The sequence below is a fragment of the Cryptomeria japonica genome, chromosome 1 (assembly GCF_030272615.1).
Source record: "Cryptomeria japonica chromosome 1, Sugi_1.0, whole genome shotgun sequence".
Classification (NCBI taxonomy): domain Eukaryota; kingdom Viridiplantae; phylum Streptophyta; class Pinopsida; order Cupressales; family Cupressaceae; genus Cryptomeria; species Cryptomeria japonica.
This window is the reverse complement of record NC_081405.1, coordinates 36,294,612-36,366,700: the sequence shown is the minus strand read 5'-3', so window position 1 is coordinate 36,366,700 and position 72,089 is coordinate 36,294,612.

The window sequence follows — 72,089 nt, the reverse complement described above, 5'->3', positions numbered from 1 at the left end:
TTAACGGCATGGGAACTAATAGAGATAACAACATAAAATCTTACTTTAAAACTTTCCAATCTAAGATGAGAGCTAGGGAAAGGATTCCTCTGAGCATAGTTGAGAAATATGCCAAGAAAATTTGTTTGTTCATTAAAAGAGATGAAACCTAGATGGAAGTAGTAAGCCCTGGAACTATTTGAGTTACTGAGATGGGTTATGAGGATGATCTACACGTTCTGGAAACATATGCAAAAGCACTACTTGGAGCACCTAGAGAACCATCAAAGGAAATATTTGGAAGTGCTAAAACCATAGCTGGTAGAGTGTCAATGGAGAAAAATAAGAAGAAAAGAGACAAATTTATTAGGGATGCATCTAACAAAGCACAAGGAATCAAAGAGAATGTCATGAACCTTAGTGGCATATCGGCTAGTGAGCTTGAAGGACTTCAACTGGAGGCACATAATTCACCGGTTGACACATCTTCTAACAGTGACAGTGGGAAGGCCTCTGAGTTCAAAAGAGTGGAAAGGAAAAGGAAAGCCTCATCGGTACCTTCTCCTACTCTGAAGAAAAAAGAATTAAGGAAGAAACATCAGGCGATTAGGGAACCCAAGAAGAATCTTACTCCAAAGAGAAAACAGACACTAGTTACTCCTTCATTGAATGATTTACTGAATGAAATAACAAAGGAAGGCAATCTATCTAATATGAATAAATGGTATACTTCTTCAAATGATACTGACATAAACACTATTGAAGAAAGCATTATTCTTCATTTAGACATTTATAAGAAAGTTTTGATTGAAGTTGTTGATGAGCTACCAAATGATCTCTACATGAGACTAGAAGCTAAAAATCTATCAGTGATGGAATTAGATAAGAAGCTGAAAGTTGAATCACGCTTGGTTGTTCATCTAGTTAACTCCAAAGAAGAAATTGATGAACTTATTTTAGAGGCTAACCGATCAGTATTTGCTAGTGGACACCGGCAAGTGAGCTTGATGGCTGGGTGAGTGAAGGAAATTGTAGATGAAATAGCGGATAATTGGGACATTCTTTGTAGAGAAAGAAAAACAAGAGGAAATGAATAGACCTAAGAATACATTTAAGGTTTATCAGAAAGACAAAGGTAAAGGAAAAGGAATAATTGGAGTTCCAAACATTAAGATTACTGACAATCTTCCACCGCCACCTTTGGATACTGCATTGGTACACTCAAAAGATCCATCGGTTATTGACACTAAAGGAATAAGACACGATGATACTAATCCTAAGTCAGAGATACTTTCTACAATGAATGTGGATACTCAAGAGGTAAACATAGTTGTGGATAAGGAAACCTCTAAAGTTAAAGTAGACAATGTTGACAATAGCAACATAGCAGAGGAACCAATACAAACTATTGAAACTGAGACATCAACACAAACAGAGCAACCAACACAAACTGAAAAACCTGCTGAAGATAAAGGTACTAGCACAGGGCCACCGGAGACTGAGAATCTGACAGTAGAACTTTTAGAGAAATAAATAGAGGCAGAGGTACACAAAGAGACTAAGAAACCGGCAATCACAGAGACATTGCAACAGTCTCAGAAACCTTTACAGGTTGAGATGCAAACATAGACTGATCCACCAGAAGAAAATGCAAGCAAATGGGACACATCTGAAGGAAGCAAAGAGATAATAAAAATGATTGGTCAAATATCCAACACATCTACAGGTGAATTTAGATTTACCAATGTTATAGAGGTACTTTTGGATTCAATTAAGAAGATAACGGATTGCAATGCATTGGCCTACAAGGCAATTAACAACACTTTACCTATTCTTAAGTTGATTGCACCAAATCACAACACAAATCACATTAAGGATTTTTTAGGTAAATTGGACACATTGTCCAGATTTATTGATGATAATGTAATAACTATTGATAAGGTGAATGAGGACACAATTAAGGAGAGAGTTGAAAAAGAGAAAAACACATTCTTTGAAGACATTATAAATTAATGTACAGATCATGTAAATACATTATTACCAATACTTAACTCTACGATTTTGGAGTACAAGGAGCTAGATAGGGAAACATGCAAACCTCACCTTTTGACAGAGGACATAGATGAGAAGATTAGGAAAACACAGAAAGAAATTGATGACATAGCAGATAATATAATTGGTTCATCTGGACATATATCAGTTTTTGAGTAGGAAATGGCAAGTTTTGAGGAGAAGTTAGAGAAAGTTGAGAAAGAAAGGCAAGGATAAGGTCAAATACCTAGGAGCTTAAAAATAAACTAGGTCCTAAGTTAGACAATCTTATCACTCAAAGAACTGAAATATCTAGGGATTTAATTCAGGGAGAGAGATCACCAGAAGATCACATGCATTATCTCCTTGGCATGATCCAATAGACTGAGGCAACTTTGAATGATAGCAAAAGGTTTATGCAGAGCCTAAATTTAGTTGTGGCGGATATTTTTCAGATTGTAACCAACCGGTTACAGACTTTGAGGTGAAATTTTTGAAATCGTTTGACTATTTTTGACAACCTTTGTCATTGATGGCAAAGGGAGAGTAGTGGAGAGAAAAATACATGTATAGAGAAGATCACTTGCTCAGGGGGAGCACATCCTTTTGGAATCTTTTTGGACTTCAATTTTTGGAAACAGTTTTTGGATTTTTCTCATGAGTGTTGTCATCAATGCCAAAGGGAGAGATTGTTGGAATTCTACACTCTTATGAGAATAGTTGATGTTGTCATTGATGGCAACCAACCGACAAACACTGGCACTGGCATTAGATTTCTACATACACCGGTAGGCACTTCACTGACATCGGCAACAATGCATACCGGCACTCAGTCCGACATTGAATAAACTTTTGTTTATTGTATTTTAACGTAAATATCTTTTGTAAGCTGACATGGTACATTGTAATAGACTCATATATGTATGAGATCTTATAGGTCACTTTTATAGATAGAAAGGTATGGATGGATGAGAAGTATAAGGGAAGTTTTGCATAAGGTGATATAGTTGACAACGAAGGTTTTGGTTATTGTCTGAGCTTAAACCGGTACTAAACCTAGCATGAGAGATGTTGTTTTGAGTAGTACATTGTATTGGATTTTAATAATTCATTTTGTAGTCACTGTGACTCCTATTTTGTGATTGAGTAGTGAGCTCTAGGCAGTTAGCCTCCCTACATGTGCAAGCCCCTCATTGTAAGTAGTATTTATTCATTGACCAATGAGTAAATATTGTGGGTCACAAATCCCACTGAGGTTTTTCCCACACTGGGTTTCCTCATTAAATATCTTGTGTTATGGTGTGTTCTCTATGTTGTCTTTGTTATTCTTATTTGCCGCATTAATTCTTATTTACCGGTACACTATTTTGGGATGCAAAGTTATTAATAAGTTTAAATATTCTGCTAACCGGTTAGACACTGATTCACCCCCTCCTTTTAATGTCTTTGGGTTTGTCATTGAATCTAACACTCTCCACCCTCTCTCTCTGTTGTGTCATATCAGAATACAACTGCCCAAACCTTGTAGGGACCAACATCTGACGTGCCACATCCCTCTCCCCCCATAGTCATGTGGCAACTACCTCTGCCTTCTGTACTTAGCCCCATAGCCCCTCTAGCTCATCATCCTACTAGTAGAGAACATCCTATAAAGCACCAATTGCGGTCCCTGACCATGCCTCCTCTACCATCTGCTCAGACTCCTCCCTATCCCTCGTCTAATCATCTACCTCCATCCTCGCAGTATGGAGGATGTTTCTCAAGTCTTCTATCTCCCACCAAAACCAACCCACCTCTACCTCCTGGACCTCTCTATCTGTAGCTCATCCTTGAGTGAGTGTAGTCTTTCCCAGGTGGCATCTCTCTATTGCTGGAGTCTATCAAAATCATCCTATGACTCCTCCCCTAGCCTCTGACATTGCACCCTATACGTATGCCTCTGGAATGTCCATCGGTATGACCTCCTCTCCCCCACCATCCCCTCCCTTAGCTTCCTCGCCTGCTGGTAGTGCTCATTTCTTTCCCTATCCTACCTAAGGCTTTCTCCTCCATACCACCCTAACCCTCCTTTGTTGTCTGGCCGCACCCCTCCCTGTTGCAACCACAACCCTCTCACCAGGTCCATCATCCTCTCCGTTGACTACCTCATCTACTGTCGACTACAACTTGTCATCCTCCAAAACCCCAGGAATAGTAAGGCACACTAGAAAATGTCCCTCCCACCAGCTCCTGTATCCTCCAGTGGTCCCGAGATCCTCTCCTACTCTAAGCCGCTCTTCCCAAACTAAATATGGTTCCATTTGGAAATTGGTCCTGCCCTCCAATGGACTCACTGTCAAGCCCCAAAACCTCTCCTCTTGTGTTGTCCAAGGATACAATGGTATGGCTCCCACTATGTCCTGGACTAGGCCAAACTGGCTCGCTACTCTATAAGGGGTGTAATACTCGATAATATACATAGACCTACCAAACAACCACATCTCCACTCTAGCCCAGTGTAGCTGCCAGTCCCCCCTCCATATCTCACTGTCCAAAAATGGCCGCCATGTGAACTACAAGATCTCATAAAAAATTCAGCGCTAAAACCATATTGATCCTATTCGGGTATAATGTAGCAAGCCCCTGTACCTGTTTATATATTGTTGTTGATCCTGCCTATCTTGTACACCTAGTGGTCATGTAACTACTATATGCTCCCAAGCCCAGATAAGCCGGCATACTTCTTGTACACCTCGAGATACATATCATGTTAAAACTGAACCAACATCATGGCTCCCCAGGCATACTCCACACAATCATGAACCATGTAATAAACATAATTGCTCCATCCAACAGAAAATCCATGTCCTCCAAGATCAGGTATAATCGGTCTGCTAAAAAATTCACAAATCACAAGTACTAGATGAGGAATATGTCAGATACCCATCTCCCTACATAAATGTATCCTACTCCTATCCAACATTAGCAGGGCCTCGTACTCGCAAACTTCCCGTAGGTAAAAATCTACCATATCTAAGCGGTACTCTGGGATGACGCCGCAAACAGGGATCTTCAAAATCCTCCATACATCTAGTAGAGTCACCGTTGCCTCACCAGTAGGTAGGTGGAAGGTGTTATACCTACTATCCCACCTCTCCACTAAAGCTATCATCATCATCATGTGGGCTCGAATCCTTGGCCACCTACCGACAAAATGCAACCCCACAACAGCTAGGATCTCTAACTCATCTGACTGCAACCGTAAACATTATATCATAGTCGCTGGCCAATGTTGCCTCGATGCCAACAGTCCCAAATATGCCTGCATCTAACAATCCAATTCATCATCTAATTTCCTCAGGGCCTATCCTACACCCTGATGCACCTATACCTTACCCCAAGCCAAAAATTCTAAGACTATTTTTCCATCCCTTTCTTCCCTAGCGCACGCACTGATTTACTCAGCGCTTGCGCCCAACCCATGGTGCTCATGCCATTCTACAAGCACACACGCTAACAAACCTCCACATGGGACCCTAGACCAAACTAGCACGAGCGCACATGTCATGCTACCTTTTTCTTCCTCCCCAAGCTAATCCTAATCTACCCTAGCATAAGAACCCGCACTACAATTCCCCTTTTCCCTCCCTGATCTAACCCTAACTATTCCCCACTGCGAGCACCCGTACCAAATGCAAGTGCTCATGCCAAACCCCCTTGCTTTCCCCACTGACTCGTAAGTGCTTGCACTACTCGCTAGTGCTCATGCTACTGTATAGGCCCACATGTTGAAACAACGTTCAGCATGACTGCCTCGCTAGACCTTTTACCCTAATCTAAGCCCTAATTCTAGCCTAAATCTAAACAATCACAAAGGAGGATAGTCGTACATACCGATGGTCCATAGCCCTCGGGTCTCTTTTACCATCGGATCCTCTCGGCGTGGTGCTCATATGTGGGAATGTGATACATCTCTTCTTGTCTTCTTCTAAGTTCTAGGTTGCTCCAATGCTTGTGTGTAACAATGACCCTTCATTGGGCCCTTTGTGGCTTATATGGACCCCCCTTGTGGGCCCATTCCCTTCATGCTCTCCCTCCTATCTCCTCTTCTATTTTTCTCAATCCGCTCTATCTTTCTTTCTCATTCATTTGTCACCCCTTCTTCTTTCTTCTTCTTTTCACGAATTTTCCATCAATTTTCTAAAAAAATTCTGAAAAAAATCTCGAGGGGGCATACACCACCACTGTTTTACGTTGGGGCATCTTTTTTCTTCTATCTTTTACCCATCGCCAAATTTGCCGCTGCATAAAAGAGGGGAAAAATGTAGACACTTAAATTAATTATTTTAATTAATTTATTTAAATTCCTCACATAATTAATTTATTAATTATGCCAATTCCTATTCCTTCTCAATATTAATTAAATATAATTAATGTTGTCACTTTAGTCTATTAATTGATTTATTTGATAAATCAATCTACCAATATTCTTCTAAAAAGCCCTAAAATTAATTCTCTCCAAATTCCTCCTTATAATTAATTAATTTCAATTAATTAATTAATCTAGGTGATTCCTACAAATCACATTTTTACTAATCCATCATTAACCTAATGAATTCTTCTAGAAGCCCCCTAATCTCACTTATCATTATTCTTCTAATTGTTAATTCCCTCCACTCATTCTCTCTCCTAGTCAAATCCTCCTACAAATCTCATTTCCCCTAATCCCACCTAATCATTCTTCTAATCCCTCTCCTAATGAGTTGCTAGTGGCTAATCCCCATGATTAGCCACAAAGTCAACTTCATGTCTCTTCCATCCAACCACCTTCCTTAAATCCCCTTTTCCTAGGTGAATGTGAGATTTTAAAAATCTCACATTCCTCTAGATATCCCTTCCTCCAAGTAATTTTTAATTCTTTCTTATTCCTCTAATCCCTATGACCATCCTTTTTGAAGAATTTTTAATTCCTCATCCCTATCTCTCAAGGAATATTTTATTCCTTTCTCTTCCCTAGGTACATTGGGAAGTCTTCCCAATGAGCCTTGAGGAGTGTGGAGACAAGAAATTCCTTTAAGGCATATCTCTTGGTCTCCACACTTGTCTTGTCACCTCCTCTTGGGTTATATGTGGGCTCACATGGAATCCTAACCCTCCATCTTGGATCAATCTTAGCCCTCCATTTCTTCTCCTCTTCTACTATAAATTGAGGACTCCACTCCCTTATTGGACATCTCCAAGTTAGCTAAGTTTATGCTATCAAATTGAGTTTGAGAAATCATCTATAGAACTCAAACTCTACTCAATTTTCCACTCATCCATCACTTAGTTGAAATCCCTCATCCATTCCATCTAATCATCTTGTGCACAATCTTGGAGAGCCATCCACATTCAAGAAAGGAGCCAATACAATCAAGTCAAGGAGGGGTGCATCTTTGGCTTCATCAAAGGCTCAATCCGAAGGAGAAGGTATAAATTTGCAAGGTATAAATAGTTGTTTTGTGTTTTATGTGTTTGAATGCTTTATTTGCATACAAACCATCTAATCACACCTTGCTGGTTTCCCCCCTCTTCATCATGCATATGTTTTTAGTGCATTCATTATTTTTTTGGATATCTTGAAGAGTGGGTGGGACACTCACCTAGGATTTTTGAAGACCATTTTTGCTAATTTAAGTACTTGTAAAGTCTTTGGTAGATATCTTTGTATATAAGTTTTGGACAACTCCCTATCTTTGTCATTACTATCAAAGGGGGAGAGTAAAGGTGAAAAATGTATGGTAGAAAAGTGCAATTTACAAAGCATGTTATAGGTTTAGAATTCTTTGTCTAAGGAGGAGCCTTAGAAATTTTGATCTGGTGTACAGGTTTCAACACTTAGTCATTTTTCACGAGTGTTGCCATCAATTCCAAAGGTGGAGATTGTTGGAAATTGACACTCATCCGATGGACATCAATGCTTTATTAATGGTTTAGGGTTGTCACTGATGACAACTATTCTTGAGATTCCTATCTGGTAATCATGGATCTTGATATCGGGAAGTGGATGTGAACTGGTAGCCAGTTAACTGGTATTTTGGGTTGAGTAGATAATTTTTTGGTCTAGAAGCTTTCCGGTGATTGCGGTGTTATGAATCATGTATGGGATGATTGGGCCAACATAGAGACATCATTTTATCATCGATTTGGTGATCCACATTTGTTTTTGGTGATCCAGTCAAGCCAACTCATGATTACATGTTACATCAACAGGCTGACTTGATAAATGATCTTTTTGTGATTGTGGATATATAAGACCGATGCAGAAGATCTTTTCAATGTGTGCTATGATTGATATGCGAGTGAGTGGTGATCGATAATCCTTTGTAGTGCAGTTTCACATGTACATTCTTTATCTGGTAGTTAACTAAGATGGGAAACAAATCAGAGTAGCAGAGGTGATACAGTTAGAGATTTGGCATTTAACCAAAACTCATCCAAGCATTGTTAGATGCTATTTTGGAGTTCTTTCAATGTATTTCATCACTATAATTGTTCAGTAAGGTAATGAGCCTTCCGGGGTTGTAGCCCTTATTTTAATTGAGCAGTGATCTCTAGGTAGTGTTTCTGAATGCTTGTGAATTCCCCCTCATGTAATATTGTTTTTCTACTAGCCATAGTGGAATAATATTGTGGGTTCAAATCCCACTGTGGTTTTTCCCATTTGGGTTTCCACGTAAAACTCTTGGTGTTATGTTTTTGTGGTTGGTTGTTTTGAGTTTTTGCATTTTAGTTTCATGCTTATGCTTTTGATGGTTTAAAGTTAAATCCAAAAATTTGTTAACTGGTATAACACTGATTCACCCCCCTCTCACTGTTCCTTGATTCCAACATTACATGCATTCGATTGAATTGTTTATGGATTACTCTTTCTCATGTAGCAGAATAAAAATAAATCGGTAGATAATTTGGAGGATTACCCTCTTCACATGGAAGAATCTCATGTTGAGTGACAAGGATATTAATTTGTGTTACAAAAATAATCCCCAATCTCTTCATGATAAAATAGTTCCCTATGGATGGTCTAATGGTGTCTAATTATAAAGTGAGTTGCATTGTGAGAGATTACTTCTATTAATAAAACTTAGAAGTTCTCAAAAATCATTATGGAGGGTAATGTTTCCAATAATTGTTTTAAATACAAAAAAAAATTCATGATACTCAAATTCAATGGCCAGCCAACATTAATTCTCTTGCTATATATTTTCTCAAATTGATTTTTGTTCAACAAACACTAAATATATGAGGTGCCTGTTGGCATTGACAAAACCGGTTAATCCAAAGAACCAGTATATTTGCTAAAATTTATCATTAATGTCTAACACTGACCGATGGAGTGGTGTATCTTAGTAGCAAAGGTGGTGACTTGTAATCAACACGGAAGCAGCATAATAGACAAGTGATCAAGGTTCAATCAACTCAAGGGAAGAAATAATAAGTTAATCGGTTTGTTACTCAAGAAGATCAGTGTTGAGGTCAGATCTTCAAGTTGGTCATTTTGATGATGATGAAGTCACAAAAGTGACTTAGGAAAGAAGGCTTGAGGTTGTATGCAAATCAAAACCTCATTGGAAAACAAGAGAAGAGACTTGATAGAAGAACTACAAACTGACATCAAGGGATGAACTGGCAATGAAGAGCATAATGGTATATCGATAGACCGGTTAAGAAGAAGGAAGATAGGTGTTTGCCTAAAATCTCAGAGTGATGATTGGTTATTCAGTTGCGGTGGCAAAAGGTAAGTTGGTGAGCTTGTGTCTACGCCAAACTAAAGGTTGGTGAAGTCAACTTCAGTCATCATGCAATTAGGCCATGATTACTTGTGGATTTTTTGGTTCACATTTAAAAGACTGAACTCGACTTAGAAGTCACTATTTTTTGGGATGCGGTGGTAGAATTGGTTGAGTAGTTGGCCAGATTTCTACAGGGCGCGCAGAGAAACAGTGGGAGATTTTTTAATTTGAAATCCTCTATAATCTATGATTGATTTGATTGAGGAAATACCTAAAGGTAATGGCAGAAGGTGTATAAAGTATTTTTGAGTTCATTCAAAAATTCTTGATCGTAAAATTTACAGAGAACATATCCTAGAGAAGGTGATCCAAAGTGCAGAGTAGAGTGAGAGGAAGTGCTAAAATATTTAGCAGAGAAGAGAGTGTATGAGGTAGACTGGCAAAGTGCAGAGCCAAGGGTCAGAGGACCAGCAGAGTGAAGAGCTAAGAATCAGAGAACCGACAAAGTGCAGAGCTGAAGATTTAAGCAGAAAACTGGTGTTGTACAGAGCAAACACAACTAGTGTAGATAGAGTATGATTTTCATTATGATCCGATCAAGCTATCAGTAGCTACTCTAATAGATCATATTTTTGTTTCTTTCTAACCATTGCAACTCAAATCCCTTAACCAGGTGGACTTTAATAGGTCCCTTTGTAAAATCCCTTAATAGAGTGACATCTTAATTGATGTTCCTAAGTCCTTTAACTAGGCTATTTTTAACAAGGTAAAGGCACTGACAGACCTTAAATAAAATCCCTTAACTAGGTGGCACCTAACAATGTCTTTGTAATCTCCTAATAGGGATGGCTCTTAACCGGGTGTACTCCAGAAGAGTACAAATTTTGTGAGTTCCTACTCACAATGTGGTTTTCTCCCATTTGGGTTTCCATGAGATAAATCTTTGTGTCACTGTGTATCTTTTCATGCATGCATATTCTTTTGCAGTAACTATTTGTATTGATGAATATTAAGTTAAGTGCAGACTTGAGTTAAAAGTTTGGATAGTATAAAACTGGTAAAGTGTTGATTCACCCCTCCCCTCTTAGCACCGGTTGGGACTAACAGTACCAGTTGTTAGTCCCAACCAATGCTGAGAGGGGAGGGGTGAATCAACACTTTACTAGTTTTAAAAAATTAAAACCTTTTAACTCAAGTCTGCACTAACTTAATATTCATCAATACACATAGTTATTGCAGAAGAACATACATGCATGAAAAGATACATAGTAACACCAAGATTTATCTCATGGAAACTCAAATGGGAGAAAACCATAGTGTGAGTAGAAACTCACAAAATTTGCACTCTTTTGGAGTACACCCAATGAGGAGCCATCCCTATTAGGAGATTACAAAGACATTGTTAGGTGCCACCCGGTTAAGGGATTTTATTTAAGGCCTGTTAGTGCCTTTACGCTATTAGAGGTAGCCTTGTTAAAGGACTTAGGATCATCAATTAAGATGTCACCCGATTAAGGGATTTTATAAAGGGACCTATTAAAGTCCTCCCGGTTAAGGGATTTTGAGTTGCAATGGTTAGAAAGCAACAAGAAGTTTATCTGTTGGAATAGCTACTGATAGCCTGATCAGATCACAATGAAAATCATAATCTATCTGCATCGGTTGTGTTTGCTCTGCACTACACCAGTTCTCTACTTATACCCTTGGATCTGCACTCTATCAGTCCTCTTCTCATACCCTCAACATTGCACTCTGGTGGTCTACTTCACACACTCTACTCTGCTAAATCATTTAGCACTTCCTCACTCTTCACTTCTGCTCTTTCCAAATTTTTTGATCAGAATGTTTTGTATGAACTCAAAACACTTTATACACTCTCTTATGTCACCTTTAGGTGTTTCCTTAATCAATACAGTCAAAGATATCAATAGATTTAAAATTCAAATCTTCTCTCTCTTTCTTTGCCCGCCCTGCAACAATTCTGCCAACTACTCATCCAAATCTGCCACTGCATCCCCCCAAAATACAAACTTCTAGGTTGAGTTCAATCTTTTAAATGTGAACCAAAAAATTCACAAGTAATCATGGTTTAACTGCATGTTGATTGAGGTTGACTTCACCAACCTTTAGTTTGGCATTAACACAAACTCACCAACTCACCTTTTGCCATCACAACTATGTAACCAATCACTGCTTCAAGATTTACAGTGACAACCTATCTTCCTTCTACTTCACCGGTCTACTAGTATACCACTTCACTCTCCACTACCGGTTCATCCTTTGATACCAGTTCAAGCCTCTTTTCTTGTTTTCCAATGAGGTTCTGGTTTGCATAGGACTTCAAGCCTTCTTGCCTAAGTCACCTTTTGTGACTTCATCATCATCAGAATAGCCAACTTGAAGATCTGACCTTAACACAGATCTTCTTGAATGACAAACCAGTTAGCTTAGTTTGTCTTTCCTTGAGCCGATTGATCCTTGATCATCTATATCTAATATTGCTTCCATGTTGTTTGCAAACCATCACCTTTGCTACTAAGATACACCACTCCACCAGTCAGTGTTAGTCATCAATGACAAATCTCAGCTAATATACCTGTAGACGTCTAAAAATGGTCAACGCTTGTGGAGTCATACTTTAACATTGGCGCATTGCCTTATTTTAGGGTTCTTGCGTAGCATTAACATTTCTCCTATGATTCACACTTGGTCTTTACCATTTGTGAGCATTGAGTCCTTCTGCATTCCTCATTTTTCTCACTTTTGAATTTGGTCTTGTCGATAACAATATTTGTCATGATTTTGGTCAATCTTATCCTGTCGCATCAATGTGCATATTCATTTGTCATCATTTTGGACATCATCAATCCTAATTAGGGTTTTGTCCTCTTATCAATCTTGTCATCATGCGATCGATTTGTCATCGATCATTGTTGTTTTCAATCTTATTATCTCGCGATCGATTTGTCATCGATCCTTGTCTTTTGATCAATTTGTCATCAATCTTGCTGTCTTGTGATTGATTTGTCATCGATCGTTGACATTTTCAATCTTGTCATTTTGCAATCTATTTTGTCATCGATCCTTGTCTTCTTGTCAATTTTGTCATTTTGCGATCGATTTGTCATCGATCGTCGTCTTTCTCAATTATGTCAATTTGGATTAATTAGTCATTATTCCTCGTCAATTGGTGCATTTATCAATGAAATCACTTATCAGCATTGGTCATTTATCAAGTTAGAATCATGATCAAATCAAATCGACATCAATTATCTTTTGTCAGGACCTAATTGTCATCCTTGCATTTCTAATTCATCTTTTAGGGTTTCATGATTTTATTCATTTAACCCTGTTTGTCATTTCCCCCTCTAGGATTAATAAATTATTTATTTATCCTAAGTCTTTGTGTCACAATTAAATGTTTATTTAATTGGCTAACTAATTATTCCTCTTTTTGTGAATTAATTAATAAATGACAAATTATTAATTGATTTACCTAATTTCTCCTAATTCCTAATTTCTTAATTTTTCATCAATTCCTAATTCCTAATTTTCCAATTTTCTAATTTTCCTAATTTCTAATTCATCTAATTTCAATTCTCTCCTAATTTTCCTCCTAATTTCATAGGAATGACATTTCAATTTGTCATAATTTGTCATAATTGACAATCAATCAATTTTGACATAGAAATTTGTCATAATTTTGTCATGAATTATCAATCAATCAATCTTGCATAGAAAGTGCAAATTTGTCATAATTTGTCATAATTGACATTCTTGATTTGCAATTTCCATTCGAATCTCTTCATGCTAATTTGATCTTTTCTCCAATTTGTCTATAAATTGGATGATTTTCTTCAATCAAGATTCCTACATGGTCGAATCAATCACGCTTCGAGTATTCTTGCGCTACAATCTTGTCTACTTGCTTTCATATCATGCTTATGCACTAGTAGGTGAGATCCACAAACAAAGCTATTTGAAGGAGAAAGAAGGACAATGGAGCCACATGAAGGAGACATTCAAGTCTGCATTTGGTTTGCTTAGTTTTCAATCTTGAATGTCTTGTTTTCATGTCTTTATTGAGTGTTTTTAGGATTAATCATTGCAATTGAGTTTTTGTGATTGAACTGGGCTATTTTTTATGTTGCTTTGATGATTTCCACATTTCCTACTTACATTAATTGGTGAACCCGATGTGAACTAACCCCCTAATCATGCTTTTGAGTGCTTTTGAGTTGATTTGCAAGTTAAAAAACCCAAGAAACAGGGTAATGCAGGGTTTTCTGGGAACTTTTGTGCCTGTGTGAGACAATATGTGCCTATGTCAAGCATTTTGCGCCTGTTTCAAGGACAATCTAAACCTATGTGAGACAATCTATGCTTGTGTCAAGCATTCTGCACCTGTGTAAGTCCAGAAACAGAGGTTAAAAAAGCAGTGTTTTTACTTGCAAATTGTTTTGTTTTGCATTTTGTTTCTACTTTTTGGTTTTTGGTACTGATTCTTTGTTCAGGACCTTGGCATTATGCATTGAAAAGACAACAAATGAAACTACTAACACATTTTATGCAGGTTCGATAGTCAAAGACTAAACATATCAAACTTTTGACTTGGGTTTTGCAGGTTGCCTTGGACTACAACTAAACTTTGTGTTTGTAATTAATATTTAGGCACCTAGTATGATTTCTAAATAGGATGGAATGAATGTATGTTTGCATTAATTGTTGAGTTTGACATTGGAGTAAGAGAGTATGCTCTCATCCTTATTAGGGTGATCAGAAATCCAGATCTTTGATACCATGCTCATGTTTTTTACTGTGTCTCACCTTTAGAGGGCCTACCTTCCCGACCATTTGCTTTTGCAAGCAAGTGACAATCATGAGTAGGGAACGACCCAAAGTGAGTATAGCTAGAATACCTTGGCATTCTAACTCACTATAAATAAACACCTGATGGGTGAAAGCTTTGAAGGAAGGGTTACGTGGGAATTGCAATTACTTGTGAAGTGATGACCCTTGAACTCTTTCTCATATCAACATCTAAGTAGGATCTCATGGTCTAAATCATGCTTGTGCGACTACATTTGTTTGGTATCTTGGTGGGCTTAATGTCTTAATCACGCTTGCGTGACACCAAGGAGTAACACTTAAAAGAAATCCTTACTAAACACCTTGTATTTAGAGGCCAAAAATCCTTCTAGTTGCTTGAGAAGGACACGTTCGGATATTTGGAAGAGATACTAAGTTTGCCATGGGGAGATTTCCATGGGGACTGATGCTTGGCTGCCCTGAGAAGTGAGTACCATGGAGGGGAGCCCATGGCGTCAATCATCTATGTATTCTCCTTGAATCCCATAACGAGTCTACCTCTCAAGTACCTAATGTCCTTGCCTACCATAAGAAATGTGTGAATGAGCATGATTGTCTTGAGTCTAAGTTGAAATATCTTGTCTTCTTTGCTTGTCAAAAGTTGAATTGCATCTCATTTCAAAAACAAGACAAATTGATTCAAAACAAGGTTAAACACAAGAACTTTCATCCAGCAAAGTTCAAAACACCTTCAAACATGGTTGTCAAAAATTTTCCAAAATCTTGTCTCAACATTCATGTCACTTAGATTTAGGTTCATCTTAGGTTTGCATTTTGCAAAGTCATTGTCAACTACCAAGGTTAGGTTTCACCTAGGTCATACTCCTTTGCATATCAATAAGGGTCATCCATTTGCATGTGTCCTCTTGCATTAGAGTAATACCATTGTCATACATTCATATTTGCATACCCTAGGTCTCTTCATTAAGCTTAGGTCATTATCATATCATATTAGGGTCATTTGCATAGTAATTGTCCCTTTGCATATAGTGTCAAAACTAGGTTTTGTCATACTTGAGTAATCCAAATCTTTGATAAACCCTAAGTCATTGTTAGGAGGTCTAGACCTTATCAAACGTTTTCTCTTTTTGTCATTATTGTCATTTGGTCAAACCTAGCTTAGTATCCAAACATATAGGGGAGACATTGTCATTTTGTCCTTTTGTCACTTGGTCCTTTTGTCCTTTGAGGTCTAGACATCATTTCAATTTCCTAAGGGTCTCTTTTAGATTTGCATTCCAAAAAGTTTGTCAAAATATTGAAAAACAACCAAAAACATAGGTTGCATTCTTGCCATAGATTGCATTCTCATTTATTTAGTTTGCATTTAGTTGCATATCATATATTGTCCTTGAAAATTTCCAAAAATATTGCATTTGCATAAGTGACATGCCTATTGAAACAAGGTCAAAATCTAAGAAGATGGGCGAACCAACGTATCAACCCATTGACAACATATCAAATTCACAATGTCAAACTAGTCAAACAGTACAAATTGAAGGTTTATCAAACACATCACTACCACCATATGGAATGGCTCAACTTGAACCACCTCCATTATATGAACCAGTGTTTGTACCTATGAAACTAGGACATGGGAGTGTTCCACCAACACTAAGAGGAAATGCACCTTTCGATTGGAATCAACCAAACCTGCAACATGAAATTCAAACATTACATGAGGAACAAACTCTTTCACAAGGATTTGGTTCAGATCAAGGCATTCAACAAGAAATGAATCCAAATGTCCAACCAGATTCTTCATTAGATTTCAATGCTTCTGATGATGTTGATATGTTCCTTCAAGATCCAAAGTTGACAAAAAAGATGGATAAATTCTTGAACAAGGTCTTTAAGATGTTCCCACAAAAATATCTTAACATGATGAGTAATGTGACCTCCTCAAGTGAGAAAATCAATGTGCAAAAAGAACAAGGCAGTGAGCTATTAAGTTTCTCTCCGCATCCAAATGAAGAAAATACGCAACAAGAAACTCAATCTACCTTGATGAGTAAACGTGCTTCAAAGGCATTGACAGTGACTATTCCTCAAAAGTCACCATTTGAGACAATAAATAATCCATTATTCAACACAACACCTATAACACAAGATCAAATGAAGACCACGCAAATATTGACATCTATCCCTCAACAAGAAGTGGTTCCTTACATCCATAAAATTGGATCAAAATCTAAGATGCAAGAAAGCTTCACGACTGGAATGCCTAATATCACCAATGTCCAAAACAATTCCATGATGCAACAAAGTTCTTATGTCCCGTTAAGCTCAATATATTTGCCAAACACTATTGCGATAGATCCTTCGATGATGGCGACACAAAGAGCTATGGATAGTGGTTTGCACCAACAATAATTGTTGCAACAATTGAGTAATACACAAAAGGTACAATCGAATGTGCAAACAAGCAATGTACAACAACAACAATATCGCATTCGACAACAAATTGCAGCGCCTTCTGCCCCATTACAAGTTAATGCAAACTTGCAACCATCACAATGGATTGGACAAACAACACAGCAAGTTAGTGCAAGTGCCATACCCCATCTTAAGGAGAAACACCAAAAACCACCCAAACAAAGTTTTTTGCAAATGATGGATTTACACCGCGACAACAATTGGCACAAAGTCAGCAAATTCTAATTCGTCAGCATCAACAACAACATGTGCCTCAATATGTGCCAAGACAAACAAGCTATCATACTTCACAACCGCAATTGGCACCTGTGCAATATCAACAACACCCTCAATTGCAATATCAACCTAGCCTACAAGAACCACAGCGACAAGGTCAATATCAAGGCATGGCACAACCACAACAACAAGAGATTTACCAAGAACATTATATGTCAGAGACACCAAAAACGGCCATTTCAGAGCATCAACAACCGATCGAAAACACGATATATCGAGAAAGAGTACCCACCTGGATTAATGATGGACCTCCAAAATCTGATACAATTGCACAACAACTTGAGAAGTTGCAATGACAAGTTGACGCATTAGAAACTAAAGGAACAAAGAAGTTGTATACAGATCAGGATTTATGTCCTAATCCATTTTACGAGAGCTTATACATGCCTCCATTCCCTAAGAATTTTGAAGCACCTAATTTTGAGAAATATAAAGGGAATGGCAATCCAAAAGATCACATTCAAGCATTTTTCATGGTATGTACTGAAGTGAGTTATGAGGAAACATATTTAATGCACTTATTTGCATGAAGTCTCACGGGACAAGCCATGGATTGGTATTCACATCTGCCAGGAAATATAAAGACTTGGTCTGAGTTGGCTCAAAAGTTTGTATCTCACTTTGCACTCAACATTGACAGTGACGTGACCATGTCAGATTTATGCAACACCAAGCAAAAGAAAGGTGAACCATTAGTGACTTTCTTGCAACGATGGTGAAGCTTGTATAGTTGTTCTTCCCTAGATATACCTGAAGAACAACAAGTGAATCTGTTTATCCAAAATTTGGTCCCAGAAATGATGTATGAACTAAAATTGAAAAGTCCTAGTACTATAAAGAAACTCATTAAGAAAGGGATGAACATTGAAATGGCTCTTGTAGCCAAGGGAATCATTAAGCTTAACAAAGACAGTGACAACACAAACAATTCAGGGGACAGAAATAGATTTTTGTATAAAAACAAGAATGTCACTAATGATGGAGTTGTTGATGCAAGAGCGGTGAATGCAAATCAACCCCCATTCACAATCAAGAAATTGAGTGTTCCTAATATGTCAACTATGGAACAAAATCAAACACCAATGAACAATGTTACTCAACAGCCGCAATACCAACAGCATACTCAACAATACACTCAACAATATAATCAACAACAAGGCCAGCAACAAAACCAGCAGCGCAAACCTTTTCGATCAAGGGATGGACCTCCATGATAGTTTATGCCATTGGGAGAGCCCATTGAGTTAGTAATGAAACAATTAATACAAGCAAAATTTATCAAGTTACCAGATATCAAGGCAGAACCAGTGGTAAAGCCGCATTGGTGGAATGATAATGCATATTGTGAGTACCATCGGTCAAAAGGACATAAAACTGCATCATGTTTGCAATTGAAACATATGATTCAAGACATGTTAGAGCAAGGAGTAATTGAGGTTGATCCGCCCAACGCGACCTCTAACACTAATCATACAATTTTCAAAACTCCTTTGCTTGATCATGACAAGGCTAAAGCATCTTCTTCAAACTCTACTCAAACAACAAATTATGCAAATACTGGTTATAACAATGTCATCAATTGTTTCTGAGTGTCAAATGAGTATGTTTCCACCATAAGAATAAAGGAACAAGATCCTTCTTGCGCGGTCACCACTTGTCGATCCAAAATAGTCCTAAAAGGGGCTCCTGCAGTTCCTCCCAAACCAACTCCTGCAAGTCAGTATAATCTCCTGGATCATCTAGGAAAGACACCCGCACAAATATCAATCCTTCAATTGTTTAAAATGTCCCCCATGCATTGTGCAGTCCTAGATAAAGCTTTAATTGAGTCCACTATCCCGACAGACATTGATGTTGACCAGTTTCAAGCCCGAATTGGACATCTTGCTGTTTCCCAAAATGTTGCATTTTCTGATAATGATATCTCACCTGATAAGCTCCCTCATAATGAACCTTTACATCTTGAAGTCTTTGTCCATAATTGCAAAATCCGATGAGTCTTGATAGATGGTGGAGCTGGTCTTAACATCTGTACCTTGAGAGTGGTCATTGGTCTTGGTTATACAGAAAAGGATATTGACTCTTCCAGAAGAATAACAATCAAAGCATATGATGATGCTGAGCACCCATCTAAAGGGATAATTACATTACCTATCAAAGTTGGTCCAGTGACAGAAAACACTTTCTTGCAGGTCTTAGACCTTGATCTCCCTTACAATATGATTCTTGGCCGTCCATGGATCCATGCAATGAAAGCAGTTCCATCCACCTATCATCAATGTTTAAAATATCCTTACAATGGAACTGAGATAACCATTCCAGGAGATCCTAATCCATTTCAATTTTGTGCTACTCTAAAGGATTCCCCTCAGTAGCAAGTCCCAGTCAATAGAGAGGCCAAATCACATAGTTATGTGGATCCTAATGAATTGTTAGATGCTATCAAAGGAAAATTGAAGATACAGGACCAAGGATGTGGAGAATATTCAATGGATTAAACATTCCTCATCGGGAATTTACCAATATCTCCAAAATCATATGGCAAACCACATTTGTTGCAAAAGGAACCTAAGGTAGTTATTCAATATCAGCCTCCCACTACATTTACAAGATGGGGTGAACTTGACAAAGAAACTTTAGATGATGATGTCATAGATTGGCTTTATAAGGATCCAACTAAGACCCCACCTGTCAGGTTGTCAGTGGAACGATATGGCAAAGGATTTACTATGCTACAAAAGAAAGGATATGATGGCTGCAGTGGCTTAGGCCTGAACAAGAATGGAAGGCTAGAACTTGTTATACCCAAGATGCGACCTCCAACTTTAGGGTTAGGTTTTGTACCATTGCAAATTGGATCCGCATCTACCAAAGTGACCACGTGTGGAAAAGGGCATGGCTCTGATGATGAAATAACACCTGAGGATACCCGACTCGAAACTGATTCCAATGAATGGGAGTGGAGTTCTTTTTCTTCTAGCTCCAATGCCCTTGACAATATTTTCCTTGACCCTGATAATTTGCCTATGGAAGACAAACATGAAATAGCTCCTCTTCCTAAAACATTTCCTAATGCTTGGATAGAGTCATTCTGGGATCCAAGCTCCGAATCAGATACAAGTAGTTCAGACAGTGACACCACAGATGTTTACATCTTTACCATCTCAGTCCTCTCTCTCCTTAAAACTGATGATGACATGCCCCTCGTCTATCCCCAGCTTATCCAACATGACCAACAAGAACCACTCACATTGGACTATTTTCAAAATGACGAAGCAATTGCAGAATTCCTTGGACTATGGGAAGGCATACCACAAGGTGATCATAAGGCAGGATTTGCTATTGACCTAGATTCCATAGCATATTTTGGGGAGTCAACTCCATCTTCCAGTCATCAAAATGAAAAAAGAAAAGAAAAGGTAAAGAATCAAAAGAATAGGTCTTTGAGTGAAAACCGTAAGGCACTCTCTGATCATACAAAAGTAAAAATAAAAGACGTACCTGTGGGTGAAAACCTCTCTGAGGCACCCAAAGGTGGAAGAGTGTACATACCCCTATCAAGTCAGGATAAATCAACATTGCTTGTGGAAATGACTGAAGAAATCAATTCGGGTACACCTGACAACCCTAAGGTCATTGATTTTGCTACTTCTCTATCAAAATAGGAAAAGATAGATTTTGTCAATTTCTTTCTTGAGAAGAAGATCAGCTTTGCATGGTCCTATGCAGATATGCCTGGCCTTGATCTAGAATTAGTCCTTCATCATTTGCCATTAAAAGCAGATGCCAAGCCTGTCAAACTGAAACTTAGAAAGATGCATCCCCAGGTGGCTCTTTTGGTCAAGGTAGAACTAAAAAATTTACTGGATGTGGGCTTTATCAGACCCATCGATTATGCAGACTGGATTTCAAATTTGGTACCAGTTAGCAAAGTAACTGGGGGCATCAGAATCTATACAGGTTTTAGGGATCTCAATAAAGCATGCCCTAAAGATGATTTTCCACTGCCAAATATCGACATCATAGTTGACATGACTGTTGGATATGAGATGCTCTCATTGATGGATGGTTTCTTCGGCTATAACCAAATTCGCATTGCTCCTGAAGACCAACATAAAACTGCATTCACATGTGCTTGGGGTACCTACTATTGGAATGTGATTCCCTTCGGTCTTAAAAAAGCAGGCGCAATATATCAAAGAGTGATGACGATAATTTTCCATGATTTCATGCATACTTTGATGGAGGACTATGTTGATGACTTATTATGCAAATCTGTCACAAGAGATAGTCATTTAGCCATCCTGGGCCCAATCTTTGACTGAATGGAGACCTACAAGCTTAGACTCAATCCAAAGAAGTGTGTCTTTGGTGTCACAGCTGGCAAGTTACTAGGGTACATTGTTTCTCACAGAGGCATTGAGGTCGACCCTGCCAAGGTTAAAGCAATAATGGATATGCCTCCTCCTTCTAATCTCCGTCAACTAAGAAGTCTGCAAGGAAAGCTACAGTCAATTCGCCGCTTTATAGCTCAGTTGGCAGACAAATGTCATCCATTCTAGCATCTATTACATAAAGGTGTCACTTTTAAATGGACTGACCAATGTCAATCAACCTTTCAAGCTCTCAAGGACTATTTGCTATCGCCACCTATTCTAATGCCTCCTATAGAAGGAAAGCCATTTATATTGTATATTTCTGCAATTGAAATGGCACTAGGAGTTCTCTTGGCCCAACAAGATGAGAATGACAAAGAGCGAGATATTTATTATATCAGCCGGACACTAGTAGGCTATGAGCTGAATTATTCAACTATTGAATGGGCATGCTTAGCAGTGGTATTTGCAACACAGAAGCTCCGACACTATATGTTAAATCACCAAACATTGCTGGTTGCAAAAATTGATCCCTTGAAATACTTGCTTAGCAGAGCAGCTTTGACGGGTCGCCTGGCAAAGTGGGTTATGATCCTCAGTGAATTTGATATTGAGTACATGGAGTGAAAGGTGATAAAAGGACAAGTCATAGCATATCAACTTGCAAAGGCTCCTATTTATGATGATCATCCCATGTTGACCGATTTTCTAGATGAATTAGTCTTTGCTCTCACATCTTCTAATGAATGGAAGTTATACTTTGATGGATCCCATACCAAGTTCGGGTCTGCAGTAGGCATCTTGTTTGCCACCCCTCAAGGTGATGCTATTCCCAAGTCCTACAGAATAACTTTTCATTGTACCAATAACATTGCAGAGTATGAAGCACTAGTCACAGGACTCCGAGTAGCGGTCCACTGGAACATCACGCATTTACAAGTCTATGGAGATTCTCAATTAGTCATCCGACAAGTGAATGATGACTATGAAACAAAAGATGAAAAGCTTATTCCCTATAAGCATATGGTAGATTTCTTCAAGACAAAATTCACGGCTATCCATTTTAGTCAAGTTCCAAGAATGCAAAACAAGTCAGCAGATGCGATGGCTATGATCACTTCCATGTTAAATATGCCCCAAAATATGGACAAATGTGAATTTTTGGTCGAGCAGTTGCTTGTCCCTTCTTTTGACATTCCGACAGCAGATGTGATGTGCATTCTTGTTGGTCCTAACTCCTCGTGGTACAAAGATGTATATCAATATTTGAAATTACAAACCTTACCACCTAACCTTTCCACTAACCAACACCGAGCCTTCATCCAATGGATAGCCAAATATGTCATCATTGCCGACACCCTTTACTGTCGTTCCTTTGACCATACCCTCCTCAGGTGTTTGGATTCTGACAAAGCACAAATGGCTTTACACGAGGTTCATGATGGTATATGTGGGGGCCATTTCAATGGTCTGAGCTTAGCCAAAAAGTTGATTCGTGCTGGGTATTATTGGCCCACTCTGGAAAAAGATGTTCATGATTTTGTTAAGAAGTGCTACAAATGCCAGATCCATGGAAATTACATTCATGTACTAGCCCAAGAGCTTCATTCTGTCATATCTCCGTGGCCCTTTTCTCAATGGGGATTGGATCTTATTGGCAAGATTCACCCGACATCTGCAAATGGACACAAGTTCATCATTATAGCCACAGAGTATTTTACAAAATGGATCGAGGCTATCCCCATGACCTATATCACTGGTCTGCAAATTTCAAAATTCCTATTGAATTATATCATATGCAGATATGGGGTTCCCCTTGCCATAGTCATAGATAATGGTCGTCCCTTCAAGAATAAAGATGTCAAGGAACTCTCTGAAAAGTTTCATATCCAACACCATTTCTCCAATCCATACTATCCACAGGGTAATGGTCAAGCCGAAGCATCAAATAAAACCATTATCAAGATCCTGAAAAAGATTGTCAATGACACTTGTCGAGATTGGCATGTACAGTTGAATCCAGCACTATGGGCCTATCGCATTTCTATCCACACACCTACTGGCGCAACACCTTATTCCTTGGTGTATGGTGCGGAAGCCATTTTACCCTTGGAAGTGGAGATTCCTTCCTTGTGTGTTTCCTTGCAACATCTGATTGATGATGAGACACATAGAGTCTCTCAATTGCATCAGCTTCAGATGTTAGATGAGAAACATCAGACAGCCCTGACACATTTGCAAGCATATCAAAACCATCTCCATCGCTCCTATAATAAGAAGGTCAAAGGGCGACACTTCGAAGTGGGAGATCTGGTTTTAAAGGCAAACCCCAAGAATGCACAATCTACTAACATCATCAAAGGAAAGTTTGAACCTAATTGGGTTGGGCCTTTCATAGTGACTGCAGCCTATGGCTCGGGGGCATATCAGCTTGCCACTCCAGAAGGTGAACCTTTGTCTGATCCTGTCAATAGCATGCACCTTCGCAAGTACTAGGCATAATTTTCTATCAGTACTTCTTCAAGTATGATCCTGAAAAAATACAAAAAAATCAAAAAAGCATAAAATACAAAAAAATAAAAAAAATTAAAAAAAAATACAAAAAAAGTGAAAAAAAACAAAAGAGAAAAAGAGCAAAAAAAGTAAAGAAAAATGATTCACCCTCTAGTGAAAACCTAGCAAACAGGCGCTTTGGGCAAGTACCACGGTGAAAACCTGGCAATTAGGTACCGTGTGTAATGAGATCATTGCTCCGTCATCTGTCATGACCTCTAGCTATGCTTTCTCTCGGTCGATTTATCATGTCTATCTTTGTCTTGACCCAATGTTCTATTCCAAGCTTGTGATTGGTCAACATCATTGTCATGCATACTCTAGTTTCTTATACATATGTCTTTCAAATGTGCATTGGGTGCATTCCCCTTGTCATGATCAATCACTGGAACTTTTAAAAATTGAAAAATGTCCTGAAATAATTCAAAAAAATTGAAAAATGTCCTGAAAAAAATCATAAAAATAAAATAATGTCCTGAAAAAATCCAAAAAAATTGAAAAATGTCCTAAAATAATCCAAAAAAATTGAAAAATGTATTGAAAAAAATCATAAAAATCAAATAATGTCTTGAAAAAATCCAAAAAAATTGAAAAATGTCCTAAAATAATCCAAAAAAATTGAAAAATGTCCTGAAAAAAATCATAAAAATCAAATAATGTCCTAAAAAAATCTCTAAAAATCAAATAATGTCCTGAAAAAATCCCTAAAAAAATCATATAAAGTTCTGAAAAAATGAACACAAAAAAACTATAAAAACTCGACAAGCAAAACAAAAACATATCCCCTTTGTGCATAAGACAAATCACTAAGCATCCCTCCAACGACATGCAATCCAACACTCTGCTTTACTGCAAATCACGCATTAACAGATGAACTTTTCAATGAAACCAAACATTCAAACTAATCACAATTGTCATATCAATCAATCAACATCAATATCATATGTCCTTGTCACTACTATCATGGGTCTTATACAGGGTGTGGTATACTCGAAACCAGACTGTGTCCTGTCTTAGACGGGGTACCACATTCCTTGAGACCAGACAGCATGATCATCCTACCAGCACTTTCAACTTTTGACAATGAAGATCAAGATGTTTGTTTGACTTGTTAGAATTAGCGAGTATTATCATTTATTGGTTTATCTTTGATCATGTTCCTATGTTGCTCGATGATGTCACTGAGTGATTTAGAGTGACCGGGATGGTTCATGGTCCCTTTCTTTTTTCTTTTTGTTGTGATTGCTGTTTGTCTGCGATGTGTCTGTCTTTTGCAAAAAGGGTTGCATTTCAGCTCTGGCCTTCAATGCCATGATGCTACGCATCCATTTTGCTACATTAAAATAAAGGTTCTCACCTACAAAGTGCATTACTGAAAGCAAGTTTTTCTTCATCTCTAACTGTCCTCTATCTCATTTCTTCTTACTAACATTTCTTCCGTCAGTTCAGATAGTCAGTTCAATCTTGTTCTCCGATCTCCACACACATATGCTGCATCCTCCATCCATTCGGTTAGTACATTTGCATTACATCAAACATCATATCAAGTATTTTATCCATTTCATATTATCAATGCATCAAAAACACATAAAAATACATCCATACATGTTCCATAATAAACAGTGTATAACTCATCCATACATGAAAAGTAAACACATACGTCATAATACATTGCATCCCATCATATCGATGCATATCATATCATATATCAACATAATATCAGAGTACAAAATTGGACTGTCTGTCCTAAGTATGGCCTGCAGGCTGACTACATAATGTCAAACTACATCTGTCCGTCATAAGGAGCATGTGCCTCTGTCACTGGGTGCTCCCTCTGTCCTCCTCATCCCTGCCATGTCTCAAGGATGATGTCCCTCCTAGTCCTGGCTGTGGTGGTCTCATAGGTCCACTCACCCCCATGCTGCTCAATGACCTCCGAGAGCGTGCCCTACTCTCTATCCTTGATCGTGCCCGATATGAAGCTGCTCTCTACTCTGGTGGGACTGCACTCTCATATAGTGTCCTCCAATGGCGTATCTCCTCTCCAGTCTCTACCAACATCTGTGCCATCTCCCATGCACTGGCATCCCTAATCGACCCAATATACTCGATGAGTCTCTGTTCTTCTCGCTGTGCCTGCGCTACTACTGTATCTCAAGCCGCTATAAGTCTGGCTATCTCTGCTCTGAACTGATCCTACTCTATCCTCAAGATGGCATTTTGTCTCTCTAATGTCACAATATGATCATGCTGACTCGCTATGGTAGCCCTGCACATCTCCATCTCCTCTATCCTAGCTATCTCCGGCTCTATGGGTATATCCTGCAATGACTCCTGATCGGCTGAACCTGGCTCATAATCATCATCCCCCTCGTCATCTCCATCCTCTTCATCCCCCTCATCCTCATCCCCACCCTCATCCTCCTCGTCCTCATCATCTCCCTCCTCTCCTGCGAGTGGGAAGTCCTCTTGTCTCCTCGGTACTAGAATATCAGGATCTATCAATGGCACTGGCCGTCGTCATGCAAACCATCTCTCATACTCCTCTGTCGTCCCAGCGTCCTCCACATCTGATCTCCAATCCCACTGTCTATGCTATAGCTATGTGAAGTTAGCATATGCTATGTGTGGCTAAATCATACTCCCCCACTGACTCATCTCTCTGTGAGATCGGGCAAAGTGTGCAGTCCTCCTAAGTACATCCTACCTCTCTCCAAATTCTTGTCTGACTCTCTCTGGTAGGTACATCTCAATCACTCTCTGGCGATTCACTAGTTGCCCAATCAGGTACCTCTCTTTTCTATAATACAGTAGCTCATCACTATCATCTGACCATTCAGGGCAATCACGATATGGCCTCCATGTGAACTCTCTCAGTCTATCTAGCTCATGTCGCCAATACAATATGTATCCAAATGGACCCTGTCTCAGTGCTCCCCCATAGCAGTACACATATGGTCGATGTGGTAATACCTGTCTCTCTGCAATCAGTCGACATATGGCTATGTGCTCAAATGCCCATACCTGTAACAGTGTGACTCCACAGCTCAAAGTCTGCACTCCCCTAATATGCTATCTGATGCAACTGAAAATATAGCATAGCCAGTACACATGGTCCCCATGCGTACACCGTCCCCTCTATCGCCATCTGCTCTAGCACTCTTCCCCATCCAATCAGGAATCCATGTCCTCATCTGTCTCCTACTAGTAGACATGCTATCACCACTGCTATCACCACATATCGTCGATCATACTCTGATGCCATGGTCTCCCAGTTGATCTCCCTCTCTATGATATCCAGATCATCTGCGTCGCACTCAAATAATCTACACAATGCATCTCTCCCTGTCACTAGGTCATACTCTATCATCTCTCCATGAATAGGAATGTGGAGGATATGCCATACATCCTCTAGTGTTACCGTCACCTCTCCAGTCGCCACATGGAAAGAGGAAGTCTCTGAATGCCATCGCTCTGCCAATGCGGTAAGCAGTCCTGTGTTTGCCCTAATCTCGAGCATGAATGTGATATAGTATATTCCAAGTCTTGATAATGTATCTCTGTTCGTGCTCCTGAGTCTATGTTGTAACATGAAGCAGTCTGGTCGATTCTCCCATGTGATCAATGGATACTGTCGACTCTGCATCACAATTGGGGCATATTTTGTCAGTTTTAGGGTTTGCTCCTAAGGGTTGCATTTCCTCATTTCATCCACAAATTAGGGTGTTTCTAATCTCTTTTGACCTATCCTACCCTTATCCCCCCTTTTCAGCTCATTCGTATGCCATTTTTGACTAAATTAGGGTTCACAATGCACAACTGCGCCTGTGTGATAAGTCCTATGCTTGTATAACACAACCTGCGCCTGTGTCCCCTAGACAAGCATAGAATACCCTACACAAATGCATAAGTCAGTTTCTGCATTCCCTGTGGGCCCCGCAATGTCCCGCAAGCCATTCAAATTAATAAAATTGAAAATATGGGTTTTTGAGATACATACCGCTGCTCTTGCATTGTCCAGTCATTTGTATGTGCGTACACGTTCTCTGAGGTGATCTACCATTGGAATTTTTGCCATCTCTCTGCAAGTGTCCTTTTCCAGAGCAACAAATTCTCCTCTTTGGCTAGTGCAAATGAGCAATTTTCACTCTCTTTGTCTCATTTATAGATCTTTGTCAGTGCATAGATGGACGTGCACTCTCTCCATCTCATGTCGGTCATGGTCTTTTGTCCCTTCAAATGCTTCCCTTCGTGCATCCGATCTCCGATTTTCAATCCGTTTGCTCCTATCATTTTCTATCATTCTTATCGATCAATTGGCCTCTTTTCTAGATGTTTCCGGCCAATTCCTCGAGGGGGCATGCATATGTCATTGTTATTGTCTGGGGCATTTTCATTATTGTTCTTTGTAACAACGCTCAATATCACATTGTCTCAAAGAGGGGCAAATTGTAGACATCTATAAATGGTCAACGCTTGCGGAGTCATACTTTAACATTGGCGCATTGCCTTATTTTAGGGTTCTCGTGTAGCATTAACATTTCTCCTATGATTCACACTTGGTCTTTATCATTTGCGAGCATCGGGTCCTTCCGCATTCCTCATTTTTCTCGCTTTCAAATTTGGTCTTGTCGATAACAATATTTGTCATGATTTTGGTCAATCTTATCCTATTGCATCAATGTGCGTATTCATTTGTCATCATTTTGGACATCGTCAATCCTAATTAGGGTTTTGTCCTCTTATCAATCTTGTCATCATGCAATCGATTTGTCATTGATCGTTGTCGTTTTCAATCTTATTATCTTGCGATCGATTTGTCATCGATCCTTGTCTTTTGATCAATTTGTCATCAATCTTGTTGTCTTGTGATCGATTTGTCATCGATCGTTGACATTTTCAATCTTGTCATTTTGCAATCTATTTTGTCATCGATCCTTGTCTTCTTGTCAATTTTTTCATTTTGCGATCGATTTGTCATCGATCGTCATCTTTCTCAATTATGTCAATTTGGATCAATTAGTCATTTTTCCTCGTCAATTGGCGCATTTATCAAGGAAATCACTTATTAGCATTGGTCATTTATCAAGTCAGAATCATGATCAAATCGAATCGACATCAATTATCTTTTGTCAGGACCTAATTGTCATCCTTGCATTTCTAATTCATCTTTTAGGGTTTCATGATTTTATTCATTTAACCCTGTTTGTCATTTCCCCCTCTAGGATTAATAAATTATTTATTTATACTAAGTCTTCGTGTCACAATTAAATGTTTATTTAATTGGCTAACTAATTATTCCTCTTTTTATGAATTAATTAATAAATGACAAATTATTAATTGATTTACCTAATTTCTCCTAATTCCTAAGTTCCTAATTTTTCATCAATTCCTAATTCCTAATTTTCCAATTTTCTAATTTTCCTAATTTCTAATTCATCTAATTTCAATTCTCTCCTAATTTTCCTCCTAATTTCATGGGAATGACATTTCAATTTGTCATAATTTGTCATAATTGACAATCAATCAATTTTGACATAGAAATTTGTCATAATTTTGTCATGAATTATCAATCAATCAATCTTGCATAGAAAGTGCAAATTTGTCATAATTTGTCATAATTGACATTCTTGATTTGCAATTTCCATTCGAAACTCTTCATGCTAATTTGATCTTTTCTCTAATTTGTCTATAAATTGGATGATTTTCTTCAATCAAGATTCCTACCTGGTCGAATCAATCACGCTTCGAGTATTCTTGCGCTACAATCTTGTCTACTTGCTTTCATATCATGCTTATGCACTAGTAGGTGAGATCCACAAACAAAGCTATTTGAAGGAGAAAGAAGGACAATGGAGCCACATGAAGGAGACATTCAAGTCTGCATTTGGTTTTCTTAGTTTTCAATCTTGAATGTCCTGTTTGCATGCCTTTATTGAGTGTTTTTAGGATTAATCATTGCAATTGAGTTTTTGTGATTGAACTAGGCTATTGTTTATGTTGTTTTGATGATTTCCACATTTCCTACTTACAATACTGATTCACTAGATTAACCAGTTTCTTCAATATCAGTAATGCCAACACCAGTAACTTCATTACCTCACTCAAAATTTTTACCTCCCAATCTACCCTCACTCCAAGACACATAGAGTCACAAAATTCCATGATTATGATCTAGGTTGGAAAAATATAAGTAAGATTTACTCTAATGCCTTGAGATTTGTGTGTTAGGAATAGATTTATTTGGGGATTCATTTTCTATTTGTATGCAAATCTTGAATATTGACCAAACTAAAAACTACATTTGGTTGTTTATCCAACAAAATAACTAAAAGGACCTAATTAGTTAAATTGGTTTTTTTTGCCATTGACTATCTGTTTTTTAATTTTTTTAAATACTTTTTAGTTGTATGGTGCTAGAATAAAACTCTTAAATTCTAATAAATGAATGGAAAATAAGAGCTATATTTTTGTTTAAATGTGCATGCAAGAAAATATTTTATCGAAGATCAATGCAAAACTTGGCAAGTAAAATTAGTTTCCCTTTAACAATCCATGCATTATGTAATAAGATTTTGATTAAAAAATTAAAAAAGTTAGTCCATTGACACATGCTTTCTCAAGCCACTTGTCCCTACTCTTTTTTTACATATATGTGAGCATACAAAGTGGAGAAATATTGTCCCTCTATCCCAAACTTAATCCCTTGAATCCACTTTCATCATCTCTTCCCACTTTCTTGCATGTCATTTCATCCTCAATTTTAATAAACTATCATTCATTCATCAATAAATTATCATCTCTTCTTTCTACTTCGACTTATCAAAAGGTTAGGATGTACTCCCATGCAAAGCAATCCTAACCCTTTATTTCATCTTTCAACCTCCACCCTTCATGTCCAACTTGGAATGTTTATTTAGGGATGGTTTCCCAAATGGAATTATCAATCCACATCATAGTACATATATCCTAGAAAGTTGGGTAATTGTAAGGACCTCCATAATTTCAAAATAACATAATTCACATAATTCATAGAAAAATTCATAAAATTAAGCATTAAATATTCCACATGTCCAAATATACAAGATTGGAGACAAACTTATATTTCAACATAAAGATTGAATACACAAACATACAACAAGGTTGAACATAAGGGAGCATGTTCCTTTATGATATACCACAAGATCAATTATAAGAATAGATAGGAAACAAATCGTGAAGACAACCAAGAAAGGAACTCTGACATTTGTCTCCCACAATCACATTAGGGGTGAGAACATTGTCGGAGCGCGTACATGCCCTACCATGAATTAGTAAAACTTCCCCAGAATCTTTCATGATACGAAAGATACCTGACCCAGTATGAGGTAGACTAACAAAGGGAATCTAACAAGAGTAATAGAATTCAATTTAGTATGACATATCTACATCTAATGCTAATGCAATGCTATCTTGAAGCCACACCATTTATTAAGAATACATAAATAAATAGAATCATCACCCTTTCTAAAATCTGACATTATTTTATCAAATTTAGTTCCTTTCCATTCATGAGTATTTCATTAATATCACACAATTTCACCTCATACATAGAGAAAACAAAAGAATGCCTTAACACACACTTAAGCATCACGAGGGATTCACTTAGTGAACCTGAATTATAGCACGTCCGTTCATGGCATACTTAAGAATCCCCCTATTTTCAAAAAAAATTGCCCTAAACTCCTTTTTTGTCACCCCCTCCCAATACAAAACTTGAATTAAAAGCCCCCTATTTTCACCAAATATTATATTTTTTCATAGCTTGAATTAAAAAATCCCCTATTTTCACCGATAGGAAATATATTGTACCCTCATTTTTGGAATATTAAATCCCCTAATATGAATGCATGTGATAAAATATTGCCTAGCTAGTGAAGCCCTTGTGATAAGCATATAGAACCTACTCGGGTAATAAGAGCATATAGGAGAACATATACGCATCCAAATATCTCCTATCAATATTGCATGCATCTCCATACATATAGTTAATGTAAAAAGTTATACAAAACATTATTCAAGAATATATTACAAGGTGACGATGATAACTCACATCTTATCAGTGCTTAAGTAGATTAGAATAATGATCCATTAATGGTCTCTTACTCTTTGAAGTCATTAAACCTTTTAAATAAATTACATGAATATTTAGCCCAGTTATGATCCTCTATGTCATGGCCTTATCCTATGGTAATCATAGAGATACTACCATTTAGTAAGATGATAAGTCTTATTTTGTTCTTTAAGGAGATAGTAAATATTTTACAAACTTTAGAATAAAGAATCTTCATCTCAAACTTAACTCTGTTTCAATGTCTAAATCTTTATATCAATCATATTTCTTCTTCTTTTCCTATATTCTGCCTTCTCTATAATTAAACAAGATAAAACTCACTCTTTTTCACTAATAATACCAAGTAATTCATCATTGCCCAATTCTTATCAATAGATAACAATGATTATACAAATATTGATATCATCTATCATAAATTATTGTACTTTTTAATCCAATAAACTTCTATAATTATTATCATTCCTTATTACCGTCACTAAAAAATATAGCTATATAATCAAGATCGAAATTTTCAATTCAAACAACCAAAATAAAATGGATGCAATAATGAAGCCACTTAATATCTATAACAAGCCTATTATTAAAGCCAGCCCCTAGGATTTTGACTTAATGCTATATTTATTTTGTACTATTAACCCTTGTCCGCATAAAGAGCTATATCATAACAAGATTGAATAGTGATATTCTATATAGTAATTTATCTAAACACATTTTGTTCATGTCATAACTCAAAAGTTATTGCTATAAGAAAAATATCTCCCCCATTGTAGTACCATTCTCTCAATAAATATGAACACAATTACATTAAATAAGTATATTTCTAAATTAAAAATAAAAACTAAACTTTCCCTCGCTTTATGCACCTTCTTACATATTTTAAATTATTAAATTGTTATTTTTTAAATGAAAATTCCAATATAGAATATGTAAGATTTTTATATTATCCTTATAACTAATTTTTATCTTTTATTTCTCAAGTGGAAAAACATATATTCATATATTTATTTCCTAAGTCTTGAAACTCTACTTTAAGAACTTCGAGGCATGAAAAGCTAAGTTTCTTATTTTAATTTGCTTCTATCCTTAATGTTAAATGGGGGAGTTTTAGTTTTTTAGAAACTTCTAAAATTTAGATAAGTAAAAACTTTCTCATATTGAAGTTCTTATTCTTTATAATATTTTAATTTGCTCCATCCTTAACGTGAAATGGAGGAGTTTTAGTTTTTTAAAAACTTTTAAAATTTAGATAAGTAAAAACTTTCTCATATTGAAGTTCTTACTTTTCTTTATAATGGTTACCTTTCCAAATAAAAACAATTATAATATGAATTTTATTTTTTAAGTTTCTAAAATAATTTTAAAACAAACTTCATATATATATATATATATATATATATATATATATATATATAACACTTTTTTAAAGAATAAATAAAAAATAAAACATTAAATATAATAATGAAATTTTGTTCTTTAACTAAAAATACATTCTGTTCATATAAAATTTCAAACAATTTTTTGTTTGTTTATAATATTATTAATATAATTTATATTTAGGATTTAAAGGAAAAATCAATACATATATTCATTAAAATATTAAAATCATGTAATAAGAAATCATATGTCATGATTAAATAATCAGACAATTAATTTAATTATCAAATAATAATTATGAAAATAAGGGATGTGACAATTATCTCAAACAAAGAGCATCCACATTGCAACACATGGCATCCATTTAATTTTGGACCACATAAAAAAGTTAAATAGAGATATAATGTTCTCGTTTTGTTACATTTGCATCATTATATGGCATCACTATCTACATTGTTATAATTGAAAGTGTATGTCTCACTTGGGTTTGCATTTTATTGAGTGTTTATGCATCTAACTCTTCTTGTTCCTAGAGTGGTTTTTGACATTCTTCAATGTGTTTTCTATGTCTATGATTTTTTTTTTGCTATGTCATATTTGCAAATATTTTCCTAATACAAGCATTAACATGAGACTAATAGAAACTCTTGCAAGAACAACCATGAGACTAATATCAAAACCTTTTGAGAAACCAATCTAGAAACCACCTATGAAGAGTAAGAGTCACAACTCAAAAGTCTACATATTTAGAAACCACCTCCATATTACAAGTCAGTTATGGAAGACCAAGAGTATTAACTTCAAATTTCATATTAGATGTGTCACTGAGATTTTACCTTGGGTATATGCAGACCAAAAGAGCATGACCCAATAAAGATACACCGCCTTAGTCAAAACAGCTAAGCATGCCAAACACAAAATAATACAACTTCACATGCTAATCAAACTAGCACTAGAAAACTAAACTGGAACACTACACAAATGAACATGTCCTCCAAACTACAAAACTTGAATCCACGTATATGAGAACCACCAAGAACTCTCTAGACTAGTTCTAACAAACAACTTCACTACCAAAAACAACAACAACCAACTTTACCATCAAAGTAATAGAGGATTTTAAAATTTGATCTAGTGCAATACAAACATCTTATAACATCTTCATCTTTGCAAACATCAACTAGGTCTACCAAAAAAAGGGACAAGCATAGGTCCTATCAATTTTTCCACATGTAGTGTCCTAAATTGTACTCCCTTACAATTTAGTCCATATTTTGTCCCTCCTCTCAGTGTTCATTTCCCAAATCCAAACTAGGACCTAATTCTCTCATTCCATTCAATTATAGCCATATTTTCACTTTTCACATCACACGGTCCCTTGATTCTGGCCCTAAAATGGGGTAGGACTAGGGTGTGGTGTTTTGGTCCTCTCAATTAGGACCTTCTCAATGGTCACAATGAGCTAGTAGGAATTTGATCTCCATGCCAGCCCATGTTGGAAAATTAAGATGTTTTCCAATGAGAAAGTATATAAGGAGGCCTTCCCCTCTCATTTTACGATCATAAGAGGACAAAATTAAAATCACAAGGAATCAAGCCATCAAGTATTCAAGTGTTGAAGCATTCATCATCAAGCATTTCTAGAGATCTTCAAGGCTGCATATTCTTCATTTTTTCTATTATGGAACAACATTACGTCATTCATATGCAAGCATGTGTGTGTCATTCGGGTTTTGTCATGTTCATGCCATTTCATACAACATATGTGGTTACATTCAAGCAATAAAACATCATTATCAATCATTGTAGATATGAGGTATATCTTTCCATCATTTATTTTAGTATTTGCAATAATTCATTCAAGGTTAATTCCTAAACCAAGGTTTGACTAAGGGAAGCCCCTATTCCCAACCTAATTCCCCTTCTTTTTGTGTATAGGAAACAAGTATGGAGTTGCGTGCACAATCTTTAGGATAAGCATTATTTACAGTGACGAATCGATCCCCCATTGGAGTGCAAAAAGTTTGGAGAACCAGGGTGTCGAGTACCACGGTCCCAACATTTTAGGAGCTCTTTCTGGGGACACGTTTGAATTTGCTTACATTTCTTAGGTCTAGGTTCATGGCTCAATCCCATGACTATAGCTTACTATTATGCATTTATACTTCAATTTCTAGCACTTTTACCCTATTCTGGCAATTCAATTTACAAAAGAGGGTCTATTAATTGACATCATCAAGCCCCCCAATCCAATCAAAATTCTTAGTCCTAATCCTTGCTAGTTTGTGACTAGATCTATTGGATTAGACCCTCTTTTTAATGTAACATTTGATCACTAAGCAATAAAATTAACGATTTCTTCCTTCTATGGCAGAAACCCTAATTTTTCACCATTACATGTTTGGTGAACCCGACTCCTTAAACCTTTATTTCTAATTTATGCTCTCAAATCTGAGTTTTTATGCAATTTAAAATTCAAATTAACATTTCCAGGTTTAAATCCCAATTGAATTTAAAACATTTAGTGGTTAATTTCATAAAAACCCTAATTTTTAATTATAAAATTGAGCTTGTGGATTGTTTAAATTAGATTAATTGCTTCAGATTTGATTTAGAAACATTTCAAATTCAATTTCAAATTCACAGATCTCATTTTAATCAAATTACATAAATTTAGAAGTTTAATTCATAAAAACCCTAATTTATTTTAGTTAATTGGATTTGTGGGTTGCATAATTCATCACTTTACTTTTCAAATCTAATTTTAAAACATTCATAATGGCATTTAATAAATCTAATTTATTTTCTATTTCACATATGATTACCTTGCTTCTCACATTTATTTATCAAAATCATGTGTTGGATAATGACTTCTTTCATTTCACATTGCTTCTTTTCATTCATAGCACTTTGGCATATTGTGTTTTTAGAGTTTCCAAATTTCTTCCTTTGAGTAAATTTGATCTCAAAGCTTTCATTTATATTACATTTTGTTTTATTATCATATTTTGAGGAAAATGCACTTCATATGTAGATCACCTCAAAGCTTTTGTAGATCCCAAATCTAGAGATGCTAATAGAAAACATAATACTTGTACCTCTCCTAGGGTATCTAATGTGAATGAAGAAAAATCTAATACTTATATCAATGATCTCTCTAATGGATTGAAATAATTGAAGAGAAACATGGCACCATCTTCTTCTCATACACATACCCTTGTGCAAAGGGAGTAAGATCAAAATATTGGTGTTTCTATCTCTCTACATCCTCCTTATTCTCCTAGAGCCTATCTTAGTCATCAAAACATTTGTAGAGAAGATGATGTTATGCATTTATTTTATGATATATCTACCAATATAACATTAAGAAAACATGAGGCCTTAGATGATAAGGATCTTCCTTCTCAATCTACCAAAGAGGATATGCATGATGAAAGAAAGGAAAATCCTCATCCGCAAGATATTCCTTCGTCATCTACTAATCCCTTTGTTCCTTCCAAACACACTTACACTAAAAACTTCAAATAAATATATTATATTGTTCCTCCATCTTTTTAATAAAAATATTCTTATATATGTGGGTTTAACATAATATCAAAACAAGGTTTTAGAGGACAAGGACTTGGAAAATTTGAAAAAAGAATTTATGTCCCTATAAACCCTCCTACACAAACTAGCTCAAAAGGCCTAGGAAATTATCATAAATTTCCTATGGATGACCTCCTTAAGATTCAAAACTTGAAAGACCATCTTGCAAGACAACAAGCCATTCATGAAACTAAAAGTGCTTCTTCTTCAAAACCTCCTTTTTGTTAATATTGCCAAACTAATTATCACACTACCAATGATTGTCCTGATTTTCAGAATGGAATGAAAGGACTCATTGATGGAGGAAAAGTTAAAATCAAAGATGACAATCCTTCTTCTTCTAACAATCTTGTTAGTATTTAACCGGTGACTAAGAGGGGGGGGGTGAATCAGTTAAAGCGATTTTCACATAATTCAACCAATCAGAATAACCGGTCTACAACTATCCTTTCCATTGTCTTAAACATTGTCTAAATCATGAAACCAAATAACATCATAGAAAAGAGATTTTCATGCACACATACATATCACATAACACAGGTAATTATATGTGCAAACCCTCAGTTAGAGGGAGAAAACCACAGTGGGGATAACCCACATTCTCTCTTACTACAGTGAAGAAAGGTGCCCTATTAAGAGCTTACAATCTGTTCTTTCTGAGAACATCACCCTGTTAGGAGTGACTAGTATCCAGTTAAAAATACCTTTGAACCTGTTAAAGTTCACCTTGCTAGAGGAAGTACAATTTCATATCTGAAGTGACTCGGTTAAGAGATTTTACACAAAGAACTAGTTAAGGTTCACCATGTTAAGGGATTTACAATGCTACAATTGTTAAAAGGCAACAAAGATGATTTGATCTATCCAATTCCAATACCTCTGTCTAATAGATCTACTCTGCATACTCTATTTTGCTAATCGGTGTCAGCTTCATCATTTCATGCCTCTTTCACCTGCACTCTGTTCTGCTCCCCCTATGTTCACTTTCACATATCTCTTTTCACATGAACAACAACCTACGTAGAATCAATTTTGTGAATATATTAGCCTTTGGTTCTGATGCCAACTTTCCCTCCAAAATATCAGATTCAACATTTTCTTACCACACCATAAATTACCCTCCAAAAATCATTCTAGGAATATCGGTCAAGACAATTGTTCATGCCGATAAGTCTGTCAGTTGACTGCTGGTTCAACTAGATGTTAACTGAAAGTTTCCAAGTCTGTCAGTTTGATACTCCTATTATGTCAGTGTACCGACCAAATTCTACCTAGCTAGTTACCTCCTGTATACCGGTCTATTAACTACTTAGCCGATTTTCCTCCTATGTACTGATCTGTTCACTGCTTAGCCAGTTGACCTCTTGTGTGTCGGTCTACTCATTGCTTACCATGTCTACACATTTCTTTGTTGATTAACCTATGTATACTGATCTACTCACTGTTGATAGGAATAAGAACTCTTGTTCTTTGACAGTTATCCTTTACTTCTTTGTCAATGGACTGTGAAGACTTAGAAGATGATGTTGCCAACAATGACAATGATTTCATTCATCGGTCATACAAAATGCACCAAAATGCCAACAAACTCCCCCTTTGGCATTGGTGGCAAACACTACAAAAATGTGTCAGTTTTGGCCCCTGTTTCTGTGTTTCTAACCCCTATTACTCATAATGTACAAATCTCCAAAACTCCCCCTTTTGATATCAATGGAAAAGACTATACAAAATAATTTATCAAAGTAAAGCAAAAATTTCTTTGAAATTTTCTTGAGCTGTTGTCAAAGAGGATTCCCATGAAGGCTTTACCTATTTCATAGTGGTGAAGTGTCCATGCAAAATTGCAACAAAGTTCTCCATATCATCAACTGTTTTACAGTCAGGTTCATTTATGAGACATTCTACTTCTTTAACATTCCTTTGCATGAAATCAATAATTGGTGCCAAATAGCACTATGCCTCTAACAAACTAAAACCTCATTTATCTTCCTCTTCTTTTAACCTTTTGATTTCATGATTGGGTTGTTTTACCTTGCCACTAAAAATTGTTGCTGAGTTGTTAAGAGGATCAAAAGAACTTATCAAATTTTGAATTTCTCTTTGAATCTGAGTTCTTTTATCTTCTAGATGTCTGATTAAATCAGTAAAACTTGAAGATTTGACCAATAATTGGCCGACTTCCTGTAGTATTATTTTTACCTCATTTGTGTTGTTGGAGAGGGTAACTTTTCCAACTGATATTTCTTCCATTAGTTTTTCTCCTCTCTTTGATTCATATTGTCTTACTACAACCTTTTCCAGATCGGTTGCCTCTGAACTGATTTTTGTTACAAGAGTTCCCAACTGATCAATGATGGGTGCATTGTCATCAACAAAAATGTCAAGAATTAGGTTAGATAGAATTGTCTTGGCAGAAGTGAGAATTCTTTCCTTCTTTTTCTTTTCTCTCAATTTAGCCTTTTTAGTTTGATTTTTTTGTTTTTTTGAGACTTTCATCAATTGCTTGCGAGTCATTTTCTTTATATCAATTACTGATTCTTCCTCTTCTTCCTCCTCTATTTCATCTTCATTTTCTATACTCTCAACCTAAGAACTGGCAGTCTAGCTACAGTGGTGAGTTTTACTTTCTTCTTTTCACTTTCTTTTTCTAGGTGTAACTTCCTCTTTGTCGGAGGAGTATCCATCATTTCTTTCTTATCCTCTACTTTCTTCTCTTCCTCTTTGCCTTTTTCTATCAGAATAGGATTTGTTGTCAATGAAGTTTTATGGGGTGTATCTTCATAAGGAATGCCTTCAATTGCCACTTCATCTTGACTGGGATGCTTAGATTGATCAGCTTCATTCACTGGTGTAGTGTGAACTGGTTTCTCAACATCCTTTGTCAAATTAGGAATGTCTGACACAACATTTCCTATGATGTCCTCAAATGAGAAAACATCAAAACCTTCAATAGAGTCTTTGTCTTTACCTTTCCCTTTGTTAAGGGCAGCTGCACCTTGGTCCTGTTTTGCTCCCTTTGCTATTTCTTCTTCAGCTTCCTTTTGTTGGGTCAAGAATTTCTTCCACAAGGCAACACCTTCTTCGTGCACTGCTTCAACTTCACCTAAAACCACTCTCCCTATTCTATTTCTTATCTTAAAATGTTGAATGCATGCTTCAGCCACTAGTGAAGCTTGATCAAGATCTAAATCATAGTACACTTCCATGAGTGCTTTTATCATGTGTTATTTCTCAATAGCTAGAGTTGTTTTCCATCTCCCTTCAATTTCATATTGCAAATCTGATGGGATTATTCCATATAATTTGCTAGGAGTTCTGCAGAACTTGTACAAGTTCAAGATCAGGGCTTCCTCAATTCTTCTTTTGTCTTCTTCATGACAAAGGGAATATGTTTTCCCAACACCAGACAGACCTCCAAATTCTTTGATCCCATGGACCAATATCAATTGTTGGAGCTTTGTTTCTTCCACTTCTTCTAACCTCTTTAAATTACACATCTGAATGGGTGTCAGTGTTATCACCCTCTTTTTCATCCTTTTTGAGCTTCTTTTCAGCCTTTGTATCAACTTTTCCTTCACTCTTCTTCTTTCTAGTATAAGTTACTCCTACCGGTTTATCTTTACTCGGGGAAGATATAGGAGTACCTATGTCCTTTTCTTTTGTATATGTTGTTGGCTTGGTAGTTGCAATCCCCTTGGGTTTTGTCTTTGACACTTTCTTCTTTTCACCTGTTAGTTCCTCATCTTTATTAGGTTTGACACCTATTTGTTCACTAGTACCGGTGGAGGTAGTGGCACCAGATGCTTCACCTCCATATTTTTTGTCTTGAGTATCAATCATTATTCTTACTTTTCTTTTTATGGTTAGCATGTGAAGTTCTAGTTTTATTTTGGAGCTTGCCTCCTCACAAGTTCCAAAACTATTTGCCTTCGGGTCTACCAGTTTGGACAGTAGCATGTTTACATAAATTTTAACAATGTCTATTGCAACCTCATAACCCATAGGTGGAACCCAAAAGGTTTTGGGTTGAACCTCTTTAATGATGCAACAATCTGTGTCTACAATAAAGCAAATGTTGTCTTTGTACTTCTACACTATACCGGTTAGTATTTTTTCCCTTTTGTGCATCCTGATTTGAAATTCCTTAAAGTATCCCCATATTGTTTCACCAAATCTATCTCCTAGATCCCCAATCATTTCACCTATCTGAACCATGATATGTTTTTCTTTCGACCATACTACATTACCCTTACTAGGAAAAAAAAATTGCACATAGAAAAATATACATACCAGTAGTGAGCCATATTTGAAAGATTGCTTCTTGTCCTTCTTGATTCTCTCCATGTTCACCAAAAATTAGCTTTTGATCATCTCACAAATATCATAGGTTGCATCCTCCTTAATAATTCGATAGGAAGCATGTATGGCACCACTCAGCACACTATTCATCAGGCTTGATTGATAGACCCTATAACCCAGCACTGCAGAAGTGAATCTTACTTTAGCATCCTCAATATGAGTGATTGTCATTTCTCTACTATCGCATCAAGATTTGGTTAACTGAGTGACTTTAGTTGATGAAATTGTTCTTAGGGTTAGTGCTTCACCGGTTGCGCTAAACCCTGTCACTCTTTGAATCACATCCTTTGTAATCTTGATCGGTGCTTGAGCTTCTAGCCACAAGAATTGATCATGTACTCTACTTAATACATACCTAACCCAGTCGGCATGAAACTAATCGGTAAAATCAACAATATTTGACAAACCCTTGGTCTTTAGAGGTAAATATTCTGCCTTCAACTGATCATTAACACATAACTCTTTAAATTCATTTCGAATGAATTTGTCTCTAAGTTCTTCAGGATTACAATAGATGTAGGAGAGAATATCTTCAACCAATAATACATCGAAGGGCATAAATGATAAGGCACCGGTCATGTCGATCTCACTAGCTTTCATTGGATGCAGCTTGAATTTGGGTTGAGGTTCTTTAATAGCTTCAACCAACATAGGAGTCTATATAGGGGTTGCCATGATGACCTTCAAACAATTTTTTTCTCAAATGGTCTTTGAATACCTTCTCCTCAAAAATACCAAACACCACTATCACTCTGCTTGAACTTTTTGCACAAATATCACTAGCAAGATTTCAATCGCCTTTGGTCGCACGAGCTCAAGAAATTTCACAAGGAATCAGGGTAAGTGAAATGTATTCACACCGATACCGATACACAAACAATTAACTCACAAGACATTTCTCAAACAAAAACTTTAGGATAAATTTTATGTATCTCAACTATGTAGATAGACATAACCTTATATTTGTTGAGGGAATTCAAAATCAATATTACCATATGTTCTCTCCCTGAGCATCGGTATGTCTAGTTTGAAGAGGAACTATCATCACTAATGGATGATGACTTGGTTTCAGAACGAATTTCTCCTTATTTTCTTTCTTCCTTCTTAATCGATGTCCTTTTCATTTCATTCCTCATTTCTTCAATTGTCTTCTTAGCTTTCAGGTCATTTTTCTATTTCTTCTTGCCAAATCGGTTCTTGTCTTTAGACCGGTTCCTACATTTTCTGGATAAGTGACAGATCTTATGGCAATTGAAACATGCCATACCAGTTGTCCTCCATGGTCCTGCATTTTTTCTCTGACCTATTCTCATTCTATAATTTTCTACAACATGACCAAAATTACCACAAGTGGAACAGGTGGCATTGAACTAATTACTCCTTTTATTAAAGCTAACCTGTTTGAATGGTGATCTTGATACATTTGGCTTGAACATACACTCTTCAGATTTATGTCCATATTTATTGCATGTAAAGCAATATCCATTAAATCTTCTTCTATTTGACATGCTGCTAGATTGAGATCTACACTCATAAGTAGTGTGACCATACTTGTGACAATTATGGCAGTAACCATCAAAGTTGAAAGTCTTATTTTGACTAACCAGTTTATTTCTACAGACATTAGACTTATGACCTGGTTTACCGCAATGATTACAAGAAGATTTAGAAAACTTCACGCCTTTCACTCCTGAATGGTTCCTTTTATCATCCTTCATCTTTTTGGATTTAGATGATTCTTCAGTTTCCATAGGACTTGTACTAGAGTAACCAAGACTGGTTGTTTCCTTTGTTCTTCTTTGAGCTTTCAACTGTTCATCTATCTTCTCAGAGCTTTCATTGAATTTCCTCAGCTTCTTATTTCTCTCATTTGCATCTTTCAACTCACTCTTGAGTTGTTCAACCTCTTTCATCATCTTCTCCTTTTCCTTTATGTTGTCATGCAGATGCTTATGTATGTGTTCATTCTCCTGAGTGAGAATTCAGATTTCTTCTTCTTTTTCAATCATGATTACATCATTTTCTTTTAGGGAATCTTCAGCAAGCCTTTTGGCTCTTTCAACTTTTGACAAAGCTTCTTTTGCATATCTTTTTCTTTCATCAGCACTTTTGTTGGCTTCCAGTAACTTAGTCATTCTCAGGGCGTGACTTTCATGTTCTCTTTTGAGATGTGTGATTTCTTCAGTCAGCTTCTTATTCTTTTCCATGAGTTCTAAGACTTCTTCTCCTGATTCTTTAGATCCACTCTATTCAGAGATTTGATCTATGATATCCTGACTCTCATTTAGTTTTTGAGCTACTTCCTTTCTTTTAACAAGAGATTTTCTCAGTCTCTCTTTCAGCTAAGCAATAATTTCATTTTCTTCATCAATCTGCTTCTGATACTGGTATTCTTTCATGATCTTTTTCCTCAAGTTGTCAAGCTTTACTTCAGAGGACCAGATATCTATACCAATTGTTAGTATTTAACCCATGACTAAGAGGGAGGGGGGGTGAATCAGTTAAAGCAATTTTCACATAATTTAACCAATCAAAATAACTGGTCTGTAACTATCATTTCCATTGTCTTAAACATTGGGTAAATCATGAAAGCAAATAACATCATAGAAAAGAGATTTTCATGCACACATACATATCACATAACATAGGTAATTATACATGGAAACCCTCGGTTAGAGGGAGAAAACCATGATGGAGATAACCCACATCTCTCTTACTGCAGTGAAGAAAGGTGCCCTTTTAAGAGCTTACAATCTATTCTTTTTGAGAACATCACCCTGTTAGGAGTGACTAGTATCCAGTTAAAAATACCTTCGAACCTATTAAATTTCACCTTGCTATAGGATTTACAACTTCATATCTGAACTGACTCGGTTAAGATATTTTACATAAAGAATCGGTTAAGGTTCACCTTGTTAAGGGATTTACAATGTTGTAATTATCAAAAGGCAACAAAGATGATTTGATCTATCTAATGACACTACCTTTGTCTCATAGATCTACTCTGCATACTCTATTTTCCTAATTTGTGTTGGCTTCACCATTTCACACCTCTTTCACCTGCACTTTGTTCTGCTCCCCTTGTGTTCACTTTCACAAATCTCTTTTCACATGAACAATAACCCACTTAGAATCAATTGTGTGAATATATTAGCCTTTGGTTCTAACACTAAATTTCCCTCCAAAACATCAAATTCAAAATTTTGTTACCATGCCATAAATTACTCTCCATAAATCATTCCAGCAATATCGGTCAAGATAGTCGTTCATGCCGATAAGTCCACCAGTTAACTGCTGGTTCAACTAGATGTTAACTGAACGTTTCCAAGCCTATTGGTTTTAGAATCCTATTATGCTAGTGTACCAATCAAATTCTGCCTAGCCAGTTACCTCATGTATATCGGCCTATTAACTACTTAGCCAATTATCCTCTTGTGTACTGATCTATTCACTGCTTAGCCAGTTGACCTCTTGTGTGTCGGTCTACTCACTTCTTACCCTATCTACACATATCTTAGCTGGTTAACCTCTATATACTGATCTACTCACTGTCGATAAGAATAAGAACTCTTGTTCTTTGTCGGTTATCCTTTACTTCCTTATCGATGGACTGTGAAGACTTAGAAGATGATGTTACGAACAATGACAACCATTTCAATCACCAGTCATACAAAATGCACCAAAATGCCAACAAATCCTAATTCTACATTACAAGAGATAGGGTCTAATTCTATTGATGATCACAAAAGGTTTGTAACTAGAATCTTTTGGAAGTTAAAATATGACAAGAATGTTGTTTTTCTTTTTGTAAAATTAAGCAAAAAACATAAATAAGGTTATGAGCATTGTATTTTTCATCATAGTTGTTGTCATTCTCTAAGAAAGTGTAGAGTATTCAAGGAATTTGTTCAAGAACAATTCAATAAGGATCAAATAAATCCTTCCTCTAATATTGCTCCCTTTCTTGGTGAGAAAGTAGTGCCTTTGCACTCTTCTCACCCTCCATGTTGCTCTTCACCCTATGACACTTGCTCCCTTTCTTGGTGATTCTTTTTCAGTTTCAAACATCTTAGGGTAGCAACATTGTCTATTCTGGCCTCTATACTCAGAGGCCAAGAACTTATCCTTTTTATCTCTCTCTAAAGTATCACTATTCCCTTTATGGGTTGCATTCTTAGTATTTTGATAGCCTTTCCTACATAAAATGGTATGTCACTTATCATAAATATCTCCTTAGGGGAATCTATGATCTTTTCTTCTTTATCTCTCTTTGTCTTTGAAGATTACCTATTATTTAGAGTTGCATTTCACATATATAAATATCTTTTCTTGCAATGAATATTCCTTCATATGAGTACACTGTGAATTTGCTTATGTTTATCTCTCCTTAGAGGTTATCTAATTCTTCTTGTTGTCCTACACTTGGGGGGGAAATGATTTATTTCTCTCTATCTCTCCTTTCTAAGGATCTACTTTTCCTTTGTTGAGTGGTGTTTTCTTATGATTTGATGTGATTCCTTGTGTGAAGTTATTGTTTGCTCAAGGATTCTCTCTTATACAAGAGGTGTAAATCCTAGGTTGCAACCTCTTCTTCACTTGGCAATGCATATCCTATTATAAATTTTCCCCTTCACATTCAGTCAAAAGTGTGTCATCCTTCATCAAGAATCTCTTTCACCTAAAAATAGGGGGAAGGTATGCATTCTTGTTCTCCTTCCCTTATTTTGGTAGAAGATGCTATGTTTGTTCAAGAAATTCCTCTTGGAGGTAGATGTCTTTTGAGCAAAGATTCTTCTCCTCGAAGGATCCTCTTTACACTTGTTGCAAGATATCTCTTTTTCAACTATCTTATCCTTTCTTGAAGAGTATTCCCTCTTTAGCTTGGATTTATGACATTGTTCCCTGAAGGATATCTCGTTCGTGTTGAAGGTAGGTATCCTTGTTTCTAGGCTCTTTAAAAAATCAACATAGGGCTATGTTGACATATTAAGGGGAGGCACCCATATTTTCTTCCTTGTACTATATTGTACCATAATTTTGCATATCATTTTTGCATGTCTTAAATAGGGTGTTCATTCTCGAAACCAGAGAAAACAAACTCTTATATGATATGCTTCACACTTGAAACTAGACATAGCATTTGATATGTCTTAGACAAGATGCACATTCCCGAAACCAGGGAAAACATACTCTTACATGGGATGTCCTCAAACCCAAGCATGTTTTTGTCTTAGATAGGGTTACAAATTCTCAAAACCAAAGAAAAACTCTTAAACAAGATGTTCTTGGAACCAGATATTTGCCCCTTGGCATATGCATTTGTATTATATGTCTTAAACTGGTTGAAGCATGCTCTAAACTAGAGGAAACAAACTCTTATACGAGGTGATATGCACTTGAAACCAGACATCACTTGCACACATGCACAAGGATGAGTGGAATTAGGAGAACAAGGATAGACTATTCCTACTCTCCTCCCCAACATGGATCACCTAGAAAAAACATATCTAGGGGCAAGTATCCATGTCCTTTCTCGTCATTCTTCTCATGGATAACCTACAAAACACATCTAGCATGCATTTGTGCTCTCTCTTTCCTTCTTCTCATGAACTCATATCTTTTCTATTGATGGTTCATGGATGATGAGTTCTTTTCTCTTTTATCTGATCACTTGTGTTCTTGAGATGGCATTTTTCATGAATGATATTAGTTGTTGACACATTTTGATATCAAGGTCTCTTCTTCTAGTTGACTTGAGGTCTGTCTTTCGCTTTTGTGTTGTGTGTCTTTTGCCTTTTTGTCTTTGTTTGTATTTTTGCTTTTGTTTGTCTTTTTATTTTTGTCTTGTTTCATGTGCCCTTGCATATGTTTGAGCGAGTTAAGATCCCAATATTGGGGGCTTGATCCCTCAAAATTAGTGATGTCTTATACTCTTTATGATCATGCTCATCATTTCTCTTCTTCCTCATCTCTCTTTTGTCTACTTTACCGTGAGTATTTACATAGGATCATACTCCCACTAGAGTGGGGCCTAAATGTAGTGTCCCAAATTGTACTCCCTTACAATTTAGTCCTCATTTTAGCCCTCCTCTCAGTGTTCATGTCCCAAAGCCAGGATAGAACCTAATTCTTCTCATACCATTCAATTCTAGCCTCATTTTCACTTTTCACATCACATGGCCCCTTGGTTCTAGCCCTAAAATGGGGTAGGACCAAGGCGTGGTGTCATGGTCCTCATTGGGACTTGGGTTTTGTATCTTGGTCCTCTCAATTAGGACCTTAATTTGGCCCTTCTCAATGGTCACAATGAGCTAGCAGGAATTTGATCTCCATGTTGGCCCATGTTGAAAAATTAAGATGTTTTCCAATGAGCAAGTATATAAGGAGGCCTTCCCCTCTCATTTCAAAATCATAAAAGGATGGAATTAAAATCACAAGGCATCAAGCAATCAAGTATTCGAGTGTTGAAGCATTCATCATCAAGCATTTCTAGAGATCTTCAAGGATGCATATTCTTCATTTTTCTATTGTGTCTAGCAACATTACATCATTCATATGCAAGCATTTGTGTGTGATTATGGTTTTATCATGTTCATGCTATTTCATATTGTTGCCCCCTACTTTGTTTTTCAAAATTGCCTATCCATATTAATAGAAAGTCTTTCCTTCCTTGTCGCTATTGCCCTATCGAAGAAGTCCTAGCATGTTGGAACAATGTTTGAAATTCCCAAGTTCCTCTTTCACCCGATATCTCGATAGAAAGAAAGGTTAATGTTTGTCGGGCAAAAACCAATAAACGTCATAGTTCCCACTTCTTATCCGTTCTCGATACCCAATGTTTCCCCATGGACTGATTTTGAGGTATTAGAGGTTCTCAAGTTCCCTTTCTATCGGTCTCTAAATCAGCCCACCGCTAGGCACAATTTCCAAAAAGTAAATCAAAGGAGATTTATGAAGTACCATCATTAATTATTGATTCAATGATTAAGAGAATGCAAGGGTAGTAGAATGAGTGGTGATTCTTGATATTATTACTTTTCTGTAAATAAAATTAAATGCACCACCCTTGAAGACTGGCTGAAGTAATGCATGCCATCATGAACTCCCTCTGTCGAAATGGTTTTGCCTCATGATAACCAACTACCATTTGATATACCAGACTTGAATTGGCTAGAGAAACAACAAGGAAATATCATCCAAGGGTTGCATGCTCTTGCATGGAAACACCAAACCGATTTTGCCAGATATAGAAAGGTTGTCACCTTATTAAGAAAAATTACCGAGCAAGCCGAAAATCACAAATGACGTCCACAAAAGGAATTAGCTGCTAGGAGAAATCCTGGTGATTAGTTTTTGAGACAACTAAGAAAATGGTGCTTAAGGGGAAAGGTCCCATGATACAACCAGATGTTGAACACATGCAGGATGACATTCTTTTCAACCTGACCGACCTTTCTCAGGAGCTCATAGAAGATGAAGATGAATTTTCAGCAATCCTTTGGGTACTTATAGATGAGGAGACAAAGGTAGAGATGATCGACAATTAGATTTCCAGTAGAAACTTGGTGCCTGAGGAAGAAGAAGTGTGAAGTTGATAACTGTTTATAATATGAGTTTAGAGTTAGTTCTGGTAATTTTTGTTTTTATCTGAAATCATGTTTAAAATGGTCATTTTCAAGATTGTTACTATGGAACGAATCATTTCTTGAAAATAAAAAAGGGATTTTATATATAAAAGGGGTAGATAGTAGGTGGAAAAGGGAGAAAAGTTTCTAGAAAAACAAACTTTGTGTTGTTTTTTGAATAACAAGTAGATTATGTACTTGTTTATCTCTGAATATGGAAATTTTGAAATAGTTTATCTATATTATTAGACTTTGTGCTATAGTAGATAAGTTTTGTGTTCTTCTTATGTGGATGCATCATGTTCAATTTTTCATATGATGAGTTATTTCAAGACTCTTTTCCCCTAATTCGTTCATTGTTGTATAATTTTCATCTTTGCATGAGTACTATATGGCAATGGTTAGTTGATAATTATTTGGAGGGACTCTTTCATTATCTTTATGGTTGGTTACCTCCCCTTTAAAACTTTCTAGTTAAAATTTTTGCCTTTTTGCTTTCTAGTTAAAGGCACACCCCAAAAAACCCCAAATTCATATCATAAGAGGGAGTTGTACCTCTAAAATTTAGAAGAAAGTTGTAGAAAAACTAGTAACTTCTTCAACTATTGGTTAATGGTTTGTTCTTTGATCCGAGGCCAAGAGTCATATTGTTATATTTTAAGGGGAACAAAATCTGTTAACAAATAGATTTTTGGTGACTCCATTGGGGAGAGGAAAATTTGTACCTTCTTGCTTCAAAAATTTATTATTTCTCTTCCAAGAATGTAGGCTAGTGACTTTGTTTAGTCATAGACCCCAAAAAGATGTTTTAGTGCCAGACGAATACAAGGGATCAATTCAGATCTAGAAGACGAACCACACCAACAATTGAAGCAATATTGGCTGAAGATGATAAGATAATCATTTCTTTCTAGAGTTCTTTCAAAGAAAGTGTCTTTAAGACCTAAAAGAAAGGGTTACATCCATCTAAAGATTACAAATCTGTACAACTAGCAAAAGGTTTGTGCCATAGTTATTACTAGCTCAAAGACCTTGGGAAAGAGATCCATAAGTTGCCGATAATAGTAGAAATACTAAAGTTTCTTAACGAAGAGACGGAAGGCGAAGATCAAGGTTCTTATAATTTTATTTGTTCTTGGTAGGCAAGATTTTGTGCAAAAATTGATTGAGTCCAATAATTTATACCTTGAAAAAGAAGTAGTGTGAGAAAAACATCATGTTGTCTTTATTCCAATTTGGTGTCTTGAGGGTTTGAATAATCTTTCTATGTGGAGTTGTGGATGAAGATGACCACATCACTAAAGTTCAAAGAAATGCATCCTCTGGTGACCCCAATAACATAGGAGAAGGTATGGATAACACTATAGCTACAACTTTCTTTTCTCCAGAATTAGAAACTTTCTCTTTTGACATTGATGAAGAAAAATGGAATAATGTACTTAGTAATCCTGCAAAACAGTTTCTGGATTATAAGCCAAAAATAGAATCTTTCATCTTTAATGATAATTCAATATCATATAAGATTGGGAAAGAGTCTGGACATTTACAAATTGACCAAGCATATACCTATATAGTACAACCTAAATATCTAGCATTCAGATTTCCAAAAAAGGAAGAAGAAGAAAGAACAATACAAGAAAAAGTAATATGTCGCTCCCATTTAGGAAACACTTTTCATGAAGAAGGTGTCATGCAGACTCAGAAGATTGAGAAACATGAGGTGATGGAACTTGATAAAGGTATAGATGAAATCCATTGCACCCTTAGTGATGATTTTATCTATGAAGAAAGAGAAGAGGCCACCCCTGTCCAATTTCATCCCAAGATTGTGGAGTGTAGCATTCTGAAACCACAACTAGTGACTACTTGTGTAGAGGTTGATTTATTGTGTAGTTTAGAAAAAAAAGGTTTGGGTTTAGATGATTATTTTCTTTGTCCTACTAAGACCCATGAAGTTACAATTGATGGTGAGCCATATTACTTTATGGAGGTTTTGCATGAAGCTAAAGAAGAAGTTAAAGGTAGTCCAAAAATTTATAATGAAGAATGGTTGTTCAGACATTCATGTATAAACAAGAGGTCTTTGTGTCTTTCTAGTCTAGGGTTTAGTGTTGGAGCAGTCACCAAGGGGCTATTACTTTCTATCATATCCAATGGTGACAATTCATTATTATGTAGAGGCTCCCATTTCTCTCAACCATTCAATGGCTTCGCATGAATAAATCTAGAAGCGCTCTGAGGTAGGGTCTTATGACCATGTATATATTTAGATAGTTTTGGTGTGGCTAGTTTAGTTTCTCCTAGCTTTTTTTTTGGCTTGTTTATTGTTGGTTTGTGCCCACTCGCCCCTTTGCTCATCTACAAAAGCAACACCTTTCCTCCTGCATTTTCTGACTTTGTTGCCCAATGGGTTAGACACTACTCTATGTATGAAGTTATGGATTCTCTGTGTCCTTCTAGTCCTTGTCCCTAGACATAGCCAGTTGTTGCTCCCTACTTTATTTTTCAAAATTATCTATCCATATTAATAAAATGTCATTCCTTCCTTATCTCTCTTACCCTATTAGAGAATTCTTAGTATGTCGTAACTATGTTTGAAATTCCCAAGTTTCACTTTCACTCGATATCACGATAGAAAGAAAGGTTAATATTTGTCAGGAAACGACCAATAAACCCCACAGTTCCCACTTCTTATCCTTTCACTATAATTGATGTTTTCCCATGGACCGATATCGAGGTATTGGAGGTTCTCAAGTTGCCTTTTTGTCAGTCTTTAAATCAACCCACCACCTGGCACAATTTCCACAAAGTAAATCAAAGGATATTTGTGAAGTACCATCATTAATGAGTGATTAAATGATTAAGAGCACACAAGGGTACCGGTACGAGTGGTGATTCTTGATATTATTACTTTTCTACAAATAGAATTAAATGCACCACCCTTAAAGATTGATTGAATTAACACATGCTATCATGAGATTCCTCTATCGAAATGGTTTTGCCTCATGATAACCAACTACCATTTGATAATCCAAACTTGAATTAGCTAGAGAACCCGCAAGGAAATATCATCTAAGGGTTGCATGCTCTTGAATGGAAACAACAAACCAATTTTGCCGGATATAGAAAGATTATCGCCTTATTAAGAAAAATTACCGAGCAAGCCTAAAATCACAAATGGCATCTGTGAGAAGAATTATCTGCTAGGAGAAATCTTGGTGATTATTTTTCAAGACATCTGAGAAAATGTTGCTTAAGGGTAAAGGTCCCATGATACAACCAGATGTTGAACACATGCAGGATGACATTCTTTTTGACCTGACCGAAATTTCTCGAGAGCTCATAAAAGATGAAGATGAATTTTCAGCAATCCTCTGGGTACTTAAATAGAAGAGCAGACGAAGGCAAAGATGATTAAAAATTAGATTGTAAGTCGGAACCTGGTGCCTGAGGAAGAAGAAATTTGAAGTTAACAATTGTTTATAATATGAGTTTAGTGTTAGTTCTGGTAATTTTTGTTTTTATTTGAAATCATATTTAAAAAGGTCATTTTCATGATCATTACTATGGATCAAACTGTTTCTTGAAAATGGAAAAGGGGTTTTAGATATAAAGGGGTAGGTTGTAGATGGAAGAGGGGCGGAATTTTTTCGAAAAAGAAGACTTTGTGTTATTTTTTGAATAACAAGTGGATTAAGTTATTTATCTCTGAATATGGAAATTTTGAAGCAGTTTATCTATATGATTAGACTTTGTGCTACAGTAGATAAGTTTTGCATTCTTCTTATGTGTATGCTTCCTATTCAAGTTTTCATGATGAGCTATTTTAAGACTTTTTTCCCCTAATTTGTTCATTGTTGTATAATGTTCATCTTTGCATGAGTACTATATGACAATGGTTAGTTGATAATTATTTTGAGGGATTCTTTCATTATCTATATGGTTAATTACCTCGCCTTTAGAAATTTCTAATTAAAATGTTTGCCTTTCTTCTTTTTGGTTAAAGGCACACCCTAAAAAACCCCAAATTCATATCATAAGAGGGAGTTGTACCTCTAAAATTCAGAGGAAAGTTGCAAAAAAACAAGCAACTTCTCCAACTACTAGTTAATGGTTTGTTCTCTGGTCTAGGGCCAAGAGTCATATTGTTATATTTTAAGGGGAACAAAATATGTTAACCAACACATACAACATATATATATGTGTGTGTGTGTAAGTGTGCGTGGTTACATTAAAGCAACAAAGAATCATTATCAATCATTGCAGATCTGAGGTATATCTTTCCATCATTTATTTTAGTATTTGGAATATTTCATTCAAGGTTAATTCCTAAATTGGGGTTTGAATTAGGCAAGCCCCTATCCCAACCTATTTCCCCTTCATTCTATGTGTAGGAAATAGGCACGAAGCTATTATCTTCAAGATAAGCATTATTTATAGTGACGAATCAATCCTTCATTGGAGTGCAAAAAGTTTAGATAGCCAGGGCACCGGGAACCACGTTCCTGACATTTTAGGATCTCATTCTGGGGATAGGTCTAAATCTGGTTACATTTCTCAAATCCAAGTTCATGGCTCAATCTCACGACTGTATCTTACTGTTTATGCATTTCTATTTCAATTTCCAACACTTTTACCATAATTTCAGCAATTCAACTTACAAAAGAGGGTTTATTAATTCACATCATGAACCCCCCCCCCAATCCAATCAAAATTATCAGTCCTAATCCTTGTTGGTTTGTGACTAGATCTATTGTATTGGAATCTCTTTTGAATGTAAGGGTCACTAAGCAATAAAATTAGCAGTTTCTTCTTTCTATGGTGGAAACCCTAATTTTTCACCATTACACCACCAAACACAATTATGGTGATTACAGTCCAATCTAAGACATAAAGAGGACCTAAATACATCATATTACATATTTCTAAGCAACTCCAAACTATATATGATGGAACACATCATGCAAGGTTGACAACATGGTAACATTTGGATAAACCATGTAGCACACAACCAATCGGCCTCAACATATCATAAACCTAAAATAACTCAATGTTAATCCCCACATGCCATAGGTGACACCCAGACACAACACAACACATTCTCCAATTTTGGCATGTATCATCAAGATTCAAGAACAAGCCAAAAAATAAAATTTTGTTAGCCAAATGACCATAGTTATCCAAAAACATGACAACATAGATAATGTGTTGTAGACGTTAAAAATTAATTAAATTAAATATTTAATTAATTTTATCCTTTCTACATAATTAAATTATCTAATTATGTTAGTTCTTATTCTTCTCAGTATTAATTAAATTTAATCATGTCACTATAGTTCAGATAATTGATTTATTCAATCATTTCTTATTCTTCTAAGGTTATCTAATTATTTATTTCTTCTAAAAACCCCTTAGTTAATTAATGTAAATTAATAAACTAAATCAAGTGATTCCTACAAATCATTCTCTAAACTCTCACTAGCCTAATTAATTCTTCTAGAATCCCTCATAATCATGCTTAATATTATTCTTTAATTTTAAATTCCCCCACTCATTCTCTCTCCTCTTGTCAAATCCTTCTACAAATCCTACTTGCCCTCTAATCTCCTATTATCTCACCTAATTCCCCTCTTAATAATTTGCTAGTGGATAATCCCCATGATTAGCCACCAAGTCAACTCATGGCCATTTATGGCTAAGTCCACTTGTCTCCTCCTCACCTTCCACCTTAAATGCACCCAATTGGGTCATTTCAAGGATTTCAAAAATCTCACATTATCCCATGACTTTCACCTTCCCAGAGAATTTTAAATTCCTTTTCTTGTCTCATCCTCCCATGCACCCAATATTTTAGGAATTTTTAATTCCCTCTTCATCTCCCAAGGAATTTTTAATTCCTTTTTATCTTCCCTATGTACTTGGGGATCTCTTCCCCATGTACATTGTGGAGCGTGGAGACAAGAAATGCCTTTATGGCAAATATCTTGGTCTCCACACTTGTCAACTCATGTCCTCTCAATCCATGTGCTCCCCTTTCCTTCAATCTCTACCCTTGATTCATCTTCAATCTCAACCATCCATTTTGTTATCAGCAACCAAGAAGGAAGACTGGGGGGAGGAGGGGGGGGGTGAATCACTCTTCACCAGAACACCAAACTTAATCACAAAACATAGATTTGATAAACTGCAGTAATAAGATAGATAAGCAAATTAACAGCACAACACACAACACCAAGATTTTGACATGGAAAACCTAGTTAAGGGGAAAACCACGGTGGTAACCTACCCATAGTAAGATGATACTCTACAGTAGTATGTGAAATATTACAATGGGGAATGCACATGCATTAAGGCATACTGCCTATAGCTCACTACTCAAATATAATGGCCCAAAGGGATACAACCCTTAGGGAAGTCTCACTGACTTATAACAAGATTCAAACTATAATCTAGAAGAAATGAATTGAAAGAACAACATCTCCAAATGCCTGATTGCAGTTCTGGTTAAGCATAGATGTCTCCCCTGCAACACCAATCTCACCCTAAACTCAACACCGAAGGACAAATCACTTGTTCACACATAAATCTCTCCCTGATAATGCAGACATAACATCGACACCTAAATTACATGAATATATCTCCTATAGATACAGATCATCAACCTTGATAAAAAGGTCGACTAAACCCTCAACCCTCATTTACTTGAGAACCGCTATGAATTCCTAGTGGAAGAGCTTCATTGTCCTCTTATTGGACATGACTCATCTTGCTATAGTCATATCTACTCTTACTTAAGTGACCAAATTATCCTTGATAACCTTACTCGTAATGAGAAAAGAAACCTGATCTGAAATGCTTCACGGTATCTCATCATTGCTAACGATTTGTATAGGTGAGGTTTGGATAGTACTTTTCTTAGGTGCCTAGAACCTGAAGAGTCTCAACATACATTATCGGAAGTCCATGAAGGTATTTGTGGATCTCACTCAAATGGTCTAACTTTAGCTTAGAAACTACTAAGGGCTGGCTACTATTGGCCAGATATGGAAAAAGATGCTATAAAATTTTCTAAAACTTGTGAGAAATGTCAGCTACATGGGCATCTCATACATGCTCTAACAAGAGAGCTAATACCTTTTATCACACATTGGCCTTTTCAGCAATGGGTGTTTAATCTCATCGACCAAATCTATCCTGCATCCTCAAATGGACACAAGTTTATCATAACTATCACCGAGTACTTCACTAAGTGGGTTGAAGTAGTTCCGCTAATCAAAGCAACCGACAAATAGGTAGTTATGTTCATTCATAATTATATCATCTGCAGGTATGGAATACCTTCTTTGATTGTGACTGACAATGCAGTTCAATAACAAGGATCTAGATGAGCTCTATGAAAAGTTCAAAATCAAACAACATTGGTCTTCTATATATTACCCTCAAGGTAACGAACGGGCTGAAGCATCTAACAAAAATCTGTTGACTATCTTACATAGAACGGTCAACAAATCTGGAAAGGATTGCCATCTGCAACTCAATCTTGCACTGTGGGCTTATAGAAAGAGTATCAAAACACCTACAAGCACTACACCTTTTTCTTTGGTATATGGGGCTGAAGTAGTCTTGCCTAAAGAGGTTGAAATCCCTTATTTGAGTGTTTCTTTGCAAGGTCTTGTCACTGATGAAGATCACAGAATATCTAGATTGCAAGAACTTGAATTGCTAGATGAACATCGGCAAGTGGCATTTCATCATCTTAGAGCTTATCAGAAAAGAATGTCTAGAGGTTATAACAAAAAAATTCGACACAGAGAATTTCAGGTTGGTGACCTTGTTTTAAGAGAGAATCCTAAAAATCAATAGTTTCGAGAACAAAAGGGAAAGTTTGACCCCAATTGGTTGGGTCCCTACATCATTACTGCAACCTTTTGCTCTAGCACTTATCAACTCTCAACATCAGAAGGAGAACAACTCTGTGAACTGATCAACACCATCCACTTGAAGAAATTCTACACCTAGCATTCTCTGCTCCAACAATCTGTACAGCTAAAAGTCTTGAAAAAAATCAAAAAAATCATAAAAAGTCTCAAAGAAAGAAAAAAGAAAAAGAGAAAAGAAGCAAAAAAATCAAAATATGAAAGAAAAATGCCTCGGTGAAAACCTTGTATACAGGCACCTTGGTAGTAAAAAAGAAAGAATCTTTGCCAAGCAAGTGAAAACCTGGTAAACAGGCACCTCTTGTACTGAAGCGCTCCATCTATCAATGCAAATTTTGCATTTCCTTCTTTATTTCTCGATTTTCTGCATCTTTTCTTTAGCTTGTATATATCCTTCGATCACTTTTGTGACACCTTGGTTCTTCTTGGAACCCTCATGGCTTGAAACTGATCAATGTCCTAGTCTTAGGGTAATCAATTGATCAATTTAAATGTCCTAAGCAGTTTTACCAAGTCATCTTTCTATCAGTAGTACCAGGTCATCCAATCTGAGTTAGTCACCTGTCTCCTATCCACTACAGAGTTTTACCACTAAGTAAACACACAAAGCAAGAACACCAAACACAATCACTAAAAATTGTTTGAGTTATGATTGAAATTTTCTTTGAATGTTGTCATTTAAATTGGTTTTTGATTATTATTCCCTCTGAGTAACTCAAATAAGTCTATCTTGACTAAGAGGAGCAAGGACTAGGGGCATGGTATTTTTCTTTTTTTTCTGCTTGTAGGAATGATTCCGATGATCTGAAAACATCTCATAAGTTGGGTGTCTATGATAACTTCCTTCACATCAAGGTGAACTCGCCACACATACCTCAAATTTATTTATTTGTATGCTACAAGGAGGTTGAAATCATTTCCTTGTATGTTTTGAGTAAATTTCTTTATCATGCAATCTGATGCATACTTAATTTGTCATAGGATATGAATGATAAAAGGGTCATTACGGACAAGATAATCAATATTGCATACAACAAGGAAGGAAATCTCCTTTGTCTAGTGTGTTTGTATGCAAACAACATTCAGTTCATCCTGACTCTTTATGCCTTGATGCTTATGTTCACTTTCTATATTAAAAAGGTTGTAACATTCAGGTCATCCTGGCTCTTTGTGCTTTGATGCTTATGTTTATTCCTACATTTCCGCTCAGTGATGATAAAAAGAAAATTAAAATCCAGTGACTTAGTTTTAGGTTGCATTCATTCTTAATTTTATACATTGCAAGTGATTTCAACATAATACAATCTATCTCTTTGTTTTTTAAATGAGAGACTAACTTTGAAACAATCATCATTCCTTCACCAAGTGGTCAACTGAATTTATCGACATGATTGAGTTCTTGAGCATCGAAATCTAAAATCTTACATGAGATGTTCGCTACATTCATGAGTACATCATATATAGATCCATAAGTTCATTAAGCATTCATTTGCATTCATACTATTACATGAAAAACAAAAAAATATACATTACATCATTCGTTCATCATTTTTATCATTTATTGCATATGAAAAAGAAACAAAAACATCCATATTCATCGACATTACATACAAACTGAAGAGAAATGCATTCATATAGAACAATAGCATATAGAAGGACATCTCACAAAACATCTCATATAAATGAACATAAGAACAATGAGATCGAATCATGTGTCATATATATCTCATCAAAATATCAATGTCAAGGGGAACAAATGATACAAATTGTCATAAATAATGTCTATTAGGGCACAAATCGCATAAAATAAAAAAATGGGGTATACAAAATAACACAGAGCCTATAAAAATCTAGCTCTGGACCTCTCCCTCATCACCTGGTGGAGGAGGAGGTTCCTGTTGAACATCAAACTGTTGAGGTGCTTATACTCCCTCTGATCTAGCCATGAACTATGAGTAAGGGGCCACCTGTCTATTTGTCGGTACTATTGCACTGTATGCTGCCTCATAATAAGTTGCTCAACTAGACTAATGTAGAACCTCATGCCAGGAGACAACTAAGTCTCCTTGTAATCTCTACACCTCTTGATCACGCTCTACAACCTAGGTTTGTGTGACTGCCACATGTGTCTGGAGAGTCCTCACTCTCCCTCTCAGTGTGTGGATCATGTCCGCTGACATCTGTCCCTGAGGTATCTCCTCCTCTCCTCCCCTAGCCGTCTTATCCCTTTGTTGTCACACCTATCGAGGGGTAGCTCTCTCTCCCATCTCCCCCTCACCACCAATACCACCTCTATCCCCTACACCCCGAGCTCCACCTCACCGCATAACATGAAAATCATCACCGATTGCTAGAAACCACCAAAAACTTGCAAAATGATTAATGCATATCACTAAAACAAATAGGACATGACTAGGAAACACCAACAAGCATGTTAGAATAATTAGGAACAACTTCACCAACACTACTTATCAAATCTTCATCGGTCAATGTCTAAAAGCTCAAGAACACAACCAATCAGCAACTGTCATGAGGAAAGATAACTTGTAGGGAACCAAATCATGATCCAAATGAAATGAAGATACACAAGACCATCCCAAGCAATATCCTGTTGTTCACCAAATCTAGTTAACCCAAGTTCACCTGCAATCCTTCTATGAAATGGCTAATTTCAATCTATGAAACACATCAGGACTCAGACAACATAACATAGGACCCTAATGATCCTCTTGCACTTTAGGTTCTACCAGACCTAGGGGGGACACCCTTTGATGCATTGAATCAGACTCATTTACCCACATATAACAGCATCAATAAAAGCAAATAGATCTCATAAAAGGTTCAAACAAGGAGGGTACTCTAGATAGGCTAAATCTACATTGACAACTCAACATGCTTGAACATGAGATAAGTGGAACAATTCCACAGAACATAAAACAAAGAAAGATATTCTAGTTTGATTTAAAATCTCTGAGAATCCCCAAAATTGCAATACTAGTGCCTTATCCAAGGGCAACGGAGTCATACATCAAACTATAAATGAAAACTTCTACTGCAAATCCATCTTCATCATTAAGTATTCTTGCATCAATGTCTTACATAAATGCATTACTAAGCTCCTTCACAAAATCATCAAATCTTGAAAATATACTCCATTATTCATGATTAATTACAGAATTTAAATTCTTCCTTGAAGAATCCCTGCAAACAATCACAACAATCTCCTTGAGATGACAAATTTCAAGCCTCCTTGAGGATTTAATTTGAAACAAAGAAATATATATCTCAGAGACAATCTTTTGTGTGAATTTATGCATGACTTACATACATAAGAACTAGAAACACCTACAGCAAGGATTAAACTCCATTACTGAAAGAAAAGCACTACACTATACAAACTTGGAAGAACTCAGAACCGGAAACATAAAAATCTGGAGCATTTCTCACAGAAGTCTAGAACCCTTACAATCTAGAAGAAATGGGAATATGAAGGAAAGGGGAAAAGACCAGAATGCATCAAAACATGTCAAGTGTCCTTTTTCAATAACTGCAAGAATATCTCCTTTTCTTCCGGTGGACACTGCTCTCAAAATATCCCATGTTTGTTGAAACAAACTTCATAAATTCATTCCTCATCTTGAGAGCTTTCCAATGGTATATGATACTTCCTATTTCGGGCAATAAATACCCTCTGAGTGAAATGAACTTTGAATGCAGACCATCATTTAAATTTTTCATTTTTACACTATAGTCTGCACTATATATTTAATTTTGATTTTTGCCTATTTTTTGGCCTTGTGCCATGTCATATGGCGACCTGCAATTCTCTCATGGGGTCCATTGAGATGACACCTCACTGATCCACCACTTGTCTACCATGTCACCGCCTCGTGGACCACCACCTGTCAACCACGTTATCACCACCTCACTCGGACCCACCAGCTCAATTGCCACTCGGACCTGCCACATCACCTTTTTCCAATTTGTGAAGGGTAACTAGCATGCATATTCTCTTTGTGAAACAATGGCAGCCATAGATCTTCGATGAACCTGCACGATCTTTAACATTTTGCTGCTTCGCAATGGGTAACTGGTGACCACCTTCGGTTCACGAAACAATGCACACCGTCGATCTACTGCGAACTTGCTCACTTGTTAATCTGTTCTTTCTCTGCAAAACCCACCTGGTCGCCAGCTAGCTCGTCGGTTGCCTCAAGAATTGTGCATGCACGCATGGGGTCAACTGGGCGAGAGCCAGCATCTTGCGTCAAAAGCCTTCAAGGCTTTGATACTATAGAAGGGTAGAGCTTTATATTTAAATACAAAAATTTTCCCCTCCATAGCCAATGTGGGATAATGCTCTTTTGCCTAGCAATACATTTTCTAGAAGTTTTCCTAAGTGTTTTGATTGCGCCTGGTTTGCATTTGCTTGAAAACTTTCACCTGTTCAACACCTTGCACACTGCCAATAGATTTGTTTTGAAGTTTCTGAAATCTTTTCAACATGCCATGCTAAAATGTTTTAATGATTTATTGCCTTCCTCCATTGCCACGTTTTATTCCTGCTACTACATTTTTCTTATGATTTCTAATGCCTTGTGCCATTTCATTTTTTACATGCCTGTGTGGGGAGGACATTGGCTTTGGCTGCCAATTGAATTTGCTGTTTGGAAGCTTCAAAAACATCGCCTTCCATCTGACATTACACTTGCTGAAAGCTTTCTAAAACTTTTCATTGCCATTGGCAAGAGGACGTTGGCTTTTACCTACCAATATGCATTTGCTTTGAATTTTAATGTTGCCTCTTTCCAGAACACCAAGCAACGGAGGGATTGTTGGCAAGGGTTATGTTGGTTTTATCTTCAAACCTGGCAGTTGCGTATAGCAGAAAGTTTTCAATGTCTTTAGCACACCACACTTCACGCAGGGAGGAGGGAATATGGCTGGCATTTAACATGCCATTTGCATTTTCTAAAAAGTTTAATTTGCTCCAACCAAACACTGCGCAGGGGAGGAGAATATGGCATTCAAATCTGCCAAGTGAATTTGCATTTGCTTGAAGGTTTCAAAGTCTTTCACATGCCATGCTGCCACTCCATACGCACAGCAGGGAGGATGCTGACAAAGGTTTTGGGTACTAAACTTAATCTGCCAATAGAACTTGCTGAAATTTTCTATTTCCCTCTTTCATTTGCCTTTCCTCCTTTCATCACGCCATACTCTATTGGATTTGGCTTAATGCCTGCCAATTGCAATTTGTTTGAAGTTGCTTTTAATGCCCTTCTCTGTTGCCAAAGCAAAAAATACATTATACAGGCCAAATCCTTGTCTTAGACATGCTTTTGACTTTTTGCACTTGATGACAGGCATCAAGAATTTTAAATCTTCACTCAAACCAAGCTGCCAATGGAACTCGAGCTGACATTGATATACATTACCATGAATTAAGACCATTTTAGCCATAAATTTAATGCACAGGCATGAGCCAGGTTAGGCCCCAAAGTGGGTCCGACTAAAAAAATTTCATTTTCATGCAACTGACCTTTAAAATGCCTCAAGAACCTTAAACATACCTCTAGAATCGATCGACGCCATTTTTTGATCATTGAATTGAGTTTCGCGACTTTTAGGTGCCTGCGCCACATTTTCGCATTTAATCCAAAAGAAGTATTTTTCAAACTAGTCAAAACACCTTTCTAGACTTCGCAAACTGACAGGCGTATACTCTGATATACAAACATGAACTCTGCCAAGCAGTTTCTCAAGACGAATCCTGAGTGAAGAAATATTAATGGTCAAAGATGACCAACTAGCTTTGTCGGCACTATGAACCTAATAAAGTCAATGCACAGGGAACTCATGATGCCTTTCTTAAAAATATCAAACAATCTACATAGACCCTCAAATCTAAGGCATAGGTACCTTGAAGTATAGGTCAAAACTTAGAATGCTTAGTTCAATCAGGAAGTTGATAGGGTACAAATAGTGCGCTCATGAATATAGCCACTTTAATTGATGTAGCAATGAAAATATGGAACACTGAATAAGGTTGCACAAGAAACCCTTTTGAAAACTGATCGAACGGATTGGCAAGAGCCTGAAATTTGAAACATAGCTTATCTTTTATACCAGCAATATCCTAGAAAAAACATTCTGACATGACATTCACCGGGGCATCTTTTCCAAATGTGCAAAGTGAGGCTCTGACTAGCTATCAAAACAGGGACTTATGCAAACAATACAAACTACAAATGGATTGAGCTTGCCAAACTAAGCAAATGGATTCACAGGGACTTGAAATTTGGTGTGTGGAATCACTTTTATGCATAGAATTCAATGCACTTTAAATTTGAGTATGACAATCAACAGGGAAAACGTTATAGGAGCTCAAAGCAGGCTACTCAATAAAAATTATATTTACACCTATGATGCGCTTTCAGCTCACCCCTTGAAATGGGTACCTAATAGAGTGATCCAAAATTGAAATCTAAAAGTTGTGAATCACTTCATAGGCCGAATGAAAGGTATAGGATACATTTCCCAAGCCTTACCCTTTGAAAATCAACCGGCTCCATTTTACCCTCTCTCTAACTAGGCCACTTGAATGATATTAGTCAATTGAAAGTGCAGATGCAAAAATTTTGAAATGGGCCTCAAAACTTGACTCAAATTTTATGAGTCCCAACAATGACTCTAACTGAGGATGGTTGATTGCAAGATCAACACAAGAGTTTAGAATCTATGGTAGAGCAGACCACCCAAAAACGGATCACTTCTCTTCTCTTCTCTTCTTAAAACAAAGGGTTCCTTATTCTGCCCAAACAACAAGATACCTTTATTGAAAACCACACAACTGAAGCAAAGAAACTGTACAAAATATACAACTTATAAATGGCCCCAGGCCATCAAAATTGAAATCAATTCTTACCTCTATCAAACACATGATTTTCGTTTCCATAAACTGGAGGTAAGCTGGAAGTTTCATTGTTACTGCTTGATCAATCACACTTCCATTTCTAATTAGCTGATCACATAAGACATAATCAGCAGCATGTTCATAATCATAGAATCTTTGAAAACCAAACAAATGTTGAAAGGGTTGGTCACTAGGTGACATAAGAGTGCCATACTCTTTACCATTCTTTCCCAGCTGAAATGAAAAGTTGCCTAACTTATTCTGAAAGTTGAGAACATTAGGCACATCTCTACTGCTAGTTTTCTCAAATGATGAACACTCTTCCATAATACTATCTTGCAAACTAGAGAGGAAAACTTCCTCATAAATTGGCTGCACTTCATCTTGCTGATCACAATTTTTATTAGCACTTTGCACAAGTAAAGACACATGATCCTGATTTGTCAATGGTTGATTTACCACTTGCAAATCTGGGAAAACTATTTCAAATCTGTCATTCTTTTTAACAACGAGATCCAAATAATACATATCAAAATCAGAGTTCATATCAACATATGAATCTACATCATCATACTTATCAATTATATATGTGTTTTCATCTTGTCTATCACTTAAATCAAATATAGGGAAAAAATAAACACCATATGTATCATACTTCACACCCTCTAAAACATCATCAGTATTAAAACATGTACTGGTTGGGTGTGAGAGATTGGGCACATTTTTCGATGCATACCTCTGAAGATCAGCAACTAAGAGTTCTAAGATTTTTTCACTACTTAGGGAACCTTCTCCTTCACTTTTATTTTCCTTGGCCTCATCTTCTGTGCTGTAAACATTGTCCCAATCTGATAAAGATATTAAATTTGTAGTGCTCATGTCTTTATACACATTTATTTCATCACTACAACAACTTGCATCTATATCATAACCTTTATCATGTTGTTCATAAAGTGCTACTATATGTTGCAACATAGTTTCATAACTTTGATTGCAAACATTTTGTGGATTGAACTTAACAATATTGTCATTCATATTATTCAAATCTAAAAACTCTAAAGAGTTACAATCATACACACTAGAACAACAATTTATATTTTCATCCTCCTCATACTGAAAACAAAATTATGTACTATCATGCTGATCATAAGAATCATTTTGAAAACCACAGGAGATATCCCTACTCATAGATTCATCTCCATTACTTTGGTATTCACCAATTTCACTGTCAGCATCAGTATACTCAATATTATGTGCATTTTCAGGTTTATTTATCTCAATCTCATCTATCCATTCTTTAATGCAGGCAACACTTTCTTCTCTCAAGGTAGTAGACCAATTAACCGAGTCAGGCTCATCAAGCTCCAAAAATAACTCAATCCGAACAGACTCATGAGGTCTAGCATCAACTGAAAGCTCATTTAATGCAGCTATAAATATTTCATAGAAAACATATGATGTCTCTTCCTCTTTTCTTTTCCCTGCCTTCTTTCTTAAAAACAAGATAAACTTCTCTCGGATCTTTTTAAGACATATTTCAGTCTCCCTATCAATTTCTTTCAGATCTGACAAAGAATTCTTAGATCTAGGAACTACATCTAGATCCATCAAGTTTATAACATTTACTGAACCATTATTTGGACAATTACCATTCATCCTTACTGTTTCATAAATTCTTTTCAAAACACATGCAGTCATAAATTTTAAGAATCATACACACTTCTCCCATCACTTATGATTGAAAATTTTTCAAAGCATGAAGTATGTAAAATTGCAGATTTCTTTTCCTTTCAATGGTGACTATTTCACCTTATAAGGAACATAATTATTTCTTGAATACTTTGAGGAATACCTGGTAAAATCAATGTTGTTGTTGTTCACTTCACTTCTGACTGGAGATTTGAAGCACTACTCCAAATCTCAGGTTCGTTCTTACACAGTCGCCACCTCCCTGAAGAGGAATAAAATTTAACTATTGATCTTCACTCTGAACATTTTTCAAATTTCTAGGTCATACCACACACAACAGAGTCACATAATATTTTAAATTTCAAAGCAACAAGACTTTCCAGGATACACAATTTCAAATCTGAAAATGAGTTTCAGATTTCTAAACTTCTAAGACTCTTCCCCAAATGACTTTGGCCAGACTCATAGGTTTCACTATAATAGAAATTTTTTTGACATCATTTCCCCAACAGAGTCACCATTTTTGTTGTTCACCAAATCTGGTTAACCCAAGTTCACCTGCAAACCTTCTATGAAATGGCCGATTTCAATCTATCAAACACATTAGGACTCAGACAACATAACATAGGACCCTAATGATCCTCCTACACTTCAGGTTCTATGAGACCTAGGGGGGGACACCCTTTGATGCATTGAATCAAAATCATTTACCCACATATGACAGCATCAATAAAAGTAGATAGATTTCATAAAAGGGTCAAACAAGGAGGGTACTGTAGATAGGCTAAATGTACATTGACAACTCAACATGCTTGAACATGAGATAAGTGGAACAATTCCACAGAACATAAAACAAAGAAAGATATTCTGGTTTGATTTAAAATCTCTGAGAATCCCCAAAATTGCAATACCAGTGCCTTATCCAAGGGAAACAGAGTCATACATCAAACTATAAATGAAAACTTCTATTGTAAATCCATCTTCATCATTAAGTATTCTTGCATTAATGTCTTACATAAATGCATTACTAAGCTCCTTCACGAAATCATCAGATCTTGAAAATATACTCCATTATTCATGATTAATTACGGAATTTAAATTCTTCCTTGAATAATCCCTGCAAACAATCACAACAATCTCCTTGAGATGACAAATTTCAAGCCTCCTTGAGGATTTAATTTGGACCAAAGAAATATATATCTCAGAGACAATCTTTTGGGTGAATTTATGCATGCCTTACATACATAAGAACCTGCAACTAGAAACACCTACAGCAAGGATTAAACTCCATTACTGAAAGAAAAGCACTACACTATACAAACTTGGAAGAACTCATAACTGGAAACACAGAAATCTAGAGCATTTCTCACAGAATTCTGGAACCCTTACAATTTAGAAGAAATGGGAATATGAAGGAAGGGGGAAAAGACTAGAATGCATCAAAACATGCCAAGTGTCCTTTATCCATAACTGCCAGAATATCTGCTTTTCTTCCCATGAAACCTTCTCTCAAAATATCTCATGTTTATTGAAACAAACTTCATAAATGGATTCCTCATCTTGAGAGCTTTCCAACGGTATATGATACTTCCTATTTCGAGCAAAAAATACCCTCTGAGCGAAATAAACTTTGAATGCAGACCATCATTTAAATTTTTCATTTTTACACTATAGTTTGCCCTATATATTTAATTTTGATTTTTGCCTGATTTTTGGCCCTATGCCCTACCACGTGGTGACCTACGATTCTCTCATGGGGTTCACTAGGATGACACCTCACTGATCCACCACTTGTCTATCACGTCACCGCCTCGTGGACCACCACCTATCGGCCACGTCATCACCACCTCACTCGGACCTGCCAACCAGATTGCCACTCAGACCTGCCACATCACCTTTCACCATTTCGCAAAGGGTAACTGGCATGCATCTTCGCTTCGCAAAACAGTGCCAGCCGCAAATCTTCGACAAACCTGCACGATCTTTAACATTTCGCTACTTCGCGATGGGTAACTGGCGAGCGCCTTCACTTCACAAAACAACGTGCATCATCGATCTACTGCGAACTTTCTCACTTGTTAATCCGTTCTTTCTTTGTAAAACCCACCTACCTTGGGAATCATGCACACCTGGGGCCCGCCTAGTCGCCAGCTAGCTCATCGGTTGCCTCGAGAATCATGTATGCACACGTGGGGTCCACTGGGCGAGAGCCAACATCTTGCATCAAAAGCCTTCAAGGCTTTGACACTATAGAAGGGTAAAGCTTTATATTTAAATACAAAAAATTTCCTCTACACAGCCAATGTGGGATAATGCTCTTTTGCCTAGGAATACATTTTCTGGAAGTTTTCCTAAGTGTTTTCATTGCGCCTGGTTTGGATTTGCTTGAACGTTTTCACCTGTTCAATGCCTTGCACACTGCCAATAGATTTGTTTTGAAGTTTCTGAAATCTTTTCAACATGCCACGCTAAAATGTTTTAATGATTTATTGCCTTCCTCCATTGCCACGTTTTACTCTTGCTGCTGCATTTTGCTTATGATTTCTAATGCCTTGTGCCATTTCATTTTTTATGTGCTTGTGTGGGGAGGACATTGGCTTTGGCTACCAATTGAATTTGTTGTTTGGAAGCTTCAAAAACATCACCTTCCATCTGACATTACACTTGCTGAAAGCTTTCTAAAACTTTTCATTGCCACTGCTTGCAGGAGGACATTGGCTTTTACCTGCCAATATGCATTTGCTTTGAATTTTAATGTTGCCTCTTTCTAGAACACCACACAAAGGAGGGATTGTTGGCAAGGGTTATGTTGGTTTTAGCTTCAAACCTGGCAGTTGCGTACTATATTAAGTTTTCAATGTCTTTAGCACACCACACTTCACGTAGGGAGGAGGGAATATGGCTGGCATTTAACATGCCATTTGCATTTGCTAAAAAGTTTAATTTGCTCCAACCAAACACTATGTAGGGGAGGAGAATATGGCATTCAAATTTGCCAAGTGAATTTGCATTTGCTTGAAGGTTTCAAAGTCTTTCACATGCCACGATGCCACTCCATACGCACAGCAGGGAGGATGCTGACAAAGGTTTTGGGTACTAAACTTAATCTGCCAATAGAACTTGCTGAAATTTTCTGTTGCCCTCTTTCATTTGCCTTTCCTCCATTCATCACGCCATACTCTATTGGATTTGGCTTAATGCCTGCCAATTGCAATTTGTTTGAAGTTTCTTTTAATGCCCTTCTCTGTTGCCAAAGCAAAAAATACATTATACAGGCCAAATCCTTGTCTTAGACATGCTTTTCACTTTTTGCGCTTGATGATAGGCATCAAGATTTTCAAATCTTCACTCAAACCAAGCTGCCAATGGAACTCGAGCTGACATTGATATACATTGTCATGAATTAAGACCATTTTTGCCATAAATTTAATGCACGGGCATGAGCCAGGTCAAGCCCCAAAGTCGGTACGACTAAAGAAAATTTCATTTTCATGCAACTGACCTTTAAAATGCCTCAGGAACCTTAAACATACCATTGGAATCAATCGGCACCATTTTCTGATCATTAAACTGAGTTTCGTGACTTTCAGGCACCTACGCCATAATTTCACATTTAATCCCAAAGAAGTATTTTTCAAACTAGTCAAAACACCTTTCTGGACTTCACAAACTGATAGGCGTGTACTCTGATATACAAACATGAACTCTGCCAAGCGGTTTCTCAAGATGAATTTCGAGTGAAGAAATATTAATGGTCAAAGATGACCAACTGGCTTTGTCGGCATTGCGAACCTGATAAAGTCAATGCACAGGAAACTCATGATGCCTTTCTTAAAAATATCAAACGATCTCCGTAGACCCTCAAATCTAAGGCATAGGTACCTTGAAGTACAGATCAAAACTTAGAATGCTCAGTTCGACTGGGAAGCTGATAGTGTACAAATAGTGCGCTCATGAAAATAGCCACTTTAACTAATGTAGCAATGAAAATACGGAACACTGAATAAGGTGGCACAAGAAACCCTTTTGAAAACTTATCAAATGGATTGGCAGGAGCTTGAAATTTGAAACATAGCTTGTCTTTTATACCTAAATTATCCCAGAAAAAACATTCTGACATGACATTCACCGGGGCATCTTGTACAGATGTGCAAAGCGAGGCTCTAACTAGCTGTCGAAACAGGGACTTATGCAATTAATACAAACTGCAAACGGATTGAGCTTGCCAAACTGAGTAAATAGATTCACAGGGACTTGAAATTTGGTGTGTAGACTCACTTTTATGCATATAATTCAATGCAATTTGAATTTTAGTATGACAATCAACAGGGCAAAAGTTATAGGAGCTCAAAGTAGGCTACTCAATAAAATCTGCATTTAGACCTATGATGCACTTTCAGCTCACGCCTTGAAATGGGTACATGACAGACTAATCCAAATTGAAATCTGAAATTTGTGAATCACTTCATAGGATGAATGAAAGGTATAGGACACATTTCCCAAGCCTTACCCTTTGAAAATCATCTGGCTCCATTTTACCCTCTCTAACTAGGCCACCTGAATGAGATTAGTCAATTGAAAGTGTAGATGCAAAAATTTCGAAATGGGCCTCAAAACTTGACTCAAATTTTATGAGTCCCAACATATCCCAAAGCTTCAGCACAAGATTGGATCACATCGGAATATACCGGAGGAACTATAGAACTCTGCAAAACAGTGATCAACAAAACAACACTACAAACTGGATCATAAGATCTTCCCAAAATGCAATCACCGGAGCAAATCATAGGAATATGTTGATATCAATGACAACAACATATCCTAGCAGTAGTAATGACCAACAATATCAAACACATTCATCCTCCCTCAAATCTATAAATTGGGGTCTCCTCCCCTTTATTTTCCATCTCCAATCAAGTAATCTTATGCTGCCATTTTAGCCTTAGTCGTCCATTAAGAGCATCCACATTATAGCCACATTTTCATCCATACTCCATCTTTGAGCACTTATCCTTAATCCATATTCATCCCTTGTTGTGCAATTGGACAGAAATCCACATCCCATCTTGGAGCCAATCCAATCAAGTGGAGCATTTGGGCGCATTCCACTACATCAAAGGTTCAATCTGAGGAACAAGAGAAGGTTTGTGAAGGTATAATGGTTTTTTATCTTGTTTTGAATATTATTTGAATGTTTTAATGGATTAAACTAATCATTTTCCCTCACATTGATTTTTACTTGGTTCATTTTGGCATGTTCAGTGGGACCCACGTCCCGTTTTGTAACCTTTTTTGTGAGTTTTAGTGTTTTTAGCTTGTAGGTTGTCACTTTAGCGCGTATGTCTGGACTTCAACGCATCTTCCCTACCGCTTCAGCGCGTCTGTCATGATTCAATGCCTCTATTTCAAAATTTGAAAATTTTGACCGCCATTTTAATGTTTCTATCAATTTAAGCAATTAGTTAAAAAAATCGAGCTTACAGGCAAATTAGCGCTTGTGCAGGCGAATCAGTGCCTGCACTGAACCCAAAAGCCCACCACTTTTTAAATTTCAAAATTTTAAAACTCGGCTAACTACTAGTGTCAGGTTTTTGTCCTTCGACGCTTGCATCATAACTCAGTGCATTCGTTCAGGTATAAGTCATTCAAATTTTTGAAAAAATTTAAAAACCAATTTTTCCCGTTGTTTTTTGTTTTAGGGTTGTAGACTTACTTCAGCGCTTGCACAGGCGCTGCAGCGCATTCACCTGTGGATCAGCCCCTGCATTGTATCCTTAGGGGTTTTTGGTTACTAATCATTTCTTTGAGTTTTGCAGGCACTTTTTCATTTGTCCAAGATCAGAAATTAAACTACTACTTTTGTTTTCTTGCAGCATGCATGTCCAGGCCTCATTTTTCCCACTAATTTAGTTTCATTTTGTGCTTTCTAGATAGAAAACCTTATTCATGTGGGACTATAATAAACCATTATCTTTTAGTGTCTTGTGTGCTTGCACACTTCATGTTGAGTGGGCCCACTATTGCACTCTAGTATCCTCTCCTCTTGCCCTCACGGATCTTGGGTGTAAGAGAACGACTGATCAACAACACTCTCTTTTTATTTTAGTAGTTGAAGGGTATTTCTTGATTGGGGATTTCATCACCCCACAAGGGTATCTCAAATTGGGACACATCGGGGATATCGACTCTCCCGACACGATCTTGAGTGGGTTTTTCC